Source organism: Oryza brachyantha, chromosome 4 (genome assembly GCF_000231095.2).
Source record: "Oryza brachyantha chromosome 4, ObraRS2, whole genome shotgun sequence".
Taxonomy (NCBI): domain Eukaryota; kingdom Viridiplantae; phylum Streptophyta; class Magnoliopsida; order Poales; family Poaceae; genus Oryza; species Oryza brachyantha.
The window spans coordinates 17,155,717-17,210,368 of record NC_023166.2 but is presented as its reverse complement, the minus strand read 5'-3'; the positions used below and the strand labels follow the sequence as shown (position 1 = coordinate 17,210,368).

Below are 54,652 nucleotides of genomic sequence, written 5' to 3'. Positions count from 1 at the left end.
CGCCTTTCGTTAGTGCAAAAGAACAATCAAGCCCGTGCCTTTTAACCCAAAGCAAAGGAAGCGAGCGGTGTTGCTTGCCTTGCACACTTAGCATGCGGGGTTTTCTCGATGGCCACACAGTCTGGGTGCCATCTGCCATATCTCTCTCATATTTGGAGAAGGGATGGCACTGCTGGCGATGAAATTCTCGTGCCTCATGGCATTCAGTGTCGCCCAAATTATGATGAGCATGAGTTGCTCGCATTTTCTTTCCATCTGTTCACTTTACTCTTTCTGATCTTATACTAGAGTTGTCCTGACATGATGATGTTGAGCCTTGCACTTTCCAATGGAGTAGCTCTCCTACTTTGAGGATGGCACTACCGAAATCCATAAAGGTGTAGCTTGAACACCCTTTCATACAGTATTCAAGACGACTGTCATAGAGTTTCAGTTGCACCAAAATTACATGGAAACCACACCGAAACCATTGCCTGAGGTTGCCTGATTTTTCACTGGAGTGGATTGCCTCGTACTGTAAAAGAGTGTCACATGGAACTTGATTGCTTGATTGCTTGATGTGCCATGGAGATTAAAAAATAAGACTTTCTGCCATGGAGCACCGATCGATGATTAGTCAATCCAGATAAGCTACTGAACAAGCTAGTAACACGCTGCGTTCTTCATGAAAATCCAGCCAATGTACGTGTGCTAATGCTGATTTGCTTCGGATATGACACTAGGCGATCTCAGTGATAGTGCCGTAAGTGACCTAATTCCCCTGTGACATCACCGGGGCAAATGCTGTCACCGTGCAGGAGCTTTCTTGCTTGGATCCGCACGGAAATTTTGCCCCGGGCTCTGCATTTCGGTTGGTCCACCAGGAATTGTGGCGAGTGCCAACTTTGTGAGGCATGCTGAACCGAAACCAGCCAAATTTGTTAGCATGTTGTTGGTCACCCATACGAGCGAAAAGGCAAACGCAACCTAATCCAAAAGAACATCTTGCTCACACCTTACTGGCGTGCCGTTGAGTCAGAAGGAAAGTTAAGCTACACAGAAATGGAGATGAAAAGTTACAAAAAAAAAGTCACATTATTATGCCCATTTATATACTTCACTGATGACGGCCCAATTAAAGTCATACAGACCCTAATAAGCATTGATAGTTTGATGTGTTAAAGTCTATCAGCCCCATCTCTGGCCTATGTTTATGCTTATAACTCAAAATTTATATTTTCAATCCTAAATTCGAAGTTGATTTTGGGTTTTTTTTCACCGAAGTTTATTTCTCATCCTTGACTTTCAGATAACTATGAATACATATGTAAAATTTTTATTCATAAATTATTCGTTTGCAAATATGTCGTCTGGTTTTTTACATGAAAAACCCAAGCAATCCCCTATATAACTTTAATTGGGTCGTCACCAGTGAAGTATAAATGGGCATAATAACGTACGACAATGTTGTCATTTAAAATTCATTTTTCCTAAAAAGTACTCTTGCAAATAGACAAACATATACTAGCATATTAGACATACTAAATGTAATTTTGATTACAAATCTACAGATACCGTTTATTTTCCCTTTAATTAACTAAGTAATTCATTCACTATAGCCAGTTATTTAAAAAAAAATCAACGATGCCGTATAGTACTTCAAAACTGGAGGGAGTGACAATTTGGGTCCATTTGAATTCTTTCTTATCGGCCCAATTTGAGCATACCTATAAGCCCAAACGCTTAAAAATGGCCCGTTTATTTTTGGACCGGGTCAAAATGGGTTGAGCTTTTTGTTGGGCCAAAAAGCCCATCAGCCGGTTGATCCGCCTCGGCCTTCCTCCGTCTCCCGCGAATCGCGTACGCGAAGAGGCAGGCAACCAAGACTGCGAGGAGGCAACCGGCGGCCACACCCCCGACGGCGGCATAGACGACGCTCTTCTTCCTGGACTCCGGTCTGCTTCCGTCCACCGTGTTTATCTTCTTTGGTGGGATCGGCGGGTTGGGCCCGGCCAGGGTGTTGAAGCCGTACTTGTGGAGCTTGAACACCTCGAGGCCGTTGAGTATGGCGTCGTAGTACTCCGGCTTGGAGCTGAGGTCCGGGTGCAGCGCCACCCACAGGTCCGTCTGGCCGGAGTCCACCGCGGTGACGATGAGGTAGTCGGTGTACACCGCCCTGCCGATCCCTCCGCTCCACACTATCACGTCCATCTGCTCCTGCGCCGTCTGGTTGTTGATGTAGATGAAGAATGACCTCTGGTTCACCTTTGTTATCGGGTACTGGATCTCGCAGAAGTGGAACCTGAGGAGGTAGTAGAAGCCGGCGTCGACGGGGAGGATCCAGGTGAGGTTGTAGCTGAGGTTGATCTGCGCGACGGGGCCCATCGACCTCGCCGTCGCGTAGACGCCCTCCGGCGCGGCGTAAGGCGGCACGGACGGCGGGTTGTACTGGATGCTGACGTTGCTGTCCTTCTCGAAGGTCACCCCGAAGGCCGCGCCGAAGATGTAGGGCGCGTCGTTGTCCCACGTGCGGTAGAAGCCGCCGGAGTCGGCTCCCGGGGTGATGGCCGTGCCACCGACGTTGAGGCGGTACATGGTCTGGAAGGCCGTGTCGCCTCGGAGGGGTGCCAGGCTCGGGCGCCCGCCGTTGGCGAAGGTGGGCACCGGCGCCGTGAACACGTCCGGCGTGGGCACGATCTCGATGCCGTTCACGAACGCGTAGTAGTGGGAGCCGGAGGCTCCCCCGGGCGGCTGGCGCGACGAGGGGGCGAAGGTGACGTTGAGGCTCGTGGCGCCGGAGCTGACGTTCAACGAGAACTCCCGGACGACGTAGGCGCAGCCGAGCGCGAGCGTTGTCTGGGACGCGTTGAAGTCACGCAGGAGCGCGATGCCGCCGGCGGTGACGCCGAACAGCGCGTCGGCGGCGGCGCTGAGGTTGCCGTAGGTGGACGGGTAGAAGTAGAGGCGGAGGAACACGCGGCCGGGCTTGACGGGGAAGGAGTAGGTGTAGCTGGAGGCGAACACGCGCGCCGTCATGTACGGCACGGTGGAAGGGAGCGAGGGGTCCTGGTACGACGCGCCGGCCGCGACGCCGGAGACGGCGTCGTCGCCGTCCCACGTCCGGCCGTCCCCGTCGGTGGCAGAGGCGGACGCGCCGCAGCTCACGCGGATCTGCCCGGTGACCGTAGACCCGTCGGCGTCGCCGCCGTCCGCCGCGGCAAGCGACACAACGGTCAGCAGTAAGAGCCACGGAAACAGGGTCGATGCAGGCATGGTTGCCGGCCCCAGTCTGGCGCTTGCTCCTGCTCACCACGGCATGCAATTGCACAGGTAGGCTTTGCGCCGCTAGCTAGCAAAGCTCGATCTTGCTCGCCGTGCGCTGTGAGAAAGAATCGAAGATGTTTTTGGTGTATAGGGCGGTACTACAGTAGTTCTTAGCTCGTTCGGTGAGCGCGTGAAAACCTTTTGTAGTGGTGAGCTGATGGCGCGGGGAACGAACAAATACGGCTGTGGAGCACCGGGGATGCGGCGATGCCGTGTGCTTCGGGTTACTCATTCAGAGTGGACGCGGGATTAGACATGTGCCGTTCGGCTTAGGAGTCAGGACAGATTTTTTCGAAAAATGTTTCTCCTGGATATTACATGGAATCTTTGACATTTAAATGAAACACTAAATATATATATATGAACCAAAAAACTAATTACACAGTTATAAAACAAATCACGAGACGAATTTTTTAAGACTAATTAGTGCATGATTAGCCATAAGTACTACAGTAACAAATATGTGATAATGATAGCATAATTAGACTTAAAAGATTCGTCTCGCGATTTCCAAACGAGTTGTGAAATTTGTTTTTTCATTCGTGTCCGAAAACCCTTCCGATATCTGGTCACACGTCTCAGCCAAAAAATTTTACAAAACTATATTTGCAAAGATCATCTTTTGGGTTCTTTAAGAAAAATCAAGCAATATACTACCTCCGTCCCAATAATAACTTCATTTTTCGTTTTTCCATGCCCAACGTTTGACCGTTCGTCTTATTTGAAAAATTTGTATAAAAGCTTAAAAAAATTAGTCACGTATAAAGTACTATTAATGTTTTATCATCTAGTAAGAACAAAAATATTAATCGCAAAAATATTTCAAATAAGACGAAGAGTCAAAGCATTGTATCAAAAAACTGAAAAACGATCTTATTTTGGGACGGATGTAGTATTTGAAATTAAGTAATAATTTATGAATAAAATTTTTATTGACCTGTTCATAGCGATGTAAAAGTCAAAGTTATAAGATAAATTAAAAAATTAAAATTAACTCCAAATTTATGGCTAAAAAATTAAATTGAGTTTATAATATAAGAAAAACCATGAGATAAGAGTGTAAAAATTTATTTATGGGTAATTTTTTTTACATATGTGGTTTTGTCGTTGTACAAATGTCATAAAACGAACTACATTTAGAACTGCCAAAATTATCTCTGAACTATAGTTATAGAAGTTTTGAGTTATGCTTATAAGCCGTCGAAAATCGATGAGGTCCTTTGGGGATTTGCTTCTGATCACTTGATTAGGACAAAAGTAAACGGGTGAAACGAGCCACCACTTCTCACTTTATCACATCAATCCATATTTTCTTTTTCTAAAACCTAGTGGGGTGAGCACTCTGTCCTCTAAAGAATATATAAATGTAAATAATTAGGAAAGACGAATGGGCTACGAGATGGATATGTACTATTTGTCTCTGAATTTGTTTTTTTTTCAATTTTCACTATTTAAATTCAATTTAAAATCTATTTACGAGGTTAGGGCTACGTTGACTACTGACTAGTTACCCTAGATTTCTAAAAAGAACTACTAATCCTATATTTTTCGAGAAATCCTTCATCAGGGGTTGTGAATGGCTGGTCGGAAGAAAAGAGCACAGCACTTCAGTTTCACTTGGACGTTGGGATTTCTCATGGGGTCAATAGGCTGCAATTCCGCCACTTTTGTAACAACGCCGTTTGTGATCCGACGCACAAAAAGAAAAGTTTCATTGCGGATGCTAAATGTATCCAGTTCTATTTTGACATTCCAACAAGAACTACTAATGTTTTTGCCCGTGTAACAAAAACCGGCCGATCTATTGATGTACATGTTTTTGTGTTACTGGATCCAAGCTGCCAAGCTCATGCTCTATTTTTGCCCCCCATAACGTGTGCGTAGCTGTTGCTGTGCACGCAGGAATTCTGCGTCCACTTCCATAGGAGATAGGACAATAGGATCGCGACTCGAACGATCAAAGTCACCGTGTCAGATTGTTGTGTGGGTTGGGGGTACTAGTTGTAAATTTTATAAATAAATTTTTTATATACGTATGTTTGGCGATCTAAAATTCATCGCTAGAAAATAAACTTTGGTTAAAAAAATCTAAAATCAACTTATAAATTAAATTTGGGCTTAAAAATATAAAAATAAGTGAAAAAATAACGTGGTCGTCGTAAGAAAAACATATGCATAACCAGTAGCATCCAGTTAGCTAGTAAGAGGTATGCAGTTCATCTCCAGCGAAGCATCCATGCAGTTAGCTAATATTGACCGAGTCTCCGATGCTGACTGCTCTATTTGTTTCCTGGTTTAGTCCGATGCTGCCTAGTTAACTTAGGGGTGTTTAGTTGGTGAAATGAAAATTTTTGTATGTCACATCAGACGTTTGATCGGATGTCAGAAGGGGTTTTCGGACACTAATGAAAAACGAATTTCATGGCTGGCAAGAAAACCGCGAGATAAATCTTTTGAGCCTAATTAATCCATTATTAGCGCATGTAGGTTACTGTAGCACTTATGGCTAATCACGTACTAATTAGGCTCAAACATTCATCTCAATCTCACGTAATTATGCAATTAGTTTTTTTATTTCGTCTATGTTTAATACTCTATATAGGTGTCAAAAATTCGATGTGATGTTTTTAGGTGAAAATTTTTGCGAACTAAACGGGGCTTAGTCTTCAGTAGGCAGTAGTTAGTTCAATTGATCAGAGAATGTGCTTCCTAGCTAATTCTGGGATTAAGCATTTTTCCGAGCGAATCATTTTTAGCAAATGTACGAGGCAGAACCGAAGAACGACGGTGACGAATCTTTGGTGTTGTGTTCAACTTGGCTGCCGACCTGCCGTTTGGGTTGATAATATGTCCTAGGTAGGTTTAAGTAACTTCTGGAGTAGCAAGTTAAAAGAAAGAACACCTTTTGTGAAATACCTCTAGCTTTCTTTCTATGTTTGACACGTTGCTTTTTAAATTTACATGTGATCACTGCTCTTATTTAAAAAAATACGTGATTGTCATTTCTTTTGTTATAATTTGTTATATTATTAAATAAATTTTAAGCATGACTATATTTTACATATTAGTAAAAAGATAAATAGTACAAATAATTAAATGTATGTCTAAAAGTTAACGTACTAAAAAAATCGAATGGAGTAGCACGCAGGAGCTCGACATGGCTGATGCTGTCGTTGTTGCCCGTTCGATCATGAGAATGAACGGCTGAAAACCTGCACGGTATTCAATCCCTGGAAAGGCCTAGCATCGTTGTCCTTTCTGCACTCCCACGCCCAATGCATTTTCCCATTTGAAAGTAGTGAAGAGTTTAGATTATTTGAATTTTTTTGTTATATAGACCCAAGAAACTTTGTTGGGTATGCACAAAACATTGATTGCGCTGGTAGTTATATAATAAATAAATTACGATAGGAACTACAAAATAAATATATAATGTCAAATTATATGTCTATTGTCATTATGCAAAATAGTACACTTAAAACAAAACAGGGATTAAAAAAATACTTTCTCCATATACATTTTTGGTAGAAAAAATATAAAACTGCAACCAGATGACTTAGGGACGATTCCTTGCCATTTCCGGGAAAAAAAAACCAAACGAAGTATTTACAAACGAAAAATAATTTATGAGTAAAACTTTAATATACGTGTTCTTAGCAATCTAAAAGCAAAAACAACAAAATTAAGTCTTGATTCACACATACTACAAAAGTTTATACACTAAACTAATTGTTTTACTTGTTTATGTCCTAGATTGCACCTATCTCACAGGTTCATATACCACCGGTGCAACGTACTCTTATAAAAAAAATTAATTCTTTTGACCAGGTAGGCTATGATGCTATGAGCTGCCACACAAAAATGTGAGTCTAAAATTAATCTACACACTATCAGAAAAAAATAACATTTTTTTACAATGCATAACTACTATTCGTTGTATGGTTTTATTATTTTTGTTTTATAGATCAAATCTAAACTTATGTATTTGTGCATAAACTTAAAACATTCCAGCCATTTCTACAAGTTTTTCACAATCTCTTGTAACTACTTAGGTTGCACGTAAACAATAAGTACAAATGCGATTGCAAATAGGAGAAAAAAAATCCCTTGTTTGCTCGATCGACTTGTGCGAACAGCCAGAGTGTAACGCACCTATTTCCGCGAGACATTAAAAACTATTATAATAAAATCTACTGTGAAAACTTCGCTTTTTGGTTTTAAGTCTAGGCCCCGTTTCTTTCGGCTTAAGATTATTATAATCTAAATTATTGAGTTAGATTATTATAAGCTAAATTGCTATAATCTGTAGCGGAATAAGCAGTGAGTTGTTTTTTTTCTAGATTATTAAAACATAGATTATTGGGTTTGCAAGAATGAAGTGGCATGGTGGGTAATTTTTCAACCAATAAGAAAAAACTTACCTAAATAAGCTTATCAGATTATAATAAGCTGAACTCCATATTATAATAAGCTACTTCAACAAGTTGTCTGTTTCTTTCAGCTTACTCCCAATAATCTGGATTATAATAATCCTAAGCTAAAAGAAACGTGCCCTAAATTGTACCGAAGGTCTCGATTAGCTTTCTACCCCTGTACCAAAATCGATTCACAAAACTCCCCATTCCAGCATAATCCTGAAGTTCGAATCCCTGTATTAGTGTATTCAATTCCTCTCATGAAATTCTATTGGCGAATCCCCATGTATTATCTCCAAATTAATGTTCATTCCAAGGATTTGAATAAAACCTAAATCCTTCCTTCGTCCCTTTGAATATTTTCTAAGTTCAAAACTTTAATCAAGAAGTTCAAGTCTCAAGATCAAAATTCAAACTTCGAACTCAACGTCTTATATTTGGATTTTAGGAAATAATGACCAATAACCAACACCACCTGCACTCAAGAATATCCAAATTTCTCCTTTGTTTTTTACTCCTTGATTCCTCCCAACTTTATATGAATACAAATATCCCCATTTGAATTCAAATCGTAATTCAAATTCTCTCCAAATTGAATACGGAGAAATATATTCAAACGTTTCTCTTTCATCAGGCTGCCCCATCTCCCATTCCCCCCTCGGCCCAGCATAACTATCTCCTCCCTCTTTCCCCTCAAACCGTCCTGGCCCATCTCTTGCTCTCAGGCCCAGCAACCCAACGGCCCAATCTTGAATTTGCCAGGTCATTTACCCTTAGGGCTTGTTCAGAACTTCAGATTGCTACCAAAATCAATCATTCTAAATATTGGCATAACCAAAATTTTGGTAGGTAACAAACTAATCTAACCTTACCCCCATAACATTAACAATATTCGGTAATTATATAAAGTTTCACTCACAAAACTATGTAAAATTTTAGTAAGGCATCAAACTAAACACAACATGTATATCTGGACCTTGCCAAAATTATGGCGATGCTAAATTCTGGATTTGCCGTTAGATGGTAAGTTTTATTTGGGCAAAAAACTGAACATGCCCTTAGTTCTTTTATCTTTCTGCCTCCAGGGAACCAAAGGTGCATATAGCGTGGAAAGAACGTGGAGCGGTGTGACGATATTGTTGCTGCACAAACCGAAACCGGCACAAGCCATGCAGAGTTTCTATCTCAAGATATATCTTGTCTACGATTTACATATGACAGTAATAAACTCTATTGTTATACAAAACGAACTAATCCAGCCGGACTCTATCTCTAGACCTTGTATGGTTATATACACAGTATCTCTAAAAGGTAATTTGATATTCGACGGCAATGGTGGCGGCGGGGGAGTTTTCGTCCGGAACTCGCCAGAGTATGGGGGCGCCGGCAATGCAGAGCTTTGAGCGACGGGGAACCTCCGGCGAGATGCAGAACAGATTGCTTGAGAGAGAAGGTAAGCGGGATTGGGCTACGCGCGCCGCCCTGCTTCCCGATTTCTCATCACCTGATGCATGTTGATGTTGATGTTTTCTTGCAGCATTCGGCGTGACCATGGCATCGGCTCCGCCGGCGAGCAACGACCCGACCTTACCGATGCGCACGGCAGCGGCGGCGCGGCACGGCGGTGAGTTACCTTTTGACTCTTTTCTTTATATCATCCGGCTTCTTGCTTTTAGTTCTGTGTTCGGACTTCTTGATCACTCGGCCGCCGTAGGGAGTTGCACGGTCATGGCGGCTTTGCCGAGTCGCACGATGCCAGCGCCGGCGGCTGCGGGGGACAGAAACGATCGGGCTATCACTCACCAGTACGGCCCGACGGGGTGGCTCATCGGAACCATCGTCCACGGGGTGAACGAGGAGATCGGGGAACTTGAGGCTGCCCTAGATCAGGAGGTGCGGTGCCGCATGGCCACAGAGCAGCGGGAGCGGGAGCTGGAGGAGGCCCTCCTGGCCGCGGCGGAGCGGGAGCAGCAAATTCTTGAGGCCGCGCAGCAGCTTTCGCAGGCCTGCCTGGCCGCAGAACAGCGGGAGCGGGAGCAGGCGGAGGCCCTCCTGGCCGCGGCGGAGCGGGAGCAGCAAATCCTTGAGGTCGCGCAGCAGCTTTCGGAGGTCTACCTGGCCGCAGAATGGCGGGAGCGGGCGGTCGCACATCAGCTGGTGCAGACCACCATGGCCACGCAACAGAAGGTCCAGGCCCTGGAACAGGAGTTAGCAGCCTTGCGACAGTTGCTGCAGGCGGTTCATCGCTGGCGGGGAATGCACCGGCAAAACATAGACAATTCTTCATCGCCGGCGCCGGCGCGGCGCTACATCGGTGGCACTGGCGATATCGCCGACGCCACCCGGCAACACCAGCCCCTAGCTAAGCTGAGTTCTCGAGTAAGAGTAAACAGCGGTCAACTGTCACAGCTCACAAATATTAATTAGATGAAATCTAAAGCAAAGATGTACATCATTTGTGTCCTAGTTTAGGGTATTCTGAACCGGGTTTGTGTTATTATCGTTGAGATCTCCGAAACAGTCACCCGACGCAGCATGATTATCTGCTGATAATCGTGGGGTTTCCATAGCTTTTTATGGTTTCTGGCCGTGATAATCACGGTCATCGCGATAACCTTGCAGGTAACTGCGGCTGCCCCCACCGCCGGTTTCGGTAACCCTGATTCTAATATATTTTATGCTTGATTGCTTGTTCTATGTTACTACGTAGTATTTATCAAGTGGATTGGACCCAGACCCTTTGCTTAAGTAAATACAGTATTTTTGCTTTAAGTAAATAGAGTATTTTACGTCACTTGAATAACAAGATCGACTTTCATCGCTCAACCATAAAACGGATAATACATCACTTGTCTCAAAACCAAAAGTGGTTTCAAAACTGGTGCAACAAGGTTACGAGGTAGCGTTGAGGCGACTTTTTGTTGGCGTTACAGCATAATAAATCATCTCTCCCAATTTCAATCAAATTGATAAATTTTATAATTAACTTATGTTTAGAAAGTTTAGGGCTGAGTTTATACATTGTAAATGGGTATGGATAAAGTAAGTAAACATGTAATACCGTCTCATTCCCAAAAATAATAGAGTAATTATTGTTACTCATACCATACCATAATAGTGTGGGTGTTATATGACGGGTAATGGATACCTATTGATAGTCTTACTCGTATCCGAAACCATAAGGCGGAGTCATATGGCCGTGGTCCTCCAAATTGTGTCTTGGGCTCATCGTTGGAGTGGACTTGATGAGGTCACCCTAAGAATAGGAGTCCTCGGTCGAGTGAAAGTGGATGTAGCAATCATCGGGGGTTGTGATTTGGACCTGCTTGGGAATAGCATGCGGTGCCTGCCCCTGAGGAGGAGGAGGATGGTATTGCGGGTGGGGAGCAGCGAGGTGGTAGGGAGGTTGTCTCTATTCCATTGTGCGGGGAGGTAGAGTGTTGGCTCCGGTGCTGGGGGGTTGGTAAAGTGACTAGATGTGATGGGCACAATGTCGATGGGGGACAAGTGAGTCAGCGTAGGCAAGGTGGGTGTCGCACGAGCGTGTAGTTGTGGTGGATGGCGAGGGCCAGTAACTCTCACCACACCTAGCACTGTCGGATCGCATGCTCCTCCGGCTTCAATTGTCCTCACGATCGCACCCCATTGAAGCAACCCCCAAAACCCACTTACATGCAGGTATAAATCCTTACTTGATGCTGAGCGAAGAGAAAAGGAGGGTGAAGATGAGGCGGAGAAAGGGGGTGAGGTTGATCGGCGGTAAGAGTGGGACACGTTAACATGTGAACTCGACATGTGCTTTAGTTTCAATATTTATTTCAGGGCAACATAAGCGCCACCTGGAATGAGAACTAAATCAAATCAATTATAATGTTCTACTTAAAACATTTTTTCTTTTTTGAAAAGAAATCTAAATTCTTGCGAAATCTAATGATTAGAAGAGCGGCGGATAACAAGGATCCGCACCATGCAAATGCTATCATGGGACCCCGTTCGCACCAGTTTTATAAGATATACGAGGATATGTTGTATCGGATTTATACGATCGAGGGATGGAAATCAAACTCGCCCAACAGCTAAAGGGACGTGAAATACACTTATTGTTTCCCTTAATGTGTGAAGCCTCTGTTTCGTTGCAACTTTGCAGGTCTCACGATCTGTCTGCTGGGTTTGAGCCTCATCACGCTTCAGAAAAGGAAACTAGCCTTGTATACCCGTCTTTCTACCAGAGTTTAGTGTGGGCTGAGGTGGGCAGCAGGCGCAAAGGCTCCGAAACGAGCCACTCGTGAAAACGTTCGTTTTGGGCTGCGTTCGAGAAACAGCCCAACCAGCCGTACGGAGCAGCCCACCCTAGCCTAATTTTGTTAATGGGTCCTACTCCGTATGTGGGCTGCTCGTGTTAGCTCAGGCTAGGCTGTTCCTGTCACCTGTCACGGTTTGAACCCAAAATTTGTACTACCCAAATATTGGGCCTGTTTAGTAACTTTAGATTCTGAGAAGCAGCTGTTTGGTAGCCAGCTTCTGAGAATCTGGAAAATCTCCTAAACCCAGCTTCTCCAGCTCTAAATTCTTAGTTCATTTTCTAGAATCTGTAACTACAGATTCTCAGAAGTTGTGGACCGTTTGGGGCAGCTTCTGGCAGAAGCAGCTTTTGGGAGAAGCTGCAGCTAGAAGAAGCTCCCCAAACAGGCCCATTGCCTCTTTGAATAGTGGGTTCTATTTGTTTGGTTCACGACCAAATATTTATTTATAATTATAATACATATCACAAAATATTGATCAGCACAAACTTACTTATGATTTTACATTACTAATATTTTAGCATGGTAACAAATCGAATAAGCTCACATTTGATTTGACATTGTCAATATTTTAGCATGTTAAAACCAAACCACCCCAGCAGCAACCCAACATAAGCCCAAAGCTAAAGCAGTGGAGATCACATGCAGTTTATACTAGCATTACAAGATAAGATTTACATGAGATCTTGACCATCTAACACCAATCTCGCTTTTGTCTATGGTTATAAGCCAAAATTCAATTTTTAACTTTAAATTTGAAGATGATTTTATGATATTTTCTGTATTTTTTTAGTTTTTGCTTTCATATCGCTAAAAATAAATACATAAAAGTTTTATTTATAATTTTTTTATTTACAAATATGTCTTTTTATATTTTCGTTTAAAAAAACTAAAAGATGACCCTATTCTTCGGGAGAAAGGTTATATTTGTAGCTATAGTACCCCATCGTGCTTTTTGCAGCGAACAGTCTTAGATGATCTTACCGTTGAGTTTGCATCCGATGGAGGTAACTGATTAAGCTGCAGTGACATTACACGCTACAGGTGATCAAGATCCAAGCTAAAGGTTGCTCGTTGAACCAGCGATTGCAACAACAGATCGCTGGTAGGCTGGTACCAGTACACACTCTCGTACAGTATCGCCATGAAATCCAACTGTGTGCCACGTCAAGATGAGTAGTCCATGGCACGGTGGTGGATCCGACGCGCTCGTTTGTCGTTTTCGCGGGGGAGCCCACCGCCCAACCACTGCACCATGGGCATGATGGGCCACGCTGCCACGGAAAACCCACTGCTCGTACCAAAAAGAAAAGAAAAATGGTCCGTCCCCGCCACGCTGGTGGCTCTGGTAGTATTGCCCACCCGGTGGGCCGCCTCGCCTACCGGTTTCCAGAAACCACCCACGGTTTCCTCCTCCCCTCCTCCGCTTTCCGCCTCCGCACCACGTCACCACCCGCCGCTCTGCTTTGTCGCCTACCTCCCCCGCGACAAGGTTATATACCCCGCCCTGTCCACCTCGCGGTTTACCTCAGCTCTCCCACACGCTCAACGCGAACTCGCGTAAGCAAAGGTTGCAGCCCAAAAGACTGGGGATCATCTCCCGTCTCCATAGCTAAATCGCACGGATGGCAAGGTCCGTCGCATGCGCCTTCTTCTTCGACGCCGAGCCGGTCGGCGAGACCGGGCGGCACGCGCTGGACGCATGCGCGCTCTGCAGCAAGCCGCTCCGCCGCGACAGCGACATCTTCATGTACAGAGGGGACACGCCCTTCTGCAGCGAGGAGTGCCGCTACGAGCAGATGCACCTCGACGCCGCCTGCGCGAGGCAGGCGGCGAGCGCCAGGCGGAAGCAGCAGCAGCAGCGCGGCAGGCACGAGGCCGCCGCGGCCTCAGTGTCACGGAAGGCGGGGGTGTCCGTGGCGAGCTGTTGAGCTTGCAGCGCCAAGGCAAGAGAGTTTCCTCTAGTTAGATGAGTGCCAGCTCGCCTTGGCTGAAGCAGCGAGATGTCAGGGAGGAGTTGCTCCTGTCTGGCCCCGGCGGTGTGCCGATCGATGGATCTGGTCGGAAATTGAGGCAGTGAAGCGACGGATCTGAGGAAGGAAGGCAATCGACCTAGATTCCTCGAGCACCATGGTTTAATTTGGACCGTGTGTGCTTCTCCTTTTTTATTTCTTTTGGTTGGCTCCTTTTTGGTCTGTGTATGAGGAGCTGATCTGATTCGGTGTGAAGAGCAATTGGCTGTAAATATTCGAGGCATGTCGAGAAGTTCTATTGAGCCATAATTTTTGGGCAAAAATTATATTGTGTCTACTCCAGGGTTTCGTTTACCGTGTAAGCCGCCAAAACCGCGGGAGCGCGGATACGTATGGTAACCGTAAAAACCAAAATGAATTTGAAAACAAAAGGTTTGAATTTAAATTCGTGCGGTTTTCACGGATTACTCCGCGCGGTTACCCATGCGGTAAGCCACGAAAACCGCGGTATCTATTTGCTAACAGCACATGAGAACGGCGGTTACCGCGGCTTATCGTGCAGTTTTTTAGGCGAAACCGTAGGTATCGCGAGGAGACTGCGGGAACGACGGTTACCGTGGCTTACCGTGCAGTTTTTTAGGCGAAACCGTAGGTACCGCGAGGAGACTGCGGGAGTGATGTCAAATAAAAAAAACTTTAAAAAATCTAAAAAAATACATGAAAAATAGGAAAAATTTTTGTGGCTATATTTATGATAATAGGACATATTATAGGAAAAATAAGAAAATTTTCACATGGCATTTTCTAAATTCTTAATATTGCAACATACAAACATATACCGTCATATCACCCTTCACTAAATAATTTACTCTAATAACAAGTAATAACAACTTCATTTTGATTGTTGCATCATAACTATGCCTAGTACTCATTATTACGAATAAAACTATTATGTACGTACTAATATGCACGTATAATTTTTCTCTTTACATATTTTCTATATATCCATATTTATGTTTCAACATTATATACTCTAGTATCTAGTGTAAATTAATGACTCAATACAAAATATTCTTGACCATCTTCTTATAAAATATTACTTGCAATAGGCAATTTTTAATTTTGTTTACCGAAATACTCGTTTATGATTTTTAATTACGCTGGGAATATATTTTTTTATTAATTTCTTTAATAAAACTACACTATATATCAACATATACCACACATATTTTTTTCATTAAATTTTCTAAAATTTTTTAAATTCTCCTCAAATTTAAACTCGTTACTGCGGCTTACCGAAACCGTGCCTCTGCGGAGAGCACAGTTATCGCGGTAACCGTCACGGTTTTCGTGGTTTTGCAAACCTGGTCTACTCTTCTACGAAACACCAGTGACTTTTGGTAATTTGAACCCCGTAATCTGGCAAACGCTCCAGGCTCTCTCCGGCAAAACCTCTGAATTTGTTATTGGTCTGCTGCTCGGAAGATGCGCTCATGTAAACTGTTTTTGCGAACCTGTGGTAGAACTGTTATTCCTTAGAGTGTTAAAGAGTGTTAATGGATCGGATAATATCTGATTCAAATCCGTTCAAATTGATGTTATGGTAGGGGTTTAAAACTATCCGGTGGATACGGATTCAAACAGTGAGTTACGGATTCAGATACGGATGTGATATCATTAATATCTGGTGGATGTGGATTATTCGATTTTCTTATCGGATAATCCGATAGTTATTTAGCGGGTAATCTGAGTTTTTTAGCCCACAAAACACTTAATCAAAAGTCCATCAATAGTTTAAATATTTTTCATCATTGAATGACAATACATTGATAACATGTACATATCACGTCCGGTCGTAATAATCTGTTTTTGAGCCGACTCATATCACGTCCGGTCGTAATAATCTATTTCCGAGCCGACTCCGCTGACTCCGCACCATTTCCGACATCCGCAACAATCTGCATCCTCATCTGAAAACATTCGCATCCGTTTTAAAATTATGGTTTAGGATATGGTATAAACACTGGCCGTCTGAATCCGCTCTGTTAACGCCCCTAATTCCAAACGCTGTTTCCATGAATAGGTTGCAGTTTGTAAATGGAAACACCACTGCATTTTTTTTCCCCAAGAAATTGGGAAACCAGCTGATTTGATGCTAATTGTTTTTATCTGATTAGAAAACGTCACGTATCATGCTACCACTCGCTAAACTACTATTTCACAAGATCGGATTATCAGTGCGCGAGGCAACAACCACTCCCACACAACTAAAAATAAAGAAAAGGCAGGAGTGGAGGAAATGATGGGGGCTCCAACGTCAGATTCATTGAACGTTTCAACTCTTTCTGCCACGCCCTACTCATCGCCGAGTCACACTGCCGAGTCCCGGACCCAATCAAGCGATGCGTCATGGCTTGGCTGTGCATGTATTGTGTGGATCGCTGGAAGTAGGGCCAAACATGTGTCCGATTGCTACCAGGCAGGCCGTGACTCAGTGCAGATGCAGCAGGCACGTAACGACCGCGCCCACGCCCACCAGATGCACCGATGCACCACCACTTTTTATTATTTGCTCCGCCCACTCATCTCCCAACATCTGTGTGACCCAGATGATTTAGAGACCAGCTCTACTACTATAGCGACGACGTAGAAACAATTTTCACCACGCATGCTGCTCATAATCTGTAACAGGATTCAGGCATGTGAGGAACAGAATGCTGCTGCTTCCACTAACGAGTGAGTTTAGTAGCAGCCTAGCAGGGGCGTATCTCGCTCACGATATTTACCTCGCAAACCCCCATGATTACGTTTACGTGCAACGCTTCAGTGCCAAGCTAGTGTACTTAAACTAAACACGGCGCAGATCTCGAGAAAGCTGCCTCCCAGGACGAAGCCTGCCTGCCTCACCGGGCGGCAACGGCGCAACGCTATGGATGCACCCCCCATCTCTCCCGCTTTCCTGCGCGAGGGGCAGCAGCCGTAAACTACCAACGGAATCTCGTGGCGTGCAACCGCAGGGTGCTTCCTCCCTACTAGTACTGCTGAAAAAAACGTGCTCGGTTGCCGAGGTGAAACCTGGCCAGATCTAACGGCAAACAACAGATGTCATCGGCTGCCATATGCTTCTCTCCAAAGGTTTCAGCAAAAATCACGGATGCCTGCACGGATCGCTTGCAAAGGAGTACTAGTATTACGTGCCAACTTGCTGAGCATCACATTTTCTGTTCGCACGGTGCTACCTGGCGTGCATGCACGCGCCACACGCGCCAAGATTCCCATGGAGCACACTATTGAAAAGGAGGAGAAGAAAAAAGAGAGGCCATGAATTTTAGTTTTGTTTATGGAATTGCGCACATCGATACTCACTAGGTGCTAGGTGGGGACACCAGTCAGTGGGGCCAAGGCGAGGCAAAGCAAAGCAATTGCCCTCGATTATTAGCGTGCCTAACCATGTGCGGGTGCCTGCCCAATATGTTGGCGAAAAGGCTGGCTGGCTAATTATCAGCCTGTGACGCATCATTAGTTTAAGCCGGAGTTTAGAGGGCGTATAATGATGTAGATTTGATGCCCACGATTCAGACTAATAGAGGCACGCCAGTTGCTTTCCTTTCCCAATTGATTATTGACGCGAATATTTGCTCCTCACTTTTGCTGCAGAAAGCGTAGCAAGCTGCAAGCACTATTATTTCCAACTTGGTGATACAGCACGAGTAATGGCCTAAGCCCACGGTTTTGGGCGGTACTGACACTACGTCCCTGTAACAACAGGGACGTCTCCTGGTGCGGCTCTCCCTCCAGATTCCTGTCGTTTTCGCCGGGTGTGGCCCGCGCCCGCCACGTACGTGACGCTGCCCATCAAGCCAACCCAACCATTGCACGCCACCGTGGTCCAAGCCGCAATTAAGAAAAGAAAAAAACGGGGGACAAGGCGAACCGCCACCATCCCGTCTCCGGTTGGCGAACCCGCGCGGTATTGCCTCCCCCGACCCGTGTGCCGTCTCGCCCGCAGCGCTGCACCGGACCACGGTTTTCTCTTCTCCCCACTTCCCGCCCGTGCGCGACCCCTGCATATATACCCCGAGCACTCCACTCGGTCGAGCTCCACCAGCGCCCAATCGCCTCGTTCTCATAGTTCTTCCTCCCTCCCCCTTGCGAAAAGCATCATCAGTTCGCAGCGAAACACACCATGGCAGCGTCTCTTGCGTGCGCTTTCTTCTTCGACGCGGAGCCGGTCGGCGAGCAGGGCAGGCACGCCCTGGACGCCTGCGCGCTCTGCACCAAGCCGCTGGCGCGGGACAGCGACATCTTCATGTACAAGGGGGACACGCCCTTCTGCAGCGAGGAGTGCCGCTACGAGCAGATGCAGCTCGACGCGGTGTACGCCAGGTCGGCCGGCCGGAGGCAGCAGCAGTACTCCGGGAGGACGGAGTCGCGGCGCGGGCAACGGGAGACCAGGAAGGTGTCCGTGGCGAGCTAAGCCGACCGGAATCAACGGCTGCATCGATCGTGATCAGCTGATTCGGCTGGTAATTAACGAGAACTCGAGTTGAATCGATATGAGATTTCAAGAGCCGCGCGTCAACATGCGGTGGCAAAGTAGCTTGATTTCTTCATCGACCGTGGCCAAGAGGCCGCCCCAACCGCGCTGCCCGGCGGCGCCGGAGAAGAATCCGAGGAAGTTCATCGGCTAGCTTGAGGTCTTGGCCATGTGGGGCGCCCGCTCGACCTTGTCGATCTATGCTCAGATTGGCGCCCTTTTCGGTCGTATCGCGTTTGCGCGCCAGTGTTTTCGTAGCCTCACGGGTGACATCCGTTTGTAAATCCAAATCATTTGGGAAGGCTTCCGTGTTTCCTAATAGTACATGTGCAAATTTTGGAGCAAAATCACGAGTTTGAATCACAGGATCGCAAATTCACCGGCGTATTGGGTATTCTACCCTTACTTTCCTATGAATCAGTTTGCTCTGCGAAATCCCCCATTGTTCTCCCCGGTTACGGCTTCAATTATTTGTCTCGACGCTGTTAAATCTAAGTTAAGGATAGGATTAGTCAATCTCGCGCCTGTGCATACACCGATTGAAACGGCTAATCCACAATAAACTTAACTGTATCAAAAAAATCTCGGCTCTTCTCTGTTGCCTAGCTTTCACCGAAAGCAACAGAAAAACTCCGGGGACAACGCGACTCAGGCGACACGTCGCGGCACGGGCACCGGCGGCATGGCTGCGCGGCGCGACGGATGCGTGAACACAACATGTGTCAGACCGCTGCAGCTGGTGCCGTGACAGCGCATGCACGGGCACCGTCCATGCCCCCAACTAACCCCTCGCCGCCGCCCATGTCCGTGGCAGCATCCGTGCGCCCAGCCATGGGGACTCGACAATTCAGACCATCTCCATTTTTTTTTTCAGCTCTTCGATGGCCCAAAGAAAAAAAAAAAACTCCCCGTCCATGCGTCCTACAAGTGACACCCTGTTACTGGCCGCCTCGGTGAAAAACGACAGAAAAGCCGCTTGTGCTCCTCCGTGAAGACGACGCCGGTAAAAAAAAATATATAGAAATCAGCACCAATCTCGACAAGTGTAGCTGCCTGCTTCCCGGAAAGAGGCCTCGCCGGCAACGCGACACGCCATTGGCTCCCCGTTTTCTCTATGCAAAAAAGCAGGCGCGCAGAGCGGCGTATTTCTTGAGCCGCGCGCACCGGAGGGGTAGGTGCTTCTCCCCCCCAACGCGAGCCAAAACAAATCGAACCCGCGGTTTTCCCAAGGCACAACCTGGCACGCTCTCGACTAAAATAAATCCGGCCCAGCTTGGTGTGCAAGCTTCGTTGCGAGTTGTGACCGTGCACGACCCATCGTGGCGTCGATGCACACGTGTACGGTTCGCGTCCTGGCCGGAATCCGCGGATGCGCCAAGCCGTTACATGGCGTGCAGGCGGTGCGGCACGAACATCTGCCATGATTCCCGTCGTGAGGAGGAGGTAGCGCTAGCTCTCCTCGATTAGCCTATTCTGGAATCAGGACACTGTTGCAGTGTGCGTGCCTAACCATGTGGTGTTGCCGTCCGATTTGTGGGCAAAAGGCTGGCCATCTAGGGCCCTAAAGCATTATGATTTGGGAGGGCAGGACGGTTGGGTCCTTAGTTCAAGCCAAAGAGGTTAGAGGCTGCCTGCTCGTACGTGTAGATTCGAGCACATGACTCCACGACCAAACGCAATGGATAGTTAATTCGTGGTAAGCGTGGATTGGTCTGCTATGCTCCTCTCCCTTGCTGGGAAAACAGCAGCAAGGGCTCCTGTTTCTCCAAGTAAAGAAGAAGGGATTAGTTGATGTGCAAGTAAAGAAAGGAATTGTTAGTAGCCTGATTACTTATGTTGGCTAGGCAGCTGGTACACGTGTGCCGGCTTAGATCTATCATGCATGTGCACGAGTCTGAGTCAGCCATGAGTATGATGTACTACGAGCCATGAGTTGTACAACTAGCCCGTGACTCACTGAGCGCCTAAGTAGCTGGAGACAATGTGCTTAGTATGAAACGATTAGCTGTTGTTGTTTGGTTCAGCGTGCTGGTTAATCATGCAGCGAGAAGTCAAAGCCACCAGACATGTGGGCCCTGTAGTGTACGACTGGTTGTGGCCCATTAGTCAGTCTATCGTTAACCAATTTCCTCACTTGCCGGTCCGTCCTTATTTTAGAGGAGGGCAGTGATTCTTCTCCAGGGACATTATGTTACTGGTCTATTGTATTAGGAGAGAGAAATTTCCTTTCCTCCGTTTCCCTCCCGTGAAAGAAAAAGAAAAAGATAAAATAATAAATAAGGTTATCGTGATCTATAAGAGAAACACCATGATATTCTCTACTGACATTATTATACTACCGGTAAAATACGTCTATACCATTAGTTTATCAAAGTATATCAGTATATTACTAACTCAGGGTATTTACGATTTTTATCATTTTTTGTAAGAGATTATTACTTATTCATCAAATCACATTATTGCCGAGCACATGCTTGGCAACACATCATTTCACAAGAGAAAATATATGATCTTATCCCTCCGTTTTATTTTTTGGACCATTATATCCATCTATATTTCTACTCAATGATTCATATTCTTTTTCTATCATCAATAGAGAGAGTACCACAGCAGGGCTCGATTAATAATAATAAATTAGACTTATAATCGTTTAGCCCCTGGGCTCAAGAATTACGCATATAAAGGGTGATGCAATAGGAGAGGGGATATTTTTTTTTGTCAATTCCAGCACCCTAAAATAGAGCCCGACCGATCTATCGCTAGAAATGGTTGGTAGTGTTGTACTGTTGTCCCAGGGGATAGTTAATGAAAACTCATAGGTCATCGACACCCAACGATTACTGCATCTTGTTGGCAACAACTAATTGATCAAGCTAACAATTTCAAATTCTCTACCTCTGTTATAGTGCATTAAGAAGCAGAAGGGGAAAACAAGAGGAGGAGGAGAGAGACAGGCATATTTAGGGTTCGTTTTGGTACAGCTCCAGCTCCTAACTCCAACTTACACAGAGCTGGAGTTATGTCAAATGATACAGATTCTATTTTTTTTGGAGCGAAGTTGATGGAGCTGCTCCTAAAAAATGAACTACAGGGGTGGAGCTAGGTTTTTGTTGCTCTACAACTCCACTCCACGCCAAAAGACGCACTACCCTTTGTTATTTTATTATAATTACTTGAATTTGCCACTTATATAGGACTATATATTATTACTAAATATTTATATTATACGTTAACTATCATATAAGATTTTGTAACCATATAATTGTGTTGTTCAAATTAAAAAAATAATCGGTATTTAATTATATGAAAAAGAAACATAACTAAATTATGGCTTAATCATAACTCCATATGATCCAAAGGGTATTATTGTCAATATACTCCGTATCATTTTTTTAAGTTCTGGAGCAGACCAAGCTAGCCAAACAGTTTTGATCTGCTCTTTACCTCCCACAGAAGCAACTCTCAATAGTTGGAGTTTGAAGCTAGGATTTAGAGTTTAGAGCTCTACCAAACGGACCATCATTGGATTCGCACGGTCATTAACCTCATTTCTGCAACAAAAGAGAGGAGTGATCATGTTGGCTAAGATCATTATGTAATTTATACTCTAATCACACATTAAGATCTCAACAAACAAGGCCACCTTTTGGAGTGGAGAAGTTTTACAGAGTTTTTGGAGGAGTTGAACTAAAATCTTCTGAGTTTCTACTACGTTCCAAATGAGCTATCAACTCAGATTATACCCACAACACCATCACCTATGTATCAACTTGCACTTGTAAATGTTTGCGGCACCAATGCTCCACCAATAACCAGTTGAACACGTACATCTGTGTACTATACAAACACATGGCCACCGCTGTGATGTTTAAGAATTGTCTATATATCTTAGATTTTTATTTAAAAAATATGAGCTATATATTAGGGTGCTCTTCTTCATATAAATAATGTATGCTTGAACTAAATAATGTACGGGAGTTGAATCAGAGAACAAAAAATATACTGTTCTGTTTCTCCGTTTGCTTGACGCTGACTTGAGTAGTACTAACACCGCATCAAGTTTATGTTGGGTAGTTGAGACACAGAATCCATTGTTTTGTGGTAGATTTATTTTGTGTTAAAAAAATATTGTCAGATGTCATAAGAAATTAGCTAGAGATGCTAAATTTTCTCCCCTTCTTGTTGACTATCAGAAAACAGTTCCCACAGTGTCCGATCGACTTGTTTTCTTTTTTACAGGAATCTTTATTGGCGACAATTAGACGATACCTTTGAGTATTTTACTTGATTTTTCTAAGGGAAGATATAGTTAAGTAAGGCCACAGTTTCCGTAGGGATACTAGCATAGATCGAGTCACTACTATACCGTGGAAATTTTCTGTAACCGCTGCTCGTACGAAATGTTCTTCTTATTCTTTTTTTTTTATGGAGAATATAAAGGTTCTTTTGCGCGGAATTTAAGAATCTTTATTGGTCACTCGTGACTCAGCCAGAACAGTTTGGTGTTTCTCTTTGAGAAGAAGAATCTAGTGAATATATAAGGCAACGCAATAATTTCGCTGTTGAAAAGTTCACCAGTGCAGTCATCTAGTAGGCTTGGTCAAGTGTGACTGCATTTACAGTAAGAATTGTTTTCATTATACCATAGTCCTATCTTTTGACAAAACGAAGCAGCTTCATTCAACAAATCCCCAATCTTTGGTCTTTGAGATCTTTCACTGAAAATGAAATCGCTTGTTGCTCTCTGCATTCTAGTAGCCCCATTTACCATTTGCTACCACTAGACGGTTTCACAGGAGTCAGTACGGAGCACTTGACAAAAAAAATATATCAGCTGTAACAGATCAAATCAAGAGATCAGTTTTAAACTGTATCGTTTCATTAATCTCAGGCAGCACGGGGTCGGCGTGTCAAAAATTCAGAGCCGTCCATGGGAGGACGGGGCCCAGGTACACAATTGCATGTCGACATGCTGCATTTCTGCGCGTCAGGAGCACCCTTTTCACTGTGTGTGAATCTAGCGATTTTCAGGTTCCGTCGCGGCAGCATCTCACGTCGTAAAAGCACCAGCAATCTGCACAAAACAACTTGTGGAGAGGAAAAAAAAATGGCCATCTGAAGGCGACGTACGCCCACGATACTGCATTATACTGCGTGCGGTGGCCACTGGCTTCGCCGGTGATACTGACGTGCAAGTCGAAACAAAAACAGGTATCCGTCAAGCTCGTCGATGAAACCAGCGGGCAGAAGCGACTAGCATTCAGATGTCTCGTTTATTAGAAAAATATATATATTTTTTTCTTTCTGTTTATGATTTAATATTAAATTTAGAGTTGATTTTATAGGTTTCATTTTTGACTTTTTATCGTTAAAAATATGTCTATAAAAAACTTATTCATAAATTATTTTTTATTTATAAATATGTCGTTTATCTTTTTCTATAAAAGAAACCAAACAATCACTCCTATAAGAACATCCTGGATGCAGAAAAAAACATATATTTCTCAGCGTAGGAATAAAATGCTCTCGTTTTATGGTGTGAGGAGTGAAGTAAGCACCAAAAAAAAAAGGCCAATCAAAGGCGCTAAAAAATTCTCCAATAATTGACATCAATAACATGAGACCTACTCCCAACTTAATAAAGGTAGTTGATGACTTGGAGTTGCCTCTGATTTGTGTTATAAAAATTAGGGGTGGTGAGACTGGTTCGCAAGAACATGATAGTGAGAGATTCTTTTTTATTATGAAAGGTGCCATCCAATGTATTGGGTGTCAAAGAAAGCGACCTTAGCAATGCCATACCGCGCGGATGAATGATGTATAAGCAATCAATAAGGATTTTATTTTCTAGAAAAAGAAGATGGAACTTTACACGGAGGTCCATGTAATACATGTATTCCAATCTTCCTTCGACTTTCTTGTATTTGTATCTAAGTCCTTGATGGTCGCCAAACACTAGCAAAATTTCATCTTGAATATTTAACCTTACAACCTTTTTTTCTTCCGCTGATGCTTATAAGCCTTTTGGCGATATTTACAACCTTTTTTTTCTTCTGCTGATGCTTATAAGCCAATTTGAATTTTTAACCTTAAATCTTGACCTTATTTTGAGATTTTTTAAATCATACTTTATTTTCTACTTTTGCTTTTAGATTGCTAAGAACATATATGTAGTTTTCTTTATAAACTACCTTTCATTTGCACAGATGACGTTTGATTTTTTTCTTAAAAGCCAATTTATCACCCCTTAAAGTACTTCTATGTGGTACTGGAGATGGAAAATTAAGGATAAAAGGTTGGTTCTTTCGTTAAATGAAGATGAAATATATAAGAATATTTGATTTTCTGGTAGTAATTTCGTAGAACAAACGATATAATTAATACTGAGGAAGTTAAAAGTATATATATATATATATATATATATATATATATATATATATATATATATATATATATATATATGAGATGGTCAGCTTCTATATATATAAACTTTTGATTAAAAAAATACATTTTAGTAGTTTGATAAGCATGTGTATAAAAAGCTGATGAATAATTTGGATAGAAAGAAATTAAAACAACCAAAGAGTCTAACATAGGTTGCGTTTGAGATAAACATTGAATTGGATTTTTGTTGCCATATTTTTCATACTTCTAAACAGTATTTCATACAAATTATTTATATATAAAAGTTTCATGTCTGATATTTATAAAGCAGGTTTTTTACCTTTTACTAACTTATTCAGTTGCGGAGGGAGGAAGGAAAAAAGTGAACGGGTTATAGTTAGATGTGTGGCACAAATATCAAACAAACATTTGAAAACTGCACAATGAAAATGTTACCAACATATGTATGGTAGCCCCTTATGAGTGTGTCATAAGCGTATAAATGCCATTTATAAAAAACAGTTTGGAGGTATGGGTGATCACAATCACCGGGATCCATATGCAACATTGTATTGTACGTATATTATTTCAGTTTCTACTTGAACAAATGTGTCACGTTACTCCAACTAGTTCGTAGTACCTCTTTAAAAAAATGTAAGCTCGTAGTTTTCAGGTTAAAAGCAACCGAAAACAATGGATCCCTCGCTACTACCCGCATAGTTTGCATTTCATTGCCTATCCCATCAGTGTCGCATTCTCTCATGCAGGCGAATCATGCACCGATAGCTTTATCACCCAGTTGCATGGCACGCTTAAAAAAGAGGCCATCAACGCAGCACACGGTGCATCAAACGAACAAGGTAGAAAAGAAAAAAAAAAAGAAAGAAAAGGCAAAGCAAAGTAGGGGCCAGGCCTCCAATTGGCCGGTTTCTTTCGAGTAAATTAACCTCCCAAGATCGCAATTGGCCGTGTCCCCCTTTCCCTTCAGGTTGAGCAGAATTGTTGTCAAATCAAGCAGCTGCACCGGCTGTGCTTTTCTTCGCGACGTTTATAAGCTAAAATTTAAATATTATAATATTAAATTTATAGTTAATTTTGGAGTTTTTAAACTGAAGTATTTTTAGAAAAGCTTTTGGATCGCTAAGAATATATATGTGTTTTATTTATATATATTTTGTCTGTAAATATGAAAAACCAAACCATCACCTGCTTGATCCTTTTGGTGGTGCTGAGTGTGAGAGGATCAGTGCGTAATGCGGCCACCAAAAACCAGGAGCCAACCACCGGCCACTAGGGCGATCTACTTGCAGAGGCAGCTGAGAGCCAGAATTGTTCAGTCCGTCAAGTCGGCTCGGTGGATTGGTGAGAAGAATACGTACTCCTGTCAGATCGCCGGGTTGGCTAGAGCATGCACTATGCTCCGACGTTGCGTGCCGCTTTAGCCCACCACGTCGGAGCACGTATGACAAATAGCTGTGGACCGTGGTCTTGGGGAGGGGCGCGTTCCCTCTGCAGAAGTTGGTGGCTCTGTCAGAACTTTCTCAGTGAAAGCAAAAAAGTAGAAGGGAGAAGAGGAATGCCCCGAGGTCGTCGCCGAGGTTGTGCCGCCGCCGCTCAGGCTCAAATTCACCGACACCAAGCTCGACGATGAGAGCAAGACCCCGGAGGGCGCCGCGCCGCCGAGATCTAGCGCCGGCGAGCTCCGCCACGCCCCGCCCCACCTGAGGGCTCGGGGACGCCGCCACCGTCGCCGAGATCCCTCAACGCCGAGCTCCCGCGCCCCGCCCCAGAGCACCGTCGCCGCCGAGATCCGGTGCCCCCGACTGCCGCGCCCTGCCCGAGGGTTCCGCCACCGCTGTCGAGCTCGCCCGCCGCCGAGGAGCTCGCGCCACCGCTGCTGAGCTCCCCCCGGCCCCCCCCCCCCCCCCCCCCCCCCGCTGAACAGCTCGCGCCCGCGCCCGTCGAGCTCCTCTCCATGGGCCGCCGTCGTCGACGTGCTACCCAACTCCTCCTCCGCCGCCGCCGCTGTGGGCCGCTGCATGCGCCGCATCACCAGATCTCTCGAGACTCGAGAGGGAAAGAGAGAGGGGAGGCCGGAAGGAACGGTGGAGTGACAGAAAAAAAGAAGATATTTTTATGAGACCCACCTAAGGCACTGTGTACTGTGTACTGTGAATGTGAAGAGTGCACAGCTTCATCCTACGCGGTATTTTTTTTCTGAGAAAATGACCTGCACAATGCATGCCCTTAGAGAATTCACCTCGTGGATCACCCAGCTTGCTCGCTGAGCAGCAGGAGTAGTGCAAATTTTTAGTGGTGCGGCCGGGCCCAGACCACGGGGCGGGCTGGTTCACAGCCAGCGGCACTCAAGGATGACAGCCTTGCGTCCGTGCAACTTGGTCGCCTGACCTGACCTGACCTGACCTGACGCCTTCTAGAGAGAGCGTGCGATACGCTATGTTACGCGGGGTCCAATTGATAAAGGTTTCCTTTGCTGGGCAGGTGAATTTAGGAGTTGTTTAAATCGATATTTGTCCCACTCACGATTTTCAAATACAAATATATATATTATTGAACTTTGAGGTGATGTTTTTTAAAGTCTGCTTTCTTTCGGGCTTATTTGGAGGGAGCTACTTCCTCGTTTAGCAGTAGCAGTAGCACTCTCCCCATAATGCTGGATGGGATGGCTTTCACAAAGAGTTTTTATTCTTTTTATAAAAATATAATATCAAGTTTGCAATACATAATTATTATATGCTAATTATTCTGTTGTCTTGTATACTAAGATATAAGCTATTAAAAAATACTGCCTTTATCATAACGATGGCACTCTCGCACCTGGTATGAAGCTGTTATTTTTTTGGTAACTCAAATTCAGTGCTTTTATATAACAACACAAACTTTAGTGTATGCAATATTACTTTCGTTTCAAATATAGAAGGGAGATGCACAACCAGTTACACCGCAATAGTACAAAAAATATGCACATATTTGTACATAATTTTGTTTTCTCCATGACATTAAAGATGTCCGATCACCCAAACTAGAAGTCATTTTTCTCATATAAATATATAAATATTTTGTACACAGACGCACAAATCTGTGTTTATACATTATTGCTTTATTTTCGATCATACGGGAGAGATGCACAATGACGCACACCATAATAGTGCCACTTTATTTTAAAAAATGCTGGTTTTCCGTAAATATTTGACCATGACCCAGTTAAGTAATTGTGGGACTGTCAAGTGCAACCATCACTTCATATGCGGAAGCCATGCCATTGGTCCCTCTGTCTCAGGCAGCAATCTTTTTTTTTTTTTACTTTTTCATCTGATAGTGCTTGTTGTTTTCCTTGGTGTCGTCACGGAGCAAATACAAGTATACCGCTCTATACGCTCGAATAGAGATTGAGATTTGTGCATAAACAACTCACAGATGTTAGCCAAGCATTCTATACTAGTTTCTGCCAGAATCATATGATAGGTTGGAAGGCTATACAAAGGCTCCGCAATTATCCTGTCTTGCAGAAAAGCCCAATGTTTATGTAGATTCAGTAACGACTCCATATAAGCATTCTAATATTTAAATCATGTACTAAATATAAACATGTATTACTAAACATTAAAAATTTATTCATAGTAAAAAATTCACATTTAAAATTATTCTCATTTTGCCACATCCATCCTAACAATTTCTTATTTATTCAAGAATAACATAATAATATATGCTAAATAAACTAAACCTGATTACATCTTGAGGGTAGTACACAATAACGCACAACCAAAACTCACAAGTTTGCATAGAAATTAACAAAACAACGGAGGTTCAAGTCGGAAAAATTCTCCAACCCCTCCATCTCCCTCCAGCAGGTTCACGTCGCGGTAACCGCGGTAACCGCGCCTCCGCCGAGGCACGGCTTCGATAAGCTGCGATAACCGAGTTTAAATTTAAGAAGAATTTAAAAATTTTGAGGAAATTTAATTAAAAAATATATGTTGTATATGTTGATATATAGTGTAGTTTTGTCAAAGAAATTAATAAAAAAATTATTCCTGGTGTAATTAAAAATCATAAACGAGTATTTCGGGAAACAAAATTAAAAAATAGCCTATTGCAAGTAATATTTTATAGGAAGATGGTCAAGAATATATTGTGTTGAGTCATTATTAATTTACACTTAGATACTTGGGTACATAATGTTGAAATACAAATATACAACGATGGATATATGAAAAATATATATTTAGAAAAATTATACGTGCATCTTAGTACATACATAAGTTTTATTTGTAATAATGAGTAGTAGATATAGTTGTGACGCAGTAATCAAAATAAAGTTGTCCTTACTTGTTATTGGAGTGAATTATTTGGTGAAGGGTGATATGTCGGTATATGTTTGTATGTTGCAATATCAAGAATTTAGAAAATGTCATGTGAAATTTTCTTGTTTTCCCTATAACATGTCCTATTATCATAAATATAGTCACAAAATATTTTCTTATTTTTTATGTATTTTTTTAGATTTTTTTTAAAAAATTTTGCATTTGACATCGCATCTGCGGTCTCCTCGCGCTAACCGCGGTTTTGGCTAAAAAACCGCGCGGTAAGCCGCGGTTCTCATGTGTTGTTCCAGTAAGTAGTTACCGCAGTTTTCGCGGCTTACCGCGCAGTAAGCCGCGAAAACCGCACGAGTTTAAATTCTATTTTTTTGATTCAAATTCATCACAATTTTTATGGTTACCGTGTGGAATCCGCGAGACCGCGGTACCGTAGTTTTGGCGGCTCGCACGGTAGGGAACCCTGCCCTCCAGTCCTCCATGATATAACCCGCGTTGCTTCTTTTCTCCCACTCCGCCATCGCTTCCCTCTCCCCGACTAGAGAAACGAGAAAACACAGAGCTCATTTTGCCAAAGAAACCGAGCCAAGACATGGCGCGCTACCACCCCGCCTCCATCCAGGACGACATCGAGGCCGGCTTCTCCGGCCACTCCGCCTCACCCGTCAAGCCGGCGTCGTCGCCTCGGCGGCCCGGCGGCCGCCTCTTCTGCGACCCGTGCGACGACGCCGGCGACATCCTCGCCCACCACCACTACCTCGACATCTGCTTCCGATGCCGGAGACCCCTCGGCGGGAACAGAGACATCTTCATGTACAGGTAAATATTCAGCACTGCTACTGCACCTGCGCATATACTGGCCTGAACCTGAACAATCAATCAGTTTCAGTTTCTGACGGCGTTGTGATTCTCTCTGCTCTTGCAGAGGCGACATGCCCTTCTGTAGCGAGGAGTGCAGGCAGGAACAGATCGAGATCGACGAGGCGAGAGAACAGAGATCGAAGCAGACGGGGAGGGCAGAGCAGGAGAGACAGAGGCAGAAGAAGCAGAGCCACCCGAGGATCCCGGTCTGGGCGTGGTAAACAGTTTTGGTCGCGAAACAATAGATCTTAGCAGAAGCTCAAGAACCGAAGGCATGAGGAGACAGTTCGTCCATGGCCGTCCGTGCGGATGGAGAAAGATCCAATCGAGCACACACGGATCAAACAGTTCCACGGACTGCGTCCTCTGTCGCAACCAAACGGATCGGCTCCCTTTCCTTTTGATCTCCGCAACAAGGAGATGAAGAGCCAATTCAGTGTGTGAATTTTTGTTTCTTTGCTCGGTTGCAAATCGCAAGAATATGGCGCGTCCGTGCAACCGGTGCTCGTTTGTGTGCGCTTGTAATGTAACCTGTAATCTGTTGATATGGAAGAAGCGAGAGGCGTAAATAGCTCTCTCCGATTTCTCATCAGCTCGGTTGATTTCGTTACTCCATGCTGTCTCCTACATGCTCGTTCTTCGTCGAGTTGTTTTCTTGCACTGCGAGAGCTGACGATGTTGCAGGTCCTGCAGCCGCAATTACATGGTTTTTCTGATGAAAATACAGTTCAAGCGGTTATTATTCAGTTCCCCTTCTCGACAGAATTCATTCAGAAATTTAATGTCGTCGCCGCCTGCTACTGTGCATAAACATGCTATCCCCTGCGCCTGCGGCTGCTGGCCCGGTCATCAATGGTCAGAGGTGATTTGTTCTTTCAGTTCCTCGCTGAGGAAATATCGGCCGTGAATTGTAACACAGACCGTCTGCTCCAGGACGAAAAAGTCGGAAAGGTAATAAAGAAGGGAAGAAAGCAACGCAGGCTTTGTGCTTTGTTTTTCGTGGCTATGTTATGTCATTCGTGCATCTTGCTTCCCGGAAACTTACACGAGGTTAATGGCTAGCAACTAGCAGAATTTGTTTTTTATCCCAAAGCATTGTAAATTTTATAAACACAATATCTCCTAATCAACCCTGTCTGACAGATGGCCCAAAGGAAACAATTTAAACACGGTGCCCACATGTCAGCCCCAGCAGCCAGGATAGAATAAGCAAAGGGCAAAGTATTCCGGTAGGTACATCAGTACATGTAGCGGCGTCATCACGTTCTCTGTAGTCTGTAGCAGATGACGTCACGCCCTACGCTCTCTCACCATCAACAGAATTAAACTACACAAAGCATGTTGGCATTACTGCGTACTCAGGACCTTATTACAAAACAAAACCAGAGAGATTAACAAAATCATCCTCGGCCGTGGCGTAGATTTTTCACCGTTTGTGTGGCTCCCCAAGCTGCGCCCCATGTGCAACCGAGAATCCTTTTAGGCAATCTAGGGCCTTGGCGATACCCAAAGAAAAAAAAAATGGAAAAAACGATCCCGGATTCCCTCGCCACGTTACGCCCTCCTCCCAGCCAGCGAACCAGCTCGCGGCCGCGCCAGCGAGAGACGAGGGCATATCGCCGTGTGCGTGTGTGCCGGTGGTTCGGTGGTGCGTCCCCCCGCGCGGCCGCACGTGCCGGAGCCTCGCTGTGCTTGCTGCCTCCTCCTTCGTGCTCCCTCTGCCCGCTACACGCTTGGCTTAGCTACAGCTCTCTATCAGTCTGAAACATGTGAGGGCTAACCTGTTACTACTAGTAGTACTGGTACTAACCACGCTAACTTAAAACGGTTTAGAGCAAGTTCAATAGTATAGCTAACTATTAACTCCAATTCATCTATAGTCAATCTAATAGTTAACTTATACGATAGTTACCTATAAAACATTAATACATGGTCTTATATGTCATACACACATCTTGTTTTGGAGGGCGTGTGCAGACTATAAATTAGTAGCTCACCTCTCTTTTCTCTCCTCTTATCTCTTTAAAATATGCTTATAGCTGGCTTATAGCCTGCTATTGTACCTGCTCTTAGCGCTAGCTGTTACTACAAGCATAATCACGGTGCATCACGTGTTGCGAAAGAAGATCCTCTAACTTAAATTTCTTAGTGACATTGGTTACTACTATGGCCGTGTTCGGTGGTGGGGTATAAGTTAAATTATGCCCCGGCACGGAAAACGTACTAATAGATTAGTACATGATTAATTAAGTATAAATTATTAAAAATATGAAATAGATTAATATGATTTTAAAACAACTTTTCTATAGAAAATTTTTGCAAAAAATTACACCGTTTAGTAGTTCAGGAAGCGTGCGCGCGGAAAACGAGAGGAGCTTAGTTAACTAAGCTAGTGTGCGGAACGCGGCCTATATAGATCTGTGAATGGTGGAGTCTATATATCACTTATTATGTCTTTTTAACCCATCCTTTTGATTCCGCTTATATTTATAAACCAAAATTTTAATTTTAAACTTTAAATTTTGGGTTGATTTTGAGTTTTTTTATCAGAGTTTACTTTTCTGTTTTATTGATAAAAATACATATGTAAAATATTATTTATAAATTATTTTTATTTATCAATATGCCAGCCAAACAATTAACATCTTTGTGTTTACGCAAGACGATCTTGACCCATAGGATGCATGCTACTGCTACTCATTCGGAATGCGTCGAACAATGGTATCACAGGCACGGCTCACGAGAGAGTGTTGCTGTGGCGAAGCTGGATTCTATCTCGGCTCGGCTGGGAAGGGCTAAAAGCCTGAAACATCCCTCTCCAGGAAAGGGTGGATAAATACTGTCTTCGTCTTTATTTACTTATCACGATTAATTATTAATATTAAAGTAACTTTGATTAACAATTAAACAATTAGTTAATAATTAATTAAAGTTATACTGATGTATGTTTATACGTCATATATCACAAATATAATATTTTTTAATATATATAATATTTTTTAAAAAAGGATGAATAGTTAAAGTTTCTAGATAAACGATAACATGTGTCAATTATTTGAAACGAGAGGGAGTGGACGGTGATTTCAGTGGGATTAGTGGCACCACGGTTTTCAAAAGTTGACGTATGCTGCTGTCGTGTCGAGATTCAAGAGTAACAGACACCGGTGAAGGCGATGAGAAATGTTCGCTTCTTCAGGGCGTAGTTGTCAAGAAAATGACCTAGATAGTAAATGGACAAGTGGGATATATACAGGTAGGATCCACGTATAATTTCTAAAAATACATGTTGAGGTGTATTCACATGTACTAGCATGTTACACATGTGAGCTAGACATATTAGCAATATAGTTTCGATTTATGGCTTAATAAATTCTTTGTATTAAAGTCTTATAGCATTTGTGTGATCCTAGTAATCTAAAAGTAAATGTTAAAAATCCTAATTTAACTCAAAATTTAAGTTTTAATATTTAAAATTTGATTTATCAAACATAAAATTAAGCGAATGTACTAGAGCATACAGTACTTCAACATGCCGGTCAGTCGGTGGTAAAATTATCAGCACACGCATTTCGTCAGAGAAAGAAAAAGGAAGAAAACAAAGTTTGCCAGTGCGACACCAACAGCAGATTGGAGAATGTTTCTTGCAACCATGACAGAATACTTTTGTAGCACGCAGTAAAACTGAAGCATAACGTTAAAAAACGTAGATCGTGATTCCTTCCTATGTCCATACGACATACTGATTATTAAGGTAGGTGAAAAATATTACAACTAATGTACTACTATCTGTAAGGAAGAATCACGCGCCAAGGGAAGCACGTTCATCTCTTCGAATCTGTGATATCTATGCTGTCTTTAAACTTTAACCCCCTGCTCGTTGTCCATAATTAACAATTTGTCACAATGCACAGACGCCTTGAACGGCTCCCATTTCCTCGCTAAATCTCCGGCGGCTAGCAGAGTTGGACCAAATTTTGCAGTAAACAAGAATCACAAAACCGATAGAGAGCAAACGCAATTTTCCCATGTGTATCATGCTGCGTTGATTGGCGTCCTCTGCTATTCATAGGTTTGCCGTCGGACAGTGTCAATTCCCAGCCTCTCCTTGTCTTCCCGTGGCTAAAAATGGGGCTGGCCGGCGGCCTATTTGTACGTTCCTCCGGCGGACCGGAGCTCTGCAAGCCGGCCGAGCCTCCTTGACGTGCAGTTCGTGCCAAGACCCGCTCCTGCCCAGGCAGGCCTTGCTTGCTAGCTAGCCAGCAACGCCGCGCCGCCGTCGGCATGAAGGGGAGCGGTGCCGTGAAGCCGTCGTCCATGTTCTACGTCCACGAGTCGGACGTCGCCCCCATCCACCACTTCCTCGAGGAGTGCTCCCTCTGCTGCAAGTCGCTCTCCGGCGACATCTTCATGTACAGGTCGCCGCGCGCACGTCTTGACGCCCCCCCACCCGCATCCAGACGCGATGGAAAAAACGAAAACTTGATGGGTGGTTTTGTTTTTGTCCCGCGTGCGTGGGCCGCAGAGGTGACACGCCGTTCTGCAGCGAGGAGTGCAGGCAGCAGCAGATCGAGGTGGACAGGGCGAAGCACCGGCGGAAGAAGCGCGCCGCGGCGCACGCGGTGTCGTTGCGGAAGGAGCACCGGCACAGCCACCACCACAGCCACCGGCACCACCACCAGCAACCGCAGCCGCGGGCGGCCATCGACGCGAACCCGTGGGCCGACGCGGGGTTCACCGCGCGAGGCCCCGCTTTGCGCGTGTGACCGACCCGACCCGGGTCGCGGTCAGGTCGGGCTCGCTCGCGTGCGTCGCGCGGAGGCCAAAACTTCATTTTCTTTTTGCGAGTTCTGGTGCAACACGGGCAGGACGACGGAGACAACTACATTATAACAACAACAAAAACTACACGCACGAGAGCCAGTTTTTGGTTGTACGGAACTGGCGCTGCACTGCTACTAGTACTATACGTACGTACGCACACGCGTCTGAGAGGCCTGGGCCGAGTTGGCCTCTGGCTTCCTCGGGCGAGCCGTGCTTTGGTTCTTTTTTTGGGGGGGGGGGGGGGGGGGGGGGGGGACTTCTCACTTCGTGTAGAGCATTTTCCCAAGGTTAGAACTTTGGAGCCAGGTAAGAGCCATGGATGGTCGATTCATGGGCTCTCCTCCATTCTTGCCCCCTCTGGGTTTTGGCCGCTGTTATGCTTTTGAGGAATGAAATAGGATTTTTCCCATAGAGCTGTGAGCTGTCTCCATTTCACCTTGCTACTTCCCTTAGCAGTTCTTAGGTGTGTTGTAGGGTTATAGGCAGATTTACGACGAAATGGTCCTTTGTTTCTTAAGAAATGCTTTTGCTAAAACTTGGCAGCTGCTAGCTTACAAGGTATTGTCGTTCTTTTGCCACAGTGGAAGCCGTTTGTTTCGCCGAAGCAGTTAGGGGATTTGGAGGGTCATCAGGGGCTTGTCCGTTGCCAAGCGGCAAAATCGAAAGTAACCCAAGGAATCCTGACCGAAAAACAAGTTCTTCAAGTTAAGGTTATCCTAGATGTTAGTCTGGAGTAGAGTGGTCAAAACACAAAGAGAGTTGTGTATCTTTACTACTGTCAATGCAAGCTTGTTTACTTGTTCTTTAGATACAGAGGGGAAAACCCACCGGTTCCAATGTATTGAAACCGACACAGGCTTGCTTTTTTGCTTGTTTCTTCCCTACTTTATTTCTGCTGTGGTCCATTCTAAGATTGTGAGACTCAGCAAGTTTTATAAACACTCATGGTGTGCTTTCTATTAAAACTGTACCGAATGAGAGAAAATGATACGAATCAATGACACATATTAATATATTGTGAACTGCAAGGCCGGTTATTTGAACTTTGAACACAAAGCAGGCCTGCAATAGTGTCGCATGGAAAGTTCAGACTTCTAGGGTTGGGGATCAAACCAGTGGCGGCACCGTTATCTCAACATATGAGCGAACTTCTGTTTGGAAATACAGGAAACTGACTCACGGGTCTCTATAGTAGGCATAGTCTGATATGGTTAGCTGTAACCTATCGTTGACCTGCAAATTACAGGTTTTGTCACTAGCTTTTGCTACAGCATCAGAGGTTCTCAAGTGAAGGATTTCCTGTCACCTTTGCAATCTCACTGATGGCAACCTGAGTTTTATTGAAAGATGAACCAACAATCAAGAACCACATAAACAACCATATACATACATGTCGATGAGATTGATCTACATTCAATATGGATTAGCTCAACAAGGACAGCAAAAGGAACACAAGAGAATAAACTGACGGGAAATTGGAGCCGGTGATGATGCAAACAGACAGATAAATTCTGCCAAACTAACATTATTATAGCTACTTTAAAAAGCTCCAGTTAGATGCGTAGGATTAGATGCCCCCGCAGTATTGTAAGGAATACAACCAAAGCCGTGGATTCTCTGTGGGATTTCCTGCCCGATTTTCCGGTAATCTTTTTCCCTGCCAAGTCCGACAGAGAAAAGCATGTGCATATTCCGGCAATAGCGAGGAGCACAACTGCACAGCTCTTCTTCTACATTGACCGTCCCCACTGATCATGCTTTTACGTGGCACCATATTTTCTCCTCCAAGATTCGGACTTCTCTTGTGGTAGAAAACGAATCGACAGCTCAAACTTTTCAAGCACAACAGCACAACTTGTTGTCTTGAGCAAGGCCACTGAGCAACTACTACTAGCAAGTAATCGGACTGCTCTTTCAGATTGTTGCATCAGTTTCAGACAAACCCAGCATGAGACGAACGAATTTCGCCGAGATCTTTCCTAAACCTAACGGATCAAAGAAGGGCAAAACCAAGATTTGTGCTGCTTTACAGAAACGCGAATCATTGGGTCCATCCAGCTGCATCACCGTGTGTCTCCCCAGCGTGAGACGCGGCCCGGTTGGAATCCAGGAGACCAAAATTTTGGGTCACCTTGTCCTTATTTTAACTCCACATGGAATACTTTACTGACCTTTGCTAGCTACCAGCCTACAACTAGGTCCGTGCTTTGATCGCAATTTCTTTGAGACGTTTATTGCCACAGCGTCCAAAAGTGACCACAATACCACCAAGATCTATACCCAATTAGTAATAACTAGTGCTGCTCGTCACCAATAATTCGCTCACTTTTGTTGGGCACTGCGATTTTGCTGTTTTGTTACAGAATCGTACGCACGAATCTCGATGGTGGTCTCAGCAAATTTAGAGCTGCTACAGTGTGAGCTAGTGCCTGGAGACGCGCTCAACCGGCGGCGAAAAACTAATAGGCTATGCTAGCTGCTGGCTGTACGGGGAACCTGCTTGCCGCTCGGGAGGCATGCCATCAGAAATTCAGAAATACACAGTACACGTGGTAATAGCACACAGCTACTAGTAGCTGGTGAATCAATGCTGACTGCTGAGAATCTGAAATATAGTACTCCTAGTAAAAATGCCGCTGTGGTTGTAGTAGTAGTATTAGGCCGGGTAAGTTCGTAATTTTTTTTTTTCAAAAACATCACATCTAATATTTGGACATATAAATAGAGTATTAAATATAAATACAACAAAAAACTAATTACATATTTATGAGAGAAATCGTGAGACGAATGTTTTGAGCCTAATTAGGCCATGATTAGCTATAAGTGCTACAGTAACCAACATGTGCTAATAACGGATTAATTAGGCTCAAAAAATTTATCTCGCAATTTTTTGGTGGAATCTTTAATTTGTTTTTCATTTGTGTCCAAAAACCGCTTTTGACATCTGATCAAACGTGTGACGTGACATTTCTACAAAAAATTTTGCAATCTAAGCGCTGCCTTACTCTCCCAAGTTTAATTACTACTAGTACTAACGTTTTAACAACATCATCTTTGAAACATATGTTTAAACTTTGATTTTTCTGTTATAATAAATCAAGAATAAATAAATATTAATTTTTATTAAAGCATTTTGTTAGACTTACCTATATTTGTTATGCTAGTGCCTTCAGATATAATACTAAAGTTTTCAAATTTAACCTTAACTTTATTTAAAACGATAATCAACAGGAATTATGCAACCAGTGGCACCCTACCAGCTGCAAGATGCATTGGAGTTAGCTTGCGTACCGCACCCACTTATATAATTTATTTAGTTAGTGTCTTTGTAGAGAGGTAGATGACCTAATCTTGGATTCTTGGTACTGCATATAAAATTTGATTAGCTGGCGGGTCCTAGCTTTATGAGGAAGAGCTCCAAGCCTCTGAGTCACACACGGTTTAGCCATGGTGGATTTAGGCTTTAGATCGCGGCATTAGGCCCAACCCGTTAAGTACATGTCCAGATTGTTTTGACACGGAAGGAAGGGATGTAACCCTGTGGTACAATTGCAACGTTACATCTGGGGGAAGGCTCCCATGCTTGTACCGTTTTTATGGTGAGCTCAGCTCAGCACAGCCCGTTGTTCAGGCACCATCGCTTTTGTGTTGGGCACCTTTCTCGCTTGACTTTAACGTTAGCCAGCGGCAAAGGTCGCGATCGATTCTTGCAAAAGTAATGACGGCGAATTTACCGTCCTGTGGAGTGTTTCAAGGCTGCGAATACGGTAAGGTCGTACAGAGACAATGAACAGGATGAGCAGAAGGAGGCAGTTTCGTCCAGGTTCAGGTTGTTGCGAAAACGGAGAAAAAGGAAGGTCAAGAAGGGTTAAATCACACATGAAAAAGTAAGGATTTTTCAAGGTAAACGATTGGCAATGGATCTAATTTTATTATTCTGCACTGCTAGTAGGATAGTAAAAATTATATAAAGGTAAATTAGAGCTAAAATATATAAATCTATGATAAAATTATGTGTCATATATTATTTTAAAATAGATAAATTGATAATATGTCTTAATAAAGTTTGAAATAAAAATATTTAATATATTTATAAAAATATATAGATAAATTGATAAAATTACGTCTGGGCAATATGTTGTGTGTGATGTTTCATCCCTTGTTTAAAGAGTCACTTAACATGGTAAAAGGTATGATCCCAGAAATCTCTGAAACGTTACTGCGATTGGAAGCGAAGCAACTGGTGGCAAATGTGTTTCTCATACATTTCGTTCGATGGCTTCAGGCTTTGAGATCATGCAGAGCGTAAGACCGCAGCACTGCTACTTAACCTATAGTTTTGTAGCCTCGAGTTTTTAATGGGCGTGCTCGGAAGACTGCGATTGGTCACGGTCTCACGGGATATTGGAACTCTACCTAATTCTGTCACTAGGGATAAAAGGTACGTAAATCTAAGTACCCTAGCATGTGTGCTTCCTCCGTCCCGAAATAAAAGTTTATTTTCCAGTTTTTAGATACAATACTATTTGTCTTATTTGAAATTTTTTTGCGATTAATACTTTTATTGTTACTAGATGATAAAATATGAATAATACTTTATGTGTGATGATTTTTTTTTTATTTTTTATAATTTTTTTAAATAAGACGAATGGCCTAATCATTGGGCATAGAAATTAAAAAATAATGTTATTATGAGACGGAGGTATTATATACAATAGATTATGACGTTCTAGTCTTCTAGAAGTGGTTTTTTTATTTTGGAAAAATGCTCAATGGGTGTTGTCGCTTAACACAATCTTCAATTATCAAATAGAGTCAAGTCATGGCTTCCATCCGTGGAGCTGGAGAGGAAAAAGGGCACTAGCTCTGTTCATTTTCTCACTCAGACAAAAAAAGAGTAGAAACAGCCATATCATATTTGGAAAAAAAATCAACAACATATTTGTAAACAAAATATAATTTTTATATACGTATCCTTAGTGATTTAAAAACCAATATTGAAAAATAAAATTTGGTGATAAAACCTAAAAACAAACTCCAAATTGAAAATTGAAAATTTTAGCTTATAATTATAAGCAAAACGAAAATATGAGTGTGTACCAAATATGTACTAAATTTGTTTTTTTAACATTTGTCGTGTTTGATTTTTGAAATATTTGTTTAATCACTCATCATATTCAGTTTTTGAAATATTTAAAATTTCTTTGGTAATAAAAGACACAAAAAATAACAATTGTACATTTTTATAATATGGATGACGAAATATAAATCCCAAAATGAAAGGTTTTAAACATTAGGAAAACCGGAGGAAGTACGTGTCACGGTAACATTTTTTCCGACATCTATATTGTTACGTCGGAAACAATGAATCTGCAAAAAACACGCAATCACACACATTTGCCATCGGTAATTTGTCGAAAGAACACATGGGCAAAACAAATTACATACATCAATATTCCCAATAAGACGGGCGCTCTTGCAAAATATTTTTATTTAACGTTGTTGATTTTTATATTACCGTTCATCTTAATTATTTTTTTTAAAATATACAAAACTGCAACTCATTCTTAAAGTTTATTTAGCAATAAATCAAATCATAAAAATAATAAATAAGTATACAAATTTTTAAACACAATAAATAATCAAACTATAGTAGCACAGACTTTTTCAGCCGTATACGCGCACCAAACGTATCACGTGGAGCAAAATTGTACAGCTAGTGGAGCATTACAGCGTGTGCAGAAAATATCTATGGGGTGTCGTTTCATACCGAGATGGCGGACCACCCAAGGCGTACCCACCGCGCACACGCGCCGCGGGCCCACCGGACACAGGGGCGTGGAACCGGTGCTGCGCGTCTGGACGGTCACTTTCATATTGCTACTGCTCCGCTGCGTGTTAAAAGTCCCGTGACCTTTCCGGCGACCCCGTTTCGTGCTCCATGACATGTGGGCCCTAGCGGTGCATCTCTTGCTTTCGTCTCTGCAGTCCCTTTCCGGGCTCCATAGTTTTGCAATATGAGCCAAAATTTGAATTTTATAACTTAATTTTAAACTTGATTTTATGGTTTTTTATCATGGTTTATTTTATACATTTCACTTTTGAGTCGCTATGGACACGTATATAAAAGTTTTACCTGCAAATTATTTTTCGTTTGTAAAAACGTGTTTTCGCTTATTCCACCAAAAATCGAAACGATGGGAGCCTCTGTTGGAACGAGATCCTCTGCAGTAGCAACATGGTAGTGCAGAGAGCAACAGTTCCGTGAATTTGATATATCTCATGACCGTTCGGATCAAAATGGATGGATGAGATATATCACTACAGTATTTGCTACAATAATGAATAATACTTTAAACTTACTGTTGCTACAATATTAACATTGTTTATGGCATTAGACTGTGCAACTCATTGTTCATTTGCGTTACTGTAGAGGAACCGGACCCCCTTTCCGTTTTCCTTGCAAAATGGAGGTCTCACTCTCACCGTCCCAACCCTAAGGTTTATTTAGCTTTTGTTTTCTTCGTTTATACTTAAAGTTTAAAATTTTAACAATAGATGATTTTATGATTATTGGTATCATAGCTTATTTTATATTTAGATTTTAGATCGCTATAAACACGTATATAAAATTTTAATTTATAAATTATTTTTATTTATAAATATGTCATTTACCTTTTTTTTTCTCTTCTTTAATAAGTCAAACGACCACGCTCCCAGTTCTGCAATTTATAGTGTTGTGTACTCTCTTAATTTTCAAAACTAATTATTTTAATATTCAAATTTTATACCAAAACAAAACATTTTTTCACTTCATAATATTACTAGCCTCATTTTTTGTTTCTGATTATGTTTATATACTATAATTTGAATTTTTTAGTCTAGTTTCCAGCTTAGTTTCTAAATCGCTAGGAACATATATATATATATATATATATATATATATATATATATATATATTACTTATAAATTATTTTTTGGTTGCAAATATACGATTACCCCTACTTGTTTTATCAATCACCTATTATTTAAGATTCTTCCTATTTTTTCCTCCACCTATCCTCCTACCCTTTTAAATAAAAAGAACACTATAGTTTTTCTCTTAATCTTAACCCATGCCAAAGAAACTATTAAATGCTTATATTTTAGGATGGATGTCGTACTAGATTATCAACAGTATAGTCACTGACAAGTTGAGATTTTGAAACTCTTTTCCAGTTTCTGTCGTATGTTTGGCATTAGAATCACTGGAAGATTTTCACATAGAGTAATCCAAATTGGAAATTGTTTCTGACGGGGACATTCGATCCACAATCTAAATAAAGGGCATGTGTCCCCAAACTTTGTTTGGACCCAGAACCAAACAAATCAACGGACCACCGGGGACACATGACCATGTCTAATCTACTAATTTAACATTTCAACTAACAAAAGTGCATTGCTCTAGGGGCTAGAATTATTAGTACAGAAAACGTCAAACATATTCACCTAAGAAAACAAAAATGCAGGAAGGTGTTCACCAAACGGCCATTTTCTTGTGCTAGAGTGACCGACCTAAAAGGACGATTAGTACTCCACTATTAAGAATTTAAGAGTCCAGTTTTGTCAGTGGTAAAGACAGGATGATGAGGTTGGAACAGTGAGCTCTTTAGATGACAAAACTTGGTAAGAGAGGGGTGTTTTATCCTAGTTTTAAACTTTTTAGATGACATGTCACTTTAGTTAATCGTATCCATAAAAATTGCATTGAGGATGGCCTCAATGCAGTTAGCGCTCCATCGGAATAAAGTAACTGTTCATCAGAAGTTCATTAAACAATTAAATTCTTGTAAATTTCCCAAACATATGTTCCTACGAGCACAATGCATTGTTGACTTGCAGTTCATGCCGTCTAAGGGCTCTTTCGTTCGTAGGATTTTCAATAGAAAATTGGAATAATTTACACCGTTTCCTGTGAAAATTCCACACAGTATATGGAAAAGAGAAAAAAAAACTTCATTAAGTAGAAAAAAAACTTCATTAAGGACCAATTAAACTTAAACTCTGTCGAGGTAAGGGGAAAGTAGCCTGGTAGAAGGATGGGCGTCAGCCGTCAGGTCATTTTCACCGGAGTAATCTTTTCTTCAAGGTAAGAAAGTAAAAAAGAAAAAAAAACTAATGCATTTTCTTGTGGCTGCAGGGTTTGAATTTTTCATGCCTTTCTCAGGGTTCACCTTCTTTGCTTTTTAAAGAAAAAACAAGCAAACATATTTAAAAATAAAAGTAATTTCTGAATAAAAACTTATATTATTATATATATATGTATATTCTTAGTGATAAAAACTAAGGCTGAAAATAAACTATAATTCTAAAATGAAATTTAAATTTAAATTGAAAATTTTAAATTTTTTAACTTTAAATTTTGACTTATAAATTTATAATCATAAACAAAGTCGTAAAGACAGGGCGTCAGTACTCGCCTTCTGGCAGCTTGGACGAACAATCTGGTTCCCTGCAATATTTTAGACGTGCGGCCGGCCGGCGAGGGTGAGGGGCCGAGGTCAATTCAGTGTGACAGTGTGTTACACAGTAACCTGCTATTATTGATGTACTTAAGGACTCCCGCTAATCATCTTTCACCACCTAGAAACGAGCCCACGAAATGACAAGTTTATAACGTTGTCTTCTGCAACTGATGACCGATAAGGCCGTAACAGGGCATTCTCTTTCTCTTCCCTTGTCGACACGGTCAGCACAGTAACTGTCGCGCTTCAGCACAGGAGGGAATCCATTGCCGTCAATTTTGTCAAAAGAGAGGAAAAAAAATAAAGAGAGGTAATTACCGGATGTCCAGGTTGATCTGATGTAAGCAGGCTAGGCCAAAGTAGCTTTAGACTTTACGCTTACTCATTCCTCACATGATTTTGAGTGCTTTGGCCAGTCCAGAGAGACGGGAGTAGCAAAGGAGACAGTGAAATCCACATCGAAGGTGACGGGCATACTTAATTACCGGAAGTCTACATGCCAATTAGCCCAGTTAACTTTGCTTCAACTGCTAGTGGCGTAGACGAGTTGCACGTATCTGGCGTAATCCTCACTTGCTCCACTGCCTACACACACCCCATTGGCGTAGTAGGGTTATCGGTTGATCAAAGCATATACGAGGTTTTTTTGAATGAAATCGAAACATATATGGTTATCAGTAGTGGGGAAGAGATGTGAGCTCTAATCAACCGTGGTTACATGCAGGTTTAAGTCCCAGTCGTCGCCATAACTGAGCTGCCTACCAGATCTGAATTTACTGATCATCCCGTACGCCAGTACCCACTTTCAGTTCTTTCACCTCTGTCTCCGAGATCTAAGGCATTATTTAGTTTTCAAATTTGTTTTCTAAAGACATCACGTCGAATTCTTAGACATCTAAATAGAGCATTAAACATAGATGAATCAAAAAACTAATTACACAGTTATGTAAGAAATCTTGAGACGAATCTTTTGAGCCTAATTAGTCCATGATTAGCCATAAGTGCTACAGTAACAATGACGGATTAATTAGGCTCAAAAATTCGTCTCGCAGTTTCTAGGTTAGCCGTAAAATTCGTTTTTTCATTCGTGTCCGAAAACCCCTTTTGATATCCGGTCAAATATTTAACGTGACATTTTTTCTAAAAATTTTCTCAATCTAAACACCACCTAAACATTATCCCCTGTTCTGCAGCCCGTAATAAGGCCAGCATAGTATTTACTGGGCCAAGATTGTCACCAATGCAACGCCGGAATTGCTGTTGAGAGACGGAGAGAAAAAATCCATTTGTCAGCGTCTCATGCTTTCAGTTAGTCCATATTTTGGTCAACAAAAGAGGGTAATTGCCAATTGTCTGTGACTCAGGACGGGATCGCTGGCACACCGGGTGGTCAAAGGTCAGGCGGCTGCAGCCTATCCACCCCTTAAAATTTAAATTTTTAACTTTAAATTTAGAATGTTTTTATGGGTTTTTTTATCATGCTATATTCTTTTAGTCTTGGCTTCCAAATTACTAAAAACACACGCGCATATATATATATATATAATAAATTTTATTTATAAATTAATTTTCGTTTGTAAATATGTGTTTGACATTTTTATTAAAATTCCTAAACAATCACCCACATGTCCCAGTCGAAGAAGCAGGTTAGTGGTGTATTCACACTATCTAGCCTAGCCGTCGAAGTGTTGAACACGACGGAGCGTTGATGATTTGCTTGCTGAGGGCTGCCTGCAGCGTGCCATGCATACTTTCGTTTGTAAAGTGGAAAGTTCCTAAAATTCAAGTCCCTGGAACATGAAAAAGGTGTATTACTATTGTGTTATGTTGCCCAACTTTTTTCTCGATTTTTGCATTCATGATTCTCAAGCTACTAAATTATGCATGTTTTGTGAAAAGTTCATATATAAAAATTTATCATTTAACATTTGTACAGCAGATTTTTAAAATTGTGGTAGTGAATTCTATTGTTTATATAATTAATTAACTATCAAATAATAGTATAATATTTTTATGTTTTATCTTTATCAACCAAACAATACAACATAATTGGATGTGTTGTATGTTTTCTGAACTATATGTGTTTCAAAAAAATAAATGTTTAACGATATGTGTTTCAAAAAAAATCTATAGAAAATTCTATCATCTCATATTTATAAAACATATTTTTAATTTTATAATAGTTAATTATATCATTATAATGTTAAATAGCTATAAAAAATAATATGATAATCTTTTATTTTTATCACTCAAAAACAAACCCTACCCCTTGCAATCCACCTACAATGAGCGAAGTAATATCACGAGCCAATTGAATTGCATTTGCTGCTTCCGGGGAGGAAGAAACAAACAAAATGAATGCCATCTATTACTCCCTCGCAGCTCATGTGTTTGTTTGCCTGGGGCAGACGATTTCCACCGGTCCAATTCGGGATACACGGATGCGACCGCGATTGGAAGCAGCAGCAGCGGCAGCATGCGGCTCTAGGGTTCGCCCACCGCACGAATCATTAACATGTGTGGTGGGTGCAACACACTAGGGTGATCTAGGACTGTGCGTCTGTGTGCCAACCTGCAAAAGAAGCCCTAGACAGTTCTGTACTACCATCTTTGCCCCTAAAATACAATTATGTTTGATCATATGATAGGGATTAAGATAAAAAAGAATACAATGCTTCTTAATAAATATAGAACTGATGGGGGTGAATATGTAGGCGAGGGTAAATTAGTAAGATTTTTTTTAGATGTGATCGATAGAAAAAATAGTACCTTAAATAGTGTTATAAATGCTTATATTTTATAGATTTAAATTCTAAAACGTTTAATTTTGGAATAGAGGTAGCATCTCTGTACTATAAAGACTATGTTTATCTCTCATCAATTATCACGCAAAGACGTCCTTTTTGAGCAATTATTATGTTGAACTTTTATGAAATATTAAACATATTCATTAAAATTTTGTAAAAACCCCAATCTGTCCCAAAGTAAATAAAACTTTTACTATGAATTAGGATGATATTACTAGGGTGTGTTCTTCATTCAAGATTATTCTATTTCTTTCTCAACTTTTATGTGTACGCTTTCTAAACTGCTAACTATGTACTTTTGCAATGTGTTTATTATGTTACATTTTTCAACTCGACCTTTTAACTTTGTAGTAATTAGTTTTATTATTTATACCATCAAATAACTATTAAAACAGACAATTTTTCATCTTGCAGTCTTCATCAATAAAATAAAACTACATAGGATGTGCTATATGAAGTCTTATGTTTGTTTATTACCACCCCGTTTCATAATATATGACTTTATAGCCTTTCCTAAATTCATTAATTGATAAATATATATAGATTCATTAGCATTTATATGAATCTAAACGAGACTAGAAAGTTTTTTATTGTGAAATGGAGGGACCGAGGGAGTATGGGTCAAAGAGAATCGAAGAAATACATAGGTTTGTTTGTTTTTACTTTTTACGATGAAGATAATGAGAAAGATCTATTGAGATTTGAAAAATTGAGATCATTCTAATCTATGTAACTTAATATTGATTTGTAAATATGAAGGAAGCACACGGTAAAGTCTTTGTAATGTAAAGTAGTCTCAGACTAAATCGTCCCATTATTTTGCTTCTGCTTATATTTCTAAAGTAAAGTTTAAATTTTTAATATTAAATTTAAAGTTAACTTATCGTAGTTAATTCTCGTTCTTTACCTTATACCTTTCTAAGAGCGTATATATAAAAATATTTTATTTATAATCATTTTTGTCTGCACATATGCCGTTTAACCACGATTTCACTGATCGGTGGGCCGGAAGAGGAAACAGCATCAAAGAAAGCAATCCCGGTCCACGTTACAGAAGCAAGGGCGAGAGCGCTCATGAAAATCAGCAAAAAGGAACAGAAAAATGAAAGGAAGAGGAAAAAACAAATAAAGGTGGAAAAAGGGCGCCCTCCGCGCGTCGGAGGAAAGCAGCGCGGGGCCCAGAAGGCAACGGATCCCACTAGCGAACACCGTCAGGTGGGCCCCACTGCGCGGGCCCACCATCCACCCCGCGCAACTTAATAAAACCACCCTCCCACCGCCTGTCTCCCCTTTAAACACAGCAGCGGCACGAACGAACCCCTTCCCGGCCCCGGACGGAGCCCCGTCCCCTTCGCCTTCACCTCGCGCCGCGGCGGCCCCGAAACCCGACGGGTGCGCTGCCGAATCGAATAACCGGAAGCCGCAAAGGTTCCCCCGGTGGATCCCTCCTCCTCCTCCTCCTCTCTGATGGACTCTGGGGGCGAGAGCGGGAGCGGGGGTGGGAGCCGCGGTGAGATCACGCTCGCCATAGGCGGTGGCGGCGCGTCGGCGGCCGCCTGGACTCGGCTGGTCAGCTCCGGCGTGGAGGACGTGCTGGTGGTGAGAGCGGGTGGCTGCCCGGGGGTGGTAGTAGGAGGAGGTGGAGACGGAGCGGGCGGGCTGCTGCTGCCGTACGGCCACTTCCTGGAGGCCTGCTTCCTCTGCCGGAAGCCGCTCGCCAGCAACCGCGACATCTACATGTATAGGTATCCCTCTCCCGCTCGACGCAGCGTGCTCGGCTGATTTCGGTGCGTGTTCTGCTGTTGATTCTGCTTTACTGTTTTTGCGTGGGGTTCGTTCGTTTGGTGTATATTTGGTAGCGGTGGGTCCCGTGGCCGGGGCTTCTCCGGCGTCGTTGGAAGCTTTGTTTTTGATGCGAAGAAAAGGAAATTTTACCACTGATTCAGCTCAAGTCTGCGGGAAAAGTGGGAGTTAGTGCATATTTCTCAGATAATTTTTCTCTCATCTGCGGCGTCCTTTGTCTGTGCGTTAGGTTGGAGTACGTTTTTGAGCTGAGCAGCTGAAGGGAAGAAATTTGTGCGAGCATCATTCAAAAAAAAAAAACTTATGCGAGTTATTTTCCCCTTCTCCTGGGTTTGTCGTTGGTGTAAAAGTTTTATCATTAAATTCGTACAAACTCTGGTTTACTTTAGCGCGTGAATACATTAAATTCTTAGTGGCCTTAACAGGTGGGCTTATTTAGATGTCATCAAGAGTAGATAATGGAGTTGTCGAACTACCGAGTACTATTTGCTCTTTGTTTATGATGCTAGTGATTGCAGGGACTACGATGCAAGGCACATATGATTTCTTGCTGCCTTTTCCTCTACAACGAGAGGAAATGAACGTTTTTACTGTTGGGTATATTGAACCGAACTGTTTGTTCTCGGATCTTTTGGTTTCTTTTTAATTGTGATCTTGTGGTGGCGGTGGTGCAATACAACTATAGAAGAGATCTGTGGTTTTGAATTTATTTTCAGTTTTTATGTAAGAAACGTAATTGTTCATTGATGTGTGTTCACCAGAACTTCTGATGAAAGGGACCTGCAACCTAACAGGATCTTTCTGAATCTTATGACTTTGAATTTTCCTGTTAAAGAAATTGCTTGTTAGCTTGTTTAAACCGGACGTTGTAATTTCAACATTGTAGTATTCGTTGGATACGGCATGAATGTCATAACCGAATAGATGGTTCAGAAATGTAAACTGTGATGATTTAAACAGTGAAATGTAATCCCTTTTTTTGGACAATTAAACTAATTCTCTGTTGAATGTAATTCTTAGACATAATTCCGTTCGTCCTTTCATACTAGCTGGTAGGCTAGGCTAATAGCTATATTCACATTCATGTATCTATAAGTTTGCTAATTGATGATCCTGCGGTTCCTTTGCTTGAGCAGAGGGGACATTCCGTTCTGCAGCGAGGAGTGCAGGAGGGAGCAGATCGAAATGGACGACGAGGTGGAGAGGAAGGAGACGAAGAACATCTCCAAGAAGGTGGCACCACGCACCCCCAACCCCAGGGAGGTGGAGTCCACTCCCAGGCCTCCCAAAGCTCGCGCCGGCTCAATCCTCGCCGGGTGACAAAACTGACATGGAGGGAGGAGGGAGTGGAAGTGTGGAAAGCTCCCCCGGGATTGGGCTGCTCGTTTTCCCGCAAGCCAAGACCAGATCCTCACCTTACCACCAGAAACTTATCACTTACAAGCTACATATATGGGTTTGTGTTTTTTTGTTTAAACCCCCCTTGCTCCTTTTTGGTGGTGTTGTTAGTGCCTGCCTATATTGGTGATGATGATGTATAGAGACGGAATGAAAAAGGAGATCAGCGCTGGTTATTTAGAAGTGACTGGCTGACTGCTGCAGCTTCGTGTACTCTTTGTTATCAAGGGGGGTTTTCTGGCCTTCGTCTTGGGGGTGTTGTGAATTTTCCTACGTGTAGGTGGTTACTGTGGTAGGTGTAAGGTTTTTTCTAATGAAGCTGAGGAAACATATGCCTTTAGAAGAAATAGACACATGGATGAATGAATCCTTGACCTTTTCATTTGCTATCACCTTTTTTTTTCCCCGGTGAAGATCTTGTGTGAGCTGTGACAGGAAGCTCAGCAAAGATCTTGTGCTTGTTTGTTATGGCTGATGGAGCAAGCGCGGTTCATCGACCCTCGATCAGGGATTACAAAGGGTACAGTTCTCCAAGAAGCTTTGAATTATAACTTTATCAAATGACCCTAACTTTACAAACTTTAAAACATGTAACAAAGCACGAGTACTTAATACTTTTGCGTGACCGGATATCAGAAGAGGTTTTCGGACAAAAATGAAAAAAAATGAATTTCACGGGTGGCATGGAAACCGCGGAACGAATCTTTTAAGTCCAATTAATCCGTCATTAGCGTGTGTGAGTTACTGTACTATCTATGGCTAATCATTTACTAATTAGATTCTTTTTAGATTAAAAAAATCGTCTCACGATTTCTCATATAATGGTGTAATTAGTTTTTCAATTTATTTATATTTAATACTCTATTTAGATGTCTAAATTTAATGTGATATTTTTGGATAAAAATTTTTGAGAAGTAATCGGGGCCTTACGCAAATACATTCGGTAAAACAGAAGTATAAAATGATGTTACACGTGGTACTACCTGACCTACAAACAGAAAGGGCATCCGTCCTCTGATGTGTCAACGAGACGGGAGGAAGACAAAAACAAATCAATCGCCAATAGAGAATACAACGTACAGTCCTGACCAAATCTACAGCAGGCCAGACGTACTCACAGTTTCACAGTGCAGGCTAAACGACAGCACCTCCCAAGCTACGCTCCCTTTGACCCCTAGCATCTACGGGACGAATGCTGCACTACCACTGCACTGGAGTACTATAGCACTAGTACTACTGCAGCTGCCACTTCACTTCAATTCTCTCTTTCCCGTCACGGGACTTGTGGAAGAATAGAGAAGGAAATGAATGCCATTTGACGCGAAGGTGCAGTCGCGGAGAGGAGAGCAGGTGAGGTGTGGTCAGGCAAGGTGACTAGTGAATTGGAGTACTTTTCGTTTAACAAAAAGCATTTTCTGTGTTATCATTCATTTTATTTAAGAAATTTATAAAATATAAAAATTAGTTATGCCTATAATTTATTTATGGTTTATCATTTAATAAAAATACTAATCATTTTTTTAAAATAATATAGATAGGTAAACATTGTATAGAAAACTGAAAATATTTCAGGAGTGTGGGAGTAGTATTTCCATTCCACGAACCGCGCCGACTTTATGGAATGGAACAGGACCGGACGGCCCCACCAGTCGGTGTCCCACGCGATTGGACGGGGAAAGCTTCCGGCGGGCGGGCGAGGGGGAAAGGCGGGCGCCGACGGCCATGTGCGCGAGATCGCTTGCTGCTGCCTCCCGCTTCGGGGAAAAAGGGGCCGTGTGTTGAAGTGAAACGACGTCGAAGAGGCGGAGGAGGAGGTTGGTTGGTTGGTTCGATGCTTTGATCAGAGTTCACGAGGACGAGCTGCGGTGGTCGGTGGCAACGCCCTTCCCTTTCACTGCCGAGAAGTATGACGGTCGAGCGTCCCGCAAAACTTTTACAGTGTTTCCTAGTAGTTTGTTTTATTTAAAAGTATTATATACGAGTTTTTCTTAATATTTTTGAAAATATCTCAAGATATCATATTTTTTATGTAAATAAATCAATACTTTGAGATACAATCTACCATGAGGTACCAGAAATTTATACTAATTTTTTTCTATCTCGAGCTACTTTTTAAAAATGATAAAAAATTCATTATATAAATATAAAATTGTAACTGATGCTGAAAGTTCTTATGTTAATATATCAAATTATAATAAAATTTAAAAATATATATTTTTAATAAGGCTAATGATCATAAGTAGATATAAAATTCAACGGTATTAAATAAAAAATAGAGGGAGCATATAGTTGTTTAAATATATAATCTTTATATACAAATTTTTAAAATAATATTTTTAATGTAAATATTTTTCTACTGAATACATTATATGTTAAATTTTTTACTATGTATAAATGAAACTTTATGTATATAAATGCAAATTACAAAATTTTTGGTGCAAACTTTTCAGGCATGTAGAGATCTTCGCCCAGGCTAATGGACAAGTTGCGCCATTAAACATTTATAAACCGACCATTTTACTGCTTACCTCACTTCGGCCGCGGAGAACGACCATTCACCTAGAGATGGCAATGGGGACCCGCGATCTGAGACCCGATGAGTATTTACTCCGTTAGTATAGATATGAGCTAAATGCATTACCCGTGGGTAAGTAAACGGGTAAATTCCTTCACCCAATGGGTACGCGGGTATAAGAACGTTCCTTTGATACCCATACCCGTTTACCCGAGGTAATAAATATCCGAAAGCCCAAATAAACGTTCTGGCCCATATATGAAATTAGCCCAATATAAAAGCCTAAGTATTTAAGCCTTAACTTATATATAAAATTACACGGATTTATGTATTGTCTACTACTACTTAAGTACTACTTGATATGATTTATGGTATTCTGTCACTGATGCGGATGTCTTGTCGTTGGCTGTTTGCTACAATTGGATCAAAACATTTTGTATTATTTTTATTGTCATGCCAAATTTAGCGGGTAAATGGGTGACCCGCGGGTGAGGCTTACCCAGGCGGGTATGGGTATGGAGAATTTTTTATACCCGCGACGGGTATGAGGATTTTGATGAGTCTAAATTTCAATGATGCGTATGAATACAGGGTACCAATATCCGACGGGTATTACCCATTGCCATCCCTATATCCACCTAACCAAAAGTTGGGTCACGTTGCGTCGTCTCCTCTCGTTTGGGGCCTCACCTTTTTCTCGGAGTTGTTGGGTTTGACCTTGAGTGAGTATGTACTCAAAGGAAAAATAGTGAAAAAATGCTGAATATTCTTTTCCGGACAACATGTCGTATGAATATTTTCTCTTCTTGCGAAACGTTACCATTGTGACAAACCAAATTATTGTTTGTGGCAACGTCTGGTTGTCAACCAAATACTGCCGTAAGATCTGGGGCTTTCTTAATTCCCTCGTGAACTGAATTGTCATGCGAATATACTTGCAGGGTTCAGCACCACGGTCCTTCACTCTCCATCCCATAAAAAACCAAACTAAAAAAAATATGATCATTTCATAGTACAATGAATCTGAACAATAAAAATCGAATATAATAAAAGGGGTCTGGACAATTCATTTTAATATACTCTCTGTCTTTAAATATTTGACACCATTAACTTTTTAATATATGCTTGTCCGTTCATTTTATTTGATTTTTTTAAATAGGTAAAACTATATGTATATAAATATATAAAAGTATATTTAATAATAAATAAAATAAGATAAAAATAATTAATAATTAGGTAAATATTTTGAATATGACAAACAATCAAACATAAAAACAATATTAATGTCAAATATTTAGAAAGGTTGTAATTGATTTTATGTTTGATTTTTATAGGACGAAGGGAGCATGTGTGCGGATCACTTTGCCGGAACACGAGACTGGTAGCAGGGCTGGATCAGTCTTGACTTATGGGCCGTAATATACCATTGACTAGGGGGTTACACAGGCTTGCTCGGTCGTAATTGGACCGTTCGGAAGTCGTTTCCCGGCCCAAAACTGATGGGCCATTTAGCGAGTTTGATACTCTATCGGCTCTCGAAGGCGTAAAGTTGAGATTCCATATCAGTCGAAGGCGGAAACGACGGTCTCCCTAGCGACCTTGCCTGCTTTGCTCTGCCTGCCCTGCTCTCCCAGCAACGCCAACCCCGATGCTGGCCGCCGCCACCGCCTCCCTCCCCCCGCCGTTCCGCCGCGGTCGCCTGAGCACCTCTCATGGAGGCGGAGGTGTGTCCCGCCCTCTTCGCCTGCGCCTGCGGCGGAGGGCTTTGGTCTGCCGGGCGAACCTGCAGGACGACGCGCCGTTCGCCGCCGCCATCGGCGCCTGCCTGCTTGCCTCCCTCGTGCTCCCCGCGTCGAGAGGCCGCGGAGAGGAGGAGGAGGAAGGGGAGTTTGGCGCGACGGACACGAGGATGGGCGTCATGGGGATCATCTCCTTCCTGCCTTACTTCAACTGGCTGGTGAGAGCGTAAGCTATGTGTTGCTGCCCCTCTTTGCAGCTTCTGCTTAGATTTGACCTTTTTTTTTCATTTTTTTTTACATCACGGCTAGAGCTGGATCTTTGCGTGGCTGGACAGCGGGAAGCGGCGGTATCTGTTCTACGCCGCCGCATACTTGGCTCCGTATCTAAGGTTTGCAAATTTCGAACTATGAATTGCTAATCGGCTTTACCCTTTGTCAATTGTCATGCGTGATGCGGCTGGCTATGCACTGAGATAATTGAGTCTGTGGACTTTGCTGGCGTAGCTCCAGCCCGTGCACACGTTTGCATTGAGACTTCAACTTTGTAATGCATGGTTTCTAGGTAGCGGTTAGTAGCGTTACTTATGACTGGAGACTGGACCATCTCAGGTTGAGAAAATGCTTGCAAGAACCTATGGCAGTAGAGAATCTATAAAATTTAGTCTTAAAGTTTAGTCGTTTAGATGTTTAATAATCTCTTGGGCTTCCTTCGAGAAAGAATCAAATTAGTTCTTGTTTTATATGGACTGCTATTGGACACTTTATATGTGCTATAATATGGTGAACCTGTATAACTGTATTGCCTGCTCTTGTTTTATATGAACTTTTCTACACTTTATACTAGAATTTTTCCTGTCTTCTTGTTGGATACTGGACTTATGCTGTCTGCTAAGGTCACCAACAAAATTTGTCATTGATTTTCAGAACGAATTTATCACTGTCACCTGAAGA

General features: G+C 42.4%; 8 protein-coding genes across 9 annotated transcripts in view; 7 read left to right on the top strand and 1 right to left on the bottom strand.

The window, feature by feature from the left end:
- Positions 1-1,355: 1,355 nt before the first annotated feature.
- LOC102722115 (receptor-like protein kinase FERONIA) lies at positions 1,356-3,426 on the bottom strand. The gene has a single exon (XM_040523384.1). It carries the CDS (start codon positions 3,250-3,252, stop codon positions 1,738-1,740), a length of 1,515 nt encoding a protein of 504 aa, XP_040379318.1. The 5' UTR covers positions 3,253-3,426; the 3' UTR covers positions 1,356-1,737.
- A 5,624-nt stretch (positions 3,427-9,050) lies between these two features.
- On the top strand, positions 9,051-10,403 carry LOC107304032. The gene is made up of 4 exons (XM_015836068.2): positions 9,051-9,171; positions 9,256-9,342; positions 9,433-10,097; positions 10,341-10,403. The coding sequence occupies exons 1-4, from the start codon at positions 9,051-9,053 to the stop codon at positions 10,401-10,403; spliced, it is 936 nt and encodes a 311-aa protein (XP_015691554.2).
- Positions 10,404-13,555: 3,152 nt separating this feature from the next.
- Positions 13,556-14,318, top strand: LOC102718540 (FCS-Like Zinc finger 2-like). Its single transcript, XM_015836384.1, has one exon. It carries the CDS (start codon positions 13,645-13,647, stop codon positions 13,948-13,950), a length of 306 nt encoding a protein of 101 aa, XP_015691870.1. The 5' UTR covers positions 13,556-13,644; the 3' UTR covers positions 13,951-14,318.
- Positions 14,319-18,076: 3,758 nt separating this feature from the next.
- Positions 18,077-18,892, top strand: LOC102718260 (FCS-Like Zinc finger 1-like). The gene has a single exon (XM_015836393.2). The coding sequence runs from the start codon at positions 18,179-18,181 to the stop codon at positions 18,467-18,469; it is 291 nt and encodes a 96-aa protein (XP_015691879.1). The 5' UTR covers positions 18,077-18,178; the 3' UTR covers positions 18,470-18,892.
- Positions 18,893-29,779: 10,887 nt separating this feature from the next.
- On the top strand, positions 29,780-30,724 carry LOC102717979 (FCS-Like Zinc finger 1-like). Its single transcript, XM_040523464.1, has 2 exons — positions 29,780-30,072; positions 30,179-30,724. The coding sequence occupies exons 1-2, from the start codon at positions 29,846-29,848 to the stop codon at positions 30,333-30,335; spliced, it is 384 nt and encodes a 127-aa protein (XP_040379398.1). The 5' UTR covers positions 29,780-29,845; the 3' UTR covers positions 30,336-30,724.
- A 3,577-nt stretch (positions 30,725-34,301) lies between these two features.
- Positions 34,302-35,800, top strand: LOC102721834 (FCS-Like Zinc finger 2-like). 2 transcript variants are annotated; one of them, XR_001550058.2, is made up of 3 exons: positions 34,302-34,529; positions 34,637-35,081; positions 35,517-35,800. XR_001550058.2 is itself a non-coding variant. In XM_006653647.3 (3 exons), exons 1-2 carry the CDS (start codon positions 34,396-34,398, stop codon positions 34,875-34,877), a joined length of 375 nt encoding a protein of 124 aa, XP_006653710.2. In that variant the 5' UTR covers positions 34,302-34,395; the 3' UTR covers positions 34,878-34,902; positions 35,517-35,800. The 2 variants fall into 2 exon arrangements, 1 of the variants encoding a protein (XP_006653710.2); XM_006653647.3 differs by having other exon boundaries at positions 34,637-34,902.
- Positions 35,801-47,553: 11,753 nt separating this feature from the next.
- Positions 47,554-49,836, top strand: LOC102717700 (FCS-Like Zinc finger 2-like). The gene is made up of 2 exons (XM_006652642.3): positions 47,554-47,991; positions 49,186-49,836. The coding sequence occupies exons 1-2, from the start codon at positions 47,714-47,716 to the stop codon at positions 49,367-49,369; spliced, it is 462 nt and encodes a 153-aa protein (XP_006652705.2). The 5' UTR covers positions 47,554-47,713; the 3' UTR covers positions 49,370-49,836.
- A 3,719-nt stretch (positions 49,837-53,555) lies between these two features.
- Positions 53,556-54,652, top strand: part of LOC102717425 — a 2,276-nt gene continuing 1,179 nt past the window's right edge. The window contains exons 1-3 of the mRNA XM_040523367.1: positions 53,556-53,919; positions 54,011-54,090; positions 54,626-54,652. The exon at positions 54,626-54,652 is cut by the window's right edge and continues 49 nt beyond it. Of these exons, the coding sequence (XP_040379301.1) occupies positions 53,611-53,919; positions 54,011-54,090; positions 54,626-54,652 (416 nt within the window). The 5' untranslated portion in view covers positions 53,556-53,610. The remainder of the gene's footprint in view (positions 53,920-54,010; positions 54,091-54,625) is intronic.

Coding starts and splice junctions, on each gene's coding strand:
- LOC107304032 (XM_015836068.2), top strand. CDS start 9,051: ATGGTGGCGGCGGGGGAGTTTTCGTCCGGAACTCGCCAGAGTATGGGG. Junction 9,172..9,255: donor CAGATTGCTTGAGAGAGAAG/GTAAGCGGGATT, acceptor GTTTTCTTGCAG/CATTCGGCGTGACCATGGCA. Junction 9,343..9,432: donor AGCGGCGGCGCGGCACGGCG/GTGAGTTACCTT, acceptor CGGCCGCCGTAG/GGAGTTGCACGGTCATGGCG.
- LOC102721834 (XM_006653647.3), top strand. CDS start 34,396: ATGAAGGGGAGCGGTGCCGTGAAGCCGTCGTCCATGTTCTACGTCCAC. Junction 34,530..34,636: donor GGCGACATCTTCATGTACAG/GTCGCCGCGCGC, acceptor CGTGGGCCGCAG/AGGTGACACGCCGTTCTGCA.
- LOC102717700 (XM_006652642.3), top strand. CDS start 47,714: ATGGACTCTGGGGGCGAGAGCGGGAGCGGGGGTGGGAGCCGCGGTGAG. Junction 47,992..49,185: donor CGCGACATCTACATGTATAG/GTATCCCTCTCC, acceptor TTGCTTGAGCAG/AGGGGACATTCCGTTCTGCA.
- LOC102718260 (XM_015836393.2), top strand. CDS start 18,179: ATGGCAGCGTCTCTTGCGTGCGCTTTCTTCTTCGACGCGGAGCCGGTC.
- LOC102722115 (XM_040523384.1), bottom strand. CDS start 3,252: ATGCCTGCATCGACCCTGTTTCCGTGGCTCTTACTGCTGACCGTTGTG.
- LOC102718540 (XM_015836384.1), top strand. CDS start 13,645: ATGGCAAGGTCCGTCGCATGCGCCTTCTTCTTCGACGCCGAGCCGGTC.
- LOC102717979 (XM_040523464.1), top strand. CDS start 29,846: ATGGCGCGCTACCACCCCGCCTCCATCCAGGACGACATCGAGGCCGGC. Junction 30,073..30,178: donor AGAGACATCTTCATGTACAG/GTAAATATTCAG, acceptor CTGCTCTTGCAG/AGGCGACATGCCCTTCTGTA.